Source organism: Metopolophium dirhodum, chromosome 5 (genome assembly GCF_019925205.1).
Source record: "Metopolophium dirhodum isolate CAU chromosome 5, ASM1992520v1, whole genome shotgun sequence".
Lineage (NCBI taxonomy): Eukaryota > Metazoa > Arthropoda > Insecta > Hemiptera > Aphididae > Metopolophium > Metopolophium dirhodum.
Genome location: NC_083564.1, coordinates 11,397,595 through 11,469,683, shown reverse-complemented (window position 1 = coordinate 11,469,683; position 72,089 = coordinate 11,397,595). Strand labels below are relative to the sequence as shown.

The window sequence follows — 72,089 nt, the reverse complement described above, 5'->3', positions numbered from 1 at the left end:
CATCCTCTTAACACTTTATATTTATATACAACATTCAGATGTTTTTATACTATATTATTTATTTCAGGACTGCATTCTTGGACTTGAATTCTCTGGTCGTAACTCTAAAGGTATAAGGGTGATGGGTATGCTTGCTGCTAGAGGATTGGCTACAAGTGTTCTCGCTGATCCTGGGTTCTTGTGGGAAGTACCTAGCAAATGGACATTGGAAGAAGCATCGACTATACCCGTTGTTTATGGAACTGTAAGCCACTGAATTTCTATTTGCAATAAATAAGTATAATGTATAAACATTTTCATTTTTTTTTCTAGGCGTACTATGCACTCTGTGTTAGAGGACGAATGAAGCCAGGTAACTCATTGTTAGTTCACGCTGGTACTGGAGGTGTAGGTCAAGCTGCTATTGCTATTGCTCTGCATATGGGTGTTACCGTTTACACTACTGTTGGTAGCAAACAAAAGAGAGAATTCTTGAAAAAGACTTTCCCTAAGGTATAATTATCATCCTACTCCAAAATATTTGTCTTTATTATTTATAATTTTTTTTAGTTAACTGACAAAAATATTGCCAACTCCCGTGACACGAGTTTTGAACAACATGTATTAAGAGAGACAAAAGGCCGTGGTGTAGATCTTGTCCTGAACTCATTGTCAGATGATAAACTCCAAGCATCTGTCCGTTGTTTAGCCAAAGATGGCCGATTCCTTGAAATTGGTAAACTTGATTTGTCCAACAACAGTCCACTAGGAATGTCTGTTTTCTTAAAAAATACTACATTCCACGGAATTCTATTGGACTCTTTGTTTGATGCCAAATCCGAAAGCGAAGACAAGAAAGAAGTTGTTAGGTTGCTAAACGAAGGTATAAAGAATGGCGCAGTAAATCCCCTACCAGCCACGGTATTCACTGAATCTCAAGTTGAACAAGCATTCAGATATATTGGCTCTGGTAAACATATTGGAAAAGTAGTACTGAAAATCAGAGACGAAGAATCCACAGCAGTTGTTAAGCCTGCAACTAAACTAGTAACTTCGATTCCACGGTCTTACATGAACCCAGACAAAACATATGTGCTTGTCGGAGGTCTTGGAGGATTTGGGTTGGAATTAGCTAATTGGTTGATTGTCAGAGGAGCCAAAAACCTTGTTCTGACTGCTAGAAGTGGAATTACCACTGGTTATCAAGCTGCATGTGTTAGCAATTGGAAAGAATCTGGTGTTAATGTATTGATCTCTAAGGCAGATTGTTCAACATTAAAAGGAGCTCAACAGTTGATTGATGACAGTAACAAATTGGGACCAGTTGGAGGTGTATTCAACTTGGCTGCTGTAAGTAATTTTAAAAAGTAATATAATATTAAAAACAATTTGTATGTGTAAATTTGCAAATAATTTGGATTTTTATTTATTATGATAATTTATGATTGTTAATTAATTATTTTAAGGTATTGAGAGATGCATTCTTAGAAAATCAAACACCACAAGATTTTGAAATCGTAAGTAAACCTAAAGTAATTGGTACTAAAAACTTAGACACAGTTACCAGGAAGTCTTGCCCCGAACTCGATCACTTTGTTGTGTTCTCATCTGTATCTTGTGGACGTGGTAATGCTGGACAAACCAACTACGGATTTGCCAATTCTGTCATGGAAAGAATTTGTGAAGCTAGACAAGAAGCTGGTCTCCCAGGGGTATGTTGATATCAATATTATTAAATTAATAATATAATATGTTATGGGGGACTAAGGCACATTGTCGTCTGTTTGAATCTGGTCACGGGCGGCACTTCTCTCCGGGTAGATATCTGTCTGGAGAGAGGCCGTCATCTCCCGACCGGGCATGGCAGAAACCTACGGGTGCCCAATGGAAATTCTGCCAAACCCAAAAAACCAACAGTACCCTCCCCCACCGTTTAAACAACTACCCAATGGCCTAAATTGCCGCAGGTTGATCACAAAAAAAAATTTTAAAATATGTTACCTATTAAAACTAATTACATTTTATATTAATAATTCACTTATTGTTACTAGTTGGCTATTCAATGGGGAGCTATTGGAGATGTTGGTCTTATCATGGAAACAATGGGAGGAAATGAAACAGTTGTTGGTGGTACGTTGCCACAGCGTATGGCTTCATGTTTGAGTGCTTTTGATGTATTTTTGCAACATCCACAACCTGTATTGGCTTCTATGGTATTGGCTGAAAAAAGGAAGGGTGGTTCTGGTGGTGCCGGACAAGTGAGCCTAATTGAGGCTGTTGCCAATATTCTTGGTATCAAAGACACCAAAAATATCAACGCCTCAGCAACTCTAGCTGATCTGGGTATGGACTCCTTGATGGGTGCTGAAATTAAACAAACACTTGAAAGAAACTACGATTTGGTGTTGAGTGTTGGAGAAATCAGAACTTTAACTGTTAAGAGATTAAAAGAATTGCAAAGTGATGGTAGTGAAGTTCCTGTGGATACACCTAATGGCGTGACTGCTGGAAACGATCAGGTTTGTGCCATTATCGATTGTTTTATAATAATTTATATTAAATTCAAAATGTTCTGTTTTTAGGTTGAATTCAGTCAAAGTTTAGTTCCTCAAGAAACTGTTGTCAGTATGAAGAAGGAAGAAATTAGCAAGCCTAATGTGTTTATGTTTAGTGCAATTGAAGGGTTTGTGTCAGCACTAGAAGAAGTAGCATCAAAATTACCTTATAATATTTATGGACTTCAATGTACCGAAGATGCTCCAACTGATTCAATGGCGTCTATGGCAAAATTCTTTGTAGCTGTAAGTTGTTGTAACTTCAGTGCTTGAAGGTAGAAACTGACGTGTTTCCTCATTTTTATAGAAAATTAAAGGAATTCAAAAGTCTGGACCATACAACCTTGTAGGATACTCGTTTGGTGCATCAGTTGCGTTTGAAACTGGTGTAGCACTAGAAGCTGCTGGTGACAAAGTTAGCCTTGTACTGTTGGATGGTTCTCCATCTTATGTTTTGACGCATCAAAATGCTTTTAAAAACCGTCATTCTGATAACAAAGTAGATGACAGGGATGCTTTTGCATACTTTGTACTACTCTTCAAGGAATTAGACTACCAAGTGGTAAATTGATATTTATTAAAATAATTGTATATCCTTATAGTATTTCTTATAAATTAATTGAGTTAATTGACTTAGTTTTGGTTTTTTCTAGTTTTTTAGTACATCTTTCATAGTCAATTGTTTTAAATTATTTCTAAACTGAGAATTTTATTTTAAATTAGGTCTTTGACCAAATTGCCACTAAAACGACAAAAGAAGAACAACTAGAAGAAGCAGTGAATATCTTATCTGATTTACCCTTAAATAAAGATGAACTGAAAACTGCAGCTAAACTGTTCCATGGAAAACTGTTTGTTTCATTCTACTACAAACCTGAACAGAAATTCAATGGAAGCGTCACCTTGGTTACTGCCAAAGACAATTTTGTATCCCTTGGACCTGACTATGGACTCAAACCTGTATGTATTATTATTACAATTTACCAATACAAATATTTACTTATAACAAAACTATATTTTTTTTAATTTTACAGCTTTGCAAGGGTTCTTTAAACATTCATTCTGTTTCGGGAGATCACAGACAAATAGTGAAAGGTGAATCGGCCAACTCTGTGGCACAGATAATCTCTTCATCATTTTTGTCTAAGTAATGTGGATATCTGACTAAAGCATTTAAGATAAACCGTTAGGCTAATCATTTCATAGGTATGGAAGTAATTTAAATATTTTTTTATACATAAATTTAACAGAATTACATTTTTAAAACCCGCACAAATGATTTTTGTTGCGATCATCATTAAACAAATGAGTGTAGAGTTTATTGTGTTGTTGTAAATGTTTGAAATATTGTTGTTTTTTTTTTCGACTTTTGTTAGTGCTTGTATCAAAAAAAAAAGTTTTGTTTTCAGACTTAAGGTTAAGGCTAAAAAAACATGCCTATGACACCCATATAAATATATTTATACATATATATATTTATAAATATTTTTTTTGTTTTGTTCCAACACATTCCAAAAAGTGTGTTTATTAGTTAGGAAAAACCATATTGTCATAATATAAGTAATATAATTATTTTGAAATAATTGGACTGTTTATTTTATTGTTTTACCATACTTTACCTGGATATTTAAAATTTTATAAGAAATCGTAATGTATTTCAAACGGTAAAGTTTAATTATGTTATGTGTCAACAATTAAATATTATATATCGTAACTTGTGTATAAATTGTAATTGAAAAGTAAAATAACTAACAAACTTCTGAATTCCACTTTTTGTTAATTATTTGTAAATTGACTATTTTTATTTTCATATTGTGTATTATCATCACATTAATATTATGTTATTAGGTACATTTATGATTTATGGTTATAGTCTGTCACATGAAAATTGGTGGTTGTACACTCGCACCACACCCTGAGTCATGTTCGAAATAGATTTTATGTGACAGCGGGTATTAAATAATTTGCCGTGCTTTTTCAAATATATTGATGTTTTAACTTTTCTATATGAAAAAATATGAACAATCAAGTGTGTGGAATGCTACCGTAAAAGTAGTTAAGTAGGTAACTGCTTTGCTGTATACAGTAGGAGTTGAGTGTACATTATAATTGAGTAGGTCTCTATAATGGATATAGGATGTGTTAAATTTGAATTCAATGATAAATCATTGCATACGACAAATATGATTCTGAGCAGAGATGGTCTGTCAGCTCAATTTATTTTACTAAATACTATATTATATTACGGTTTAAATAGGCAATAGCTTAAAATGAATCAAAATATTATTGTATATAGTAATGTACGCAAACATTTCAAGTCTCCACGAATATATTTGAATTCCAACAAATTCTAAAAAGTTATCTTTTATTTAAATATTAAATTTCTTCAAATATCATCAAATTTTAAATGTATAAATAAGCAAATTTTTAAGTTGGGTTTATTTTATAGATTTTCAGATTTTAGTAATACTTGTGAAGAACCTTGCTTTAAATGTTTTTGCTTTAACTTTAAAAATTGAACTTTCTATACATTTTTAACTTTAAAATAATTTGAAACTCGGCATTATAAAAAGTACATTTTACTTGCATCATTATAATTTTAATGTTTTTACTCTAATTCAATAATTATACTTGGGAATGTACTTAGATAATAGTTCTTATAGTAAAATAAGACATTTAATATAGGTACCTAATTGTTTTTAAACAAGTAACAACATATTAACATAATGTATGTTAAGTTTAGTTTTAATTTGTATTAAGACATTAAGAACACATTTAGAATTCAAGAATACATATAAGTAGATAAGTTCAAATTTTTAAAATAAAATGTCCAGTAATAAATTAAAATATAATATTATAATACAAATATCTGTTAGGTTACAAGAACACAAGAGAATGGCAAGCACAGTTACTAGTCGCGTTTACACCTATGTGAAACTGACATTACAAAGTTGGCACAGTAAGTCTTGACTAAGACCATTCCAACAAACTCTTCTCGGACTTGTTGGAATTTATTGGAAGCTACGTTAAAAGTTTTCAATTTCAAAGTGTGCCAATAATATATTAATATATTACACATAATATTATGGTTATTTTTTATGTACTAGGTAACATGACAAAATAAACGCTAGTCGTGCAAGCTAACACAGTATAATATCAAAAAACGTATATGGTATAACTGTATATACGACCTAGAGTTTATACGTCATAAGAATATAATTATAATGACACATAATAATATATAACGTCATTGAAGTAGGCAGGTATATAGTACAATAGTAGGATTATAGTGTGGCAAGGGCAGGAAGTTAACTATTCCGTCGAGGGCCGCATTTCACCCAATACTGAAATTGCCTTCCCGCACGAGCCACACTAACTATTTTTTGTCACGACTCCGCGTTCATCGATCACGGAAAGGGTAATGCACTGATGCACAATGCACATCTCCGTCGGCGCGAAATTCAAAACTCCTGTACGTCTTCATACCGAACATTTATTTATTTATTTATTAATTAATTTACGGATTAAAAATTCCTTATTGCTCCACATTATTCGCGTCGTAGTATATTGTATAGCTATAATATATAGTGGTCACTGGTCAGTGTCCAGTGGATACGAATTTATTTAGATTGTATTATAAAATAATCTCTGATTTTTCGATTTCGAATATTCAATTTACAGAACGTTTTATTTGTTTAATTCATCGATAGGATTCGATTCGTGTGTTTTTCTCTGTTACAAGCAACGATACTTTTACCATCATTATAATATTATAGTGTATTTAGATATAATAATGTAGGTACCTATAATAATAAATATTTTGCGCAATTACAGACGAATAATACGAAATTCTAAAATTAAGTAACTATTAAACAATAAAATTTCAAGTTATTCAAATTTAATGTATGAACGGGTTCAAACCCGCCCCCGGCACATTTCCGAAAAAAGTTTTTTTTTACTTTATTTGAAATAATCAATCTATACTTTAAGGGCACAAATTAGTTTATCTGATTAGTCGATTAGTGTGAATACAATATACACTACTGGCCCACCCGACTACCCGGAAATTACCAGTGACGAAAAACACTATATATTATATATAATATCATAGATTATAGAACAATATAATTGTTTAATTTAATTAACTGCTATAATATTATTGTTCTATGCTGTTGCATAGCTGCAAGTCCGGGCGCGGCGAGCGATTGGCCACGCGGCCATCATTGTAAATAATTTACGATTTTTTTTTTCATGTTGGCGTCACTGCTGATCTCTGGTATAAGCATCCTTATCATTTTTCACTCTTTGGAAAAATTGGCCCCAACTACAACTACTACTAGTAAGTTGTACACGTCTTGTGCTCCATTACTATAATATTAGATTCAAGATTGACTTGTGAGTCGTGACTCGTGAGTGGTCTTTCTTTTCTATAAGTTTCGCCTTCCGCGCCTGACGTGAAAATATCCGCTACGAAATACTAATTTATTATTTTAAATATGGTAAGTTAATTTTGTTATTATTACTTATTGTGTTTGAAATTCCTGATTCTTGTCTATTCCTTCCCGATGTACGGTTTAAGCCCCGTCCAGACCAAAGAAAAATTTGTCGTCGACAATTTTTCCGATTTCCCGTCATAACGCCCGTACATCTGTAATCAACAATGCCGACATCGCTCCCTAAGACCATGTGGCTATTACGTTGTTGCCATGTATTCTGTTCGTAACGATGTTGGTTTTCACGTTAATTATTTCGTCACCGGTTACCCGTGTTTTCGTTCAACCTCACGCGTACATTAATTGCCAAATTTATCGACGTGATGCGAATACTGCTTGCACGTTAGGAAACCGATGTCTACGACGTAGATGCTAGATGTTTAGCTCACCATGTTTTTCTTTATATTTTAGCCGCCCAAGAAGGACACAAAGGGCTCGTCCAAGCAGCCCCAGAAAACTCAAAAGAAAAAAGAAGGAGGATCCGGTGGCAAAGCCAAAAAGAAGGTCAGTTTTCTAATCTATACTGTATCAATATTGTAATCACTATTAAAGGTTATTATACATTTTTATTTATGTTTTTTGAGAGCAGAAGTGGTCCAAAGGAAAAGTTCGTGACAAGTTGAACAACCAAGTTTTGTTCGACAAGGTATCATACGACAAGCTGTTCAAAGAAGTTCCATCGTACAAACTCATTACGCCATCTGTTGTCAGTGAACGTTTGAAGGTTCGTGGATCATTGGCAAGAAAAGCTTTAGATGAGCTCTGCCAAAAAGGTGAGTGAAGATGGCTATACAATTAAATCTTTTATGGACATAATTATCTGATTTATAAATATATTTATGCAGGTCTTATCAAGCAAGTAATACAACACCGTGCCCAACTGATATACACGAGGGTAACTAAAGGAGACGAATAAAGATGTTTTTGTAAAATAATTATTTTATTAAATATATAAAAAATATTACAATACATTTGAGTTTTGGTTTATTTAAGTCAAATAAGGTAATTAGTTATAGTTAAAATTTAAATTGGTATAAATTATGTCAATGTATAATAATATGTGAACATCGGTTCCACATAAAGCTCGTTTTTGAACCCAATTAATTTATGGTTTAAAGAAATTGAGAACTATTCTTAGGCCTTGGCTCATTCAAAATATTTTGTTAAGCTTATTTTTAAATAAATATTATACAAAACATTTTTTATTTAAATTAATGAAACTTTATTTGAAGTTAGTCAACTTAAGTATCATGTCAAAATTTAAATTTAAAAGCTAGTACATGACAGTATAATTTTAGAAAAAATAGGGTAACATTTATCTACATTTTCCAAATTATACAATGTGTAAAAATTCAAACGTATTTATAGTTATGTACAGGGCTTGGAACTTGATGCATTTGCATCCTTCTCAGGAAGCTGCATATTTCAAATCTGATTCGATACAAATTTGTTTCACGAATCATACTATTGAAATACTAAAATTTATGTTGCATATTTTTGCATATATTACTAAATTTATATGATTTTGCACATTTAAAGATTTTGAGTATATAAATGCATTTTATGTTAAAGCGTTTTAGAAATCAACAATAAACAAGTTTTCAATAATTGAATATTGTAAATTAAATGATTTACATATAAATAGTACCGTATATGATTAAGTGTAGGAAATCTATTTGAACGCACTCTACTCTAAAATGGTACATGGTCTCTGTAGAGTTTCGGAGGAAGTACAAAATCAGTTTGGTACTGTTCATAAAATCGTAGCCAACGTAAAAAAATATTTAGAAAAGCACCATCACGTATACAAATTTTCAAAATTTAAGCACCGGAGATTCCTTTATCTCCAGAACCAATCATAACCCGTTGGGGGTACCTGGATCAATGCAGTACTTTATTATTGTAAATACTATGAAAAAATTTGTGATGTTGTAAATATGTTGGATAAATACCAATTAATACCCAACATTATTTAATAATCGCTGTATTTGATAAATTCTATTATTTTAGATTCTGAGTGAAACGATGAATGTATTGATTTTACAATGATGTGTGTTTTTTTTTTTATTTTTTTTTTTTATTTTTTTTTTTATTTTTTTATTTTTGTGTCTGTGTACACGATAAGTAGTCGAAATAATGCTTCGATTTTCGACTTCAGTATCTTGTTCGATGGGAAAGTGAATATCGTTGGTGCATTGGGGAGGTCAAAATTTTAATTTCCCAGTAGTTTTCAAAAGCGATGTGAAAAACAAAAGAAAAATTAAGGAAAAACGGGAATTTTTACGCAAAATCGATTTTTAACAAAATCGATTTTGGTTATTGGTGTAACTCTAAAACAAATGACCGTAGATGCATGAAATTTTCACTGGTTGTTTATATTTGCATTTTCTATACACAATACAATTTTGAAAATAATTTGACTTTTTTTGAACTGTTTACGGACATTGTCAGTTTTCAGTTTTTTTAAATTTTTTTTCTATAAATATCAATAAAATTTTATTTGTTGGGTAAAAAAGCTTGAAAATTTAATAGAAGGCTCCTAGGTTATTGTTTCAAAGGCAGATGAAAAAAATTAAAAATCCTTAGTCACAGTTTTTTTTTTATACACGTTTAAAGTTCAAATCTTGAAAAAATACGGAAAAATCACGAAAATTTGCAAATTATTTTGAGTTAGAAATTCATAAAAAATTTTCTTTTTAAATCTAAGATTTTAAAATCTAATACAAGATTCCTCATAAGTTTGTCTAACTTTATCAAAAAAAAAATTTCTACAAGAAAGTCAAATTAAATTTTTATGAGCGTTTTAAATTCATATTTTTACAACATTAGATATTCACTCGATTTCTCATGTACCGATTTCCTTATTTTCTTGTAATTCAAAAACGAATAACTGTAGATACATGAAAATTTCACTGAATGTTTATATTAGCATTTCCTATACACCATACAATTTTGAAAATATTTTGACTCTTTTTGAGCTGTTTACGGACATTGTCAGTTTTCAATTTTTTTAGTTTTTTTTTCTATAAATATCAATAAATTTTTATTTGTTGGGTAAAAAAGCGTGAAAATTTAATATAAGGCTCCTGATATATCGTTCTAATAGCAGTTGAAAAATATTAAAAATACATAGGCACAATTTTTTTTTATAAGCATTTAAAGTTCAAATTTTGACAACATTTATCAAATTTATAATTTATTAATTATTTTGTAGTTAAAAATTTATAAATTTTTAACTTTTATGGCTAAGGATTGAAAATTTAAAACAAGGCTCCACGTAAATAGGTTATATATAAATTACTTTATTCACAATAATATCATCAAATATACTTGGTAATTTCATAGGCTGACTGACCGTTTTCGCTCAGAATCGTTTTTCTTATACAATGATATTATATCATTGAATTCAAATTTAACACCATCCATTACAGTGACCCACTTGTAACCTACCGTACAGCAGAGCGACATCCACTTATCCACCTTTTTAAATTTAGGATTCTGGGAATAGATTTGTTATAACAGCACCAAATCATCAAAAAAAAATATATAAATAAAATATTTATGATTCAAAAATATATTTTTTTTAATAATTATACCTTAAATATATATTTTTTTATAAAATAGTATATGCATATTATACTGCATATTTGTGTTTTTTTTAGTGCATACATATGCACATATTCCATTGTTTTTTAGCGCATAAAATTCCGAGCCCTGGTTATGTACATAAAAAAGTAGGTTATTTTGTGTATAAAAACTAATTACCTAATGTTTCAAAAAGATCTTGATCCTAATATTGAAATCAAGGCTGGGCATTAGCGAGTTAAAAAGTTAATTTTATTTAAACTTTTTAACTTAACTAGTTACTTTTGGTTTTTCATTAAATTAACTGTTAACTTACTAAATTTCTTTCTTAATTAACTAGTTCATTTTTCATTTTAAGAAGTAAGTTAAGTTAATTTATTTTGTTTTTAATTTTATAATATTTCACTATTTCAGTCTATTTTGTTTTCATATCAAAAAATATGTATCGTAAATTGTTTAAAGTTAAAAATTTATATCATTCAAATCTAACTTATATGGAAATACTGTATGAAGTATTAACACTATCCTATAATTTAGTTTTGAGTTGGAAAAAAATTAAGTACGCTAGGGTTGTATAATTAAATTAACTTTTTTAACTCAATAAAAAGTTAACAAAAAAAAACGTATTAACTTTTAACTTAACTGAGTTAACCTATTGTTAAATTAACTTATAACTTTTAACTTTTTGTTATTGGTATATATTAACTTAACTTAACTGAGTTAAAAAAAATCATCAACTTGCCCAGCCTTGATTGAAATATTGGAATTTATGTTTTAATTTTTTAAATATTTATAATATATTCTATATACTAGGAACTATGTTGTATAATTTCAATGAACTTATAAAACATGTTAACATTAATATTTAAACAAGGGAAAAGAGAATAGATTTAATGGTGTTGTGATTATCAATAGTATCAGTATGTTGGCTTATAGATTTGTACACAAAAATTGCATCCATAAGTTTAATTTCAATGTATCACACCATACTACACTATACTCTATTCCAAATAAGATCACGAGTCGGTGCACTGTGGTAGAAAAGACGCATTTTACTGTTATTTAATATTTTAATTGATATCAATAATATCATCAATCGTTAATAATGTTATTTATGTACGGAGAGAGCAGCTTTTTCTAAATTAACGAGAGTAAAAAATAAGCATATAACCAGTCAAACCCAAGAAAACTTAGACATACAAATGATTTAATATTCTGAGAATGATTTGTTAAAATCATTAGACTTAAATGAAGTACTAAGAGAGTTGGCTTCAAGTAAAGCAAGAAAAAAAAATTTATTTGATAAAATGGTTTTGTTTTATATATTAACTTTTGTTTGATATTTGTTGTAAATGAGTAGGTTACTGTTAATAAATTTAAAAAATATTATGAACATTTGAATTTAAATTAATGAAATATGAAGTATTAACTTTTGTTATACTGCAATAAATTTATGAGTAGCTTTATAGACATAAATTACATTTAACTATTAATTTTATAATTGTATAATGCAATAGTTGTCAATTTGTGAAATAGTTAGAAAAATGTATGTTCCTGCGAGCGGCTTTGTAAAGCATGTCTTGTCAAAAGGGAGGGCCCATATGAAATTTTAGCCCCGGGGCCCAATAGGTTCTTAAACCGGCCTTGCAGTTAGGCCCCATATTTGGTAGAGACGACATCGGGCGGGATGGCTATAATATATTATATAATCGAACGTGGCCGTGAACCGAGGTAGGTACACTAAAACTGATATACACTCAAACCAAGATACGCACCCATGCAGCATCGTATATAGTATAATCTATAATATATAGCTGCTGCAGGGGTCGGAAATTTATAAATTCTATGGGGGTCCAGATAATTTGAAAAAAACTTAAGTATTAATTAATATAATGTGCAGTTTATTTTCGTGCTAAAAATACAGTAAGCTATTTTCATCAAATTATTTAATATAATATGATACCTATTACTTGGCCAGTCTTTTAAAATTTGGTACCTATACTCTTGGAGAACAACTAATGCGCAGAGTGTTTGAATGTGGTGATCAGTTAATCCTTAACGATATTTATTCTTCAAAAATTTCATTTTGGATAAGGAGCCAAAATACATCCAAATACCTAAAACATTAAAACAGATCAAATATCTATATAATGTGTGGAAAACCAGCATCGAAAAGATATTCTTGGCAGTCCAGTTATTTCTCCTTCCACGGGCCGGATTTGGTCCGAGGGCCGCCTATTGTCTACCACCATATTGTCCATATATAGGATATTATATAGGATATGCCACAAAAAAAACTGCCCAATATCACGGGCGAAGCCGGGTTATTCAGCTAGTAAAACAATATATTTAAATTCAATATACGCACAAGTTGGATGTATTGTATATATGATTATTATAAATAATATGACGTTTAAAAACAGTGCAATTAAAATATGGTCTGACATTTGAAAAAAAAATTTAAAAATTTAAAATGTTTATAAATAGCTCAAAATCCACAAAATATTTTGAACATTTTATCGTGTACAGGAAATGCTACTATTAAAATTTGGTAGAAATTAATATAAACTAATATAATACATACTACTGGTTGACATTGTACGTGATAATGTGATATTTGTGACTATTTGTTTTATTAAATTGTGTTCAATATATTCACCACGAACTGCTATAAATGCACAAGTCAGTTTTGATAACTGATAAGCTAGATGATTTTTGAAACGAAATTAGGGCTATAATTAAAAAAATTACGAGATATACTCAGCGATAGGTTAATTTCGTTAGGTATAAAATTGACTTATGCATAGAAGTTCATGGTAAATGTATTGAAGAATATATTATACAACAAATACAAAATATCACATACAATTTTAACGAGTAGTGAGTGTCTATTCTGCATTACCTTATTATCCACTGAATAATCATTAAAGTTATCAAAGTGTGAAAACCATACATTTTTACAATATTATGCTGTATTTTTGAAAATATAAGTTGCTTTCATTCATTAGCCGATTCCAAAATTGTTTTTTTCTCTGTAATACAAACAAATAATATCTCTTCAAAAAAAAAATATTTATTTAATTTTTTTGTTTAGACCATGGTGAAAAGAAGGCATCATTCATATTATATTAGGTGCATTAGAAAAAAAAATCGTACTAGAATGTTTGCATTATATTTCGAATTAAAGCTACTAAATTTCCTATTAATATACAATAATAAACTGTACCTACCTAATACTGCTGGTCTTTCGCAGTTTTTTAATTTTTCATTATGATAATTGATAATATTATGTAAAGTTTACAGAGTCTATACGATAGTAGGATGATCGCTACTAGAGAGCCTATATAAGCTAATATAAGCTCTCTAATAGCGACGTATTGATTGACATATTGATTGATTGATAAAGTCACCATCGTAATAACCTCGATTGGGCACGTAAACGATTTAAACAATAATAAATAATAGAGTAATAAAAAATAAAACGCGAATCAGCCTACCCATAAACATAATTATATATATATATATATATACCTATATTTGTGTATATATGTAATTATATAATATAATATACGGCAACAAAATTTCAGACATCTAACAATATAATATTATAATGGTGGTATAAATAATTATAATATATAGGTACCATATACCTAATAGGTATGTATTTAATATATTATAATACATATATTACACTAGATGCGATTGCGACCGGTGGTAAACACCAGCGATATGATTAAATCGGTAGGTCAGGTATATTGAAATCGAAATTGCATGGTAGGTCACGACGAGCTGCTGTTTAAGTACATAATTATTACAATAATGATAGGCAATAATAGTAATAATACCTACACGGCATTACCTGCTGATGCAAGTAAATGTTTATTCACGGTTAACTGTACGGTGATAATAGTGCAGAATCTTCGAACCCTTTGATCGGAAATAAAATAAAAAACAAACCAATGTACCTATATACGCGTATAATGAATTTCTTATTTGCACAACTTCTAAATTTAGAAATAGTCATCGCGATGATTATTTCAGCGTGCAGCCATAAAAATAATTTATTATTAATACTGTTCAGAAATCGCTGTTTTTCAACAATACAAAAGCGCGTAATAACTAATAATACAACCTTTGGTTTTATCTCTCGTCTCGTACATATTTATGATACCGTATAGCCTAGTACCTAACCGGATAACTCGAATTGAAATATGTAAAACAGTTAATCTACTGCAGAATATACTAATAATTAAGTACTAATGCTACCAAATTAAAATGTAATTTCTATTAAATTATAATATATGGGTACTCTATTTTCTGTAGATTAGGTACCAAACTGTTTATGATAATACTGCGTTTTTTATAATATTATATAAGTATAATTATTCCTTAATTGATTTTACGTGATTTCTATAGGAAATTATTTAATCAAATAATATATTATAATGTAATCATTTAAAACGTTGCAAGTATGTGGTACCTACTTTTTTTCAACTTTGTGTTCACACTTCACGCACTAACAATATAGGATTCTGATATAATATTTTTCAAAGATGGGCATTAACTCGTTATAAAGTTAAAGTTAAGTTAAAACTTAAAAAGTTGTTTTCTTTAACTTTTTAACTTGACTAGTTTTGATTATTTTTCTTATTAACTTATTCAGTTAAAGTTTTTTATTGTTGTAACTTAACTTTTTATAGTTACTTATCACTGTCGTTAAGTTAAATTATTTTTTTTTTCGTGTCATACGGAACCAACTAGACAATTCTGATTCGATGGCGCTTTTTAGATTTTGGTAATTTTTTTTCTAATTATATATTACTCGCTAACTGCACTTCGTTGCCCTTAAAAAATGACAACCCTTTAAAAAATTGTTATTGTTCAAATTCTTTTGGATGTAACTCGCAGCAGGAAGTGCAATTCAGCCACCCTGGTAGGCAATACGACTGCAGACATTGTGCGATATATAAAAATTTCGTGCCACAGTGTTTGTTATTGAACTCCTCCGAAACGGGTTATAAATCTCTAATGAAGTGGATAAAGTATGATAGCGAAAATTGGGATAAACATTTACCAGACTTAATGGAATACTTTCGGTTACCAATTGTTTCCCATGAATTTTTTGAGTGTACTGTTGATAAAGAACCACTTTTGAAGTTAAATAACAATTGTAACTATATGATATTTTTATATTTGATTTTCTTATTTTTTCAAAATATATTATGTTGGTAGGTAGAAAATATTTAGATGAAGCTTGTGCTGTTCATATACAGTCCATGGTATTGAGTTAGAAGCACCAAATTTTTCTTGTTGCATTATGTTTTAATTATGAACAAATAAAGAGCCAAACACCATCTTCCTCTTTTGTTTAATATAATGACAAATCAATGGAAAACTATATACCAATAATATTATACCACTGAATAGTTATGGTGAAACTTATTTACTCGATGATGGTTTGAGTCAAAAATATAATCGGATTTAAGAAAATATTGAGAATTACCACCAAGATTTATTGGTTTACATCAGCGGTTCTCAAACTTTTTTGTTCGCTCCGCCCTTATACTCCTAAAAAAAATTACGGAGCCCCAAATGACTGAAGAATCAAGAAATTATTAGAACTTCGTAGAATGTAGATTGTGCTATTGTAGATAAGTAAACTAAATAATTATCGTACCATTTGTCAAATGAACGAAAAACCCGACTTTTATCTAATCTCATTTTGACAATGACACAAAATATGACATATGTGGATTTATAAATACCTATTTTAAAGTTTTAAATGTTTAAATGTTTAAAATAATACATATTGGTACGGTCCAAATAGTATTGATTATAAAAATAAAAATTTAACTAAGAAATATAATAATAATTTAATAATTTAAATTTAATTAATACAGATATTCTCAGGGAGCCACGGAGCCCCTAGACTAATCTCGCGGAGCCCTAGGGCTCCGCGGAGCACAGTTTGAGAACCGCTGGTTTAAAATAATACATATTGGTACGGTCCAAATAGTATTGATTATAAAAATAAAAATTTAACTAAGAAATATAATAATAATTTAATAATTTAAATTTAATTAATACAGATATTCTCAGGGAGCCACGGAGCCCCTAGACTAATCTCGCGGAGCCCTAGGGCTCCGCGGAGCACAGTTTGAGAACCGCTGGTATAGAGCAGCGGTTCTCAACCTGGGGTACGAGGCATGATCTCAAGGGGTACGCGAAAAAAAATTGAGTAATTGCGGAAAAAGTGAAATTTAATGTAACTGAAATAGTTTGCTATTAACGAAATATTTAATAATTGTGTACTGATTTCAAAGTAGAGTCTGCGATTTAATGTTATTAATGCGATAAAATTATATCGTTATAATATTTATATTCAAAATTGATATTTGGGGTACGTGAAATAGTGGTGAGTGGTAAAGGGGTACGTGAATGAAAAAAACGTTGAGAACCACTGGTATAGAGTAACTAAAAAATTTAATTTCAAGGCATAATGTAATCGGTTTTGCGTGACGTCTCACTTCACTCGTCGTGGGTTTAGGTACTATCGACAATTTTAAATATTTTACGATCGGTTTTAATCTTATTGTCGTTCGCCCGTTATTGATTCAGAGCGAATCGAAGAAAATAAATGTGTAGGTTTGCCTGTACGCCATAAGGAGAAGTTTTTTTGATTGTTTATCTGTTCATGTTTTCTACTCAATACCCGAGCGCCGTAATAATATAGATATTTTATATATTTTATGTTGGACTGCCACTGCCTTAACTACAAAAATGTTTGTTTCTAAAACACTCAAATTTGGTAACGTATAGATATGCGCGTGTGTAAACATTTGATAAGCAGAATTATTCTTGTTCCAGTAAGTGTTTCATGCGAACTTTGTTCGATTTGTCTGTGATAACTGTTGATCCCATTTATGAATAGGTACCTATAAATAGTATTATAATCCTATACGACCAGATCGAATTAAAGTGATCTGCCGTTTTCCAATTATCTTTTATAATAGGTACATTTTAAACTCGAAAACATTGTAAGCAATGACAATTATAAATAGGTTTACCAAATGTTACTTCAGTGGCGGATTTGATTCGTCCTCTAGGGGGGGGGGGGGATCTTTTTGGTTCAACAATTCTACTTTTAACTATTTACCCACTTAGGCCTATATAGTCTATGCAGAGGGAACAATTAATGTATACTCAATAGTAAAATTTGTATGTAAAAATCACTAAATGTAATGTTTCATCATATACCTTTGTTATTCTGCAATAGTGCAATATTATATATTAGTATTGTAAATGGATTTACTCCGTAAATAAATAAATAAAAATAAAATCAGGGCTTGAATTTAAAATAAATATATCGTTTATACGTTTTCAGATATTTAAACGTTATACAATTTTAATGTCTATCGTTATTGTACTTTCAAACATTATTTGATATTTTCCGTTAATTGTTTTTATATTTTCAAACGTTTTTTTAATTTTTTGTTTTTTTTTCTGTTTAACTTTTAATTTTTTTTTTTATACAATATATTTTTATTTTTGGTATAAGAGGTAATTAACTACACTTTGACGTAAGAACTTTATACAATTAGTAGCATTTGTTATCCAGAATAGGTTATTTTCAATCAACCTAGGATTTTTAGTAACTAGTTATAAGAGGCAAGTTAGTGTTAGTCTAGGTGTCGAATATTGCTTAAATATTATGGCATGAATAAAAGATGAAATTAGAGATTTTATTAAAAAAAATATTTATAACAATAATACAACTTGAAATGGTATAATAATGTTTATGTTATATAAGTATTTAGTACGTTACCTACCTACACCAACCACGCGCTTGCAATTTTATATCTTATTGAAATTTGAATTACTGAAATAAACTAATATTCTATTAAAATATTAAATTCAATATTTATAAATCAAACATGGATAAAGTATTTCAAAAATATAAATTACTGGTATAAATAGGTTTGCCAACTTTGAATTGTTCATATTTATAAATTATAAGATGCATACTTAAGTCAGATAGACTACAAGATTTAAAATCAATAGTAAGTCATTTTAAGTTCAACGTAAAAGAAAGGACAAATGTTATTTCAAATGTTATTTGCAATTTTTTATTGTAGGTACGTTTTTTGTTTATTTTTAATAATTAATTATGATTAATGATATATATTATGTTTTATGATATTAGAATCATTTTTCGTTTATTTTTTGTTCATTATTTTCCGTTATAATGTTATATGTTTAAGCCCTGAATACAATATTATATTATTACATTAATTCGAGATCTCATCAATTCGACAGTGTTCATCGATATAACATTGCAACGTATGATGATGATGTCGCGATGTTATCATTAGACTCTATACCCGACCTGTGGTGTAGTAGTGAGAACATATTTTTCCCCATTCTGAATCGACACAGGAATCGGAGATTTGCGTCAACATTTTACTACCCTTTTGCTGCAAATGCTGGCCAAGAGCTTATGGATTTTTTGTCTCAAACTACCATGATAAAAATATCGTGACTAAAAAGTTATAATAATAATGTGGTGCCAAGTTATGTGACGTCTGGTTATGTAAATATCGTGTAAGTCTAACATAACATATTTCTAGAGGTCGAGAAAATTCAGTTCCGAGTTTAAAATTCGATTCGCCAGCCACACACTAGCGCATTTGTCGATGCCTGTTTACTGCAGTGGTGACAATTCAACTCAAAATAATCGATAAATGACTCTATACTGGTAAAAGTGGATATAAAGACTCATACTCAAATCGCTTTTCTATCACTCGATGAACGTCCGGTGACCATGTACTCCAGGAGGCTGTTGCCAAAAATATTGTCCTCTACGTCATGCACGTTTGTCCACTTTGGGTTCTCCGATGCAGTCGCCAGACACGCATCTTCCAATATTATATATTATACTTATTATAGGATTTCGTAAATGTTGTAATATTCGTGGTTTGTATAAAATTATTTACATTGTTTAAATTTTTTTTTTGAAAATCGACTGTTGTGAAGCTAAATCTCCTGTCGCTTTAGCCCCGTGATGAGTCAAACTATATGCATAGGTACATATAACATATGTGTAAAACGATCTGCTGTAAGCCTGTAAAGCATATTATATACAAAGTCCGTGAACTCGTAAAATCATATTGTTATCGATCCGAACTAGAGAGACGGGCCCCGGTATTGTATAGGTACATAATATTATATTATAATATATATCGCGATGGCGATGTACTGATGTGTAATCATTTAACATTGATTTGTCCTTGCCATACAATACCTTAAGGTATATGTTATGGGCGTACGTATTATTTTATTATTGTACAGATGGGTTGTTAAAACAACAGAATAAACGTATTGTATTATACTATTTTAATACATTGTTTTCGTCTTATTTTCATCCAAGCACACGAGCGCACGGTGTAGATTATCATAATTTATCTAGTTGACCTATAATCGCTAAGTTGATCGTTTTCGAAAAACAAATAATTACGACCCACCGAGGTAGGTACGTGCGCACGCACGCACGACTTACTACGATGTTTGTCCGGCCGTCTCCCGTCATCGTCGTCCTTTCTTCGGTGTATAATAATAATAATAATAATAATAATTGGTCTTTTCTCCCCGGGCTGGCGGTCGCCCCCCGTCCGACCACTGATAACGGCCCGATAACTGCCTTTATGGATGCGATGTGGACTCCGAAATCGCGCACCGCCGCCACCGTCCGCGCACTTCCGTCAGTGATCTACAGCGGTCCACAGCGATCAATATTAATAAGTGCACGTCCGCGTCTCCGCAATCTTTGGATTATATACCGGCTCCGTCGGCACCATCGTCATCGTCGTTGTCGTCGCCGAAATCCGCAACGGACCCAAGAGAGATAAACCAGCAAAAAAACTATATCGCAGGTTACCAAGTAAGTCGTCCGGATGTAATACGGTCGAACGTGGTTGACTCAACATTGAAGGGACCGACCAAAAAGTTCGAGTTATCCTGGGAATAATACGATCGTAGGAAATTCTAGGGAACGGAGGAAAAGTTCGACGTATCGTACGGTTTCGAGTCAACCACGTTCGACTATATTATTATTTGATATTATAGTGTTTAACGTGACTATAATATATAAATACGCCTTATACGTGATTATAAATCACCGTACACGAGCGCGGTCGTCATGACGTTTTCGGGTTCGATTTGTTCTCTTGACGTTAAGACGTCAAAATCATCGATCGAGGGGCTAGTATAGTGTTATGATAATAATATACTAAGTAGGCATTCGAGCAAAGACGAACGGCGACAGGTTTCTAATTCGTTGGCGTAACACATTTTTTTTATTTGCGAACATTTTTTCTACTTTTCCGAGATTGCCGACCGATGTGCCATCGAACAAATTACTCTCATCAATTGTTCATCAAAAATTATAATATATAAGTGGCTAGCGCAAATAATGTTATTGCAGCGTTCGAGCGTCAATGGCAGTTTTTGGATTCGCCCAGACGAATCGTCCGCGGGCTCTGGATAGGTACCTGTGATTTGTTTTCACGTGATCGCGAGATCAACTCACACAGGTCGCTTAGTACTCATGTATATCTTATTTTTCTTATCTAATAATTAGGCGCGCAAATATTATAATATTCAAAGCGTAGACACAGTAAGTGCAAAAATAATTATTATATATATATATGTATATGTACTAAATATATAAATTCAATATAAAACACGTGACTGGACGAAAATTTGATTCGTATCTCTTCGGAAGGGACTGATTGCTAAGTGTCAGATATTTATACATATCGACGTTTTTCCTGTAAGTATCTACGTCTTAAGCGAACGGGTTACCAAAATCTTGGAAATTATCGAGCTGCAGGTTACCGAGAAGTCCCTAGTATATTTTTTTGTTCGATCAATTTCATATGCCTATGACGGGTGATCGGGAAAATGTTGTGTTTCGAGGCTGGTGATATTCAATATGTATGCCATAATATATTTAGCTACATACTATATCTTCCCTTTTTATATGGATAAACGAACAACGAATTTTATTATTATGTAATCCATACCACCAGGGGTGCAATTTCAACTGGATGTGATAAGATCTAAGTTTGTGTTACGAACATGGATTACAAAATGAGCAACTTTGCCCCACTACTCCCTCGTGGACATTTAATATCTATAATCACATAGGTACTAAAAAAGGACTGTGTACTATATATATATTATTAATTTATTGAATATAAATAGATAAAATCAATATATAAAATAAGAACTAATTAAACATAATAATTAATGACAAAATGACGAGGTTACTGATTTAAAAAAAAAAACCGTGGTTGCTACGTACACTCAAGCCTCCCCCCCACCGCCTAATTACACATATTACGCGAACTGCTATGTGCCGGTAGATCAAAAACACGGTAAGTTTCAACTTAAAAATAAATAATTTTTATGTAAAAATTATAAAGCAATTTACCTGCTGCTGTATATTTGAATATGTAAAGTGATGTTCGCACATTAAATCCGTGTGTGTTAAAAGATCAATGTTACAAGATAACGTTTTGTAAATACTGAAAATGATTGATTATTTAACCTATCCGAACGCGATATAACCTTAATTTATCATTATAATGTTATCGACTCGAATAAATAATAATAATAATATTAAAAAAATATTATTTTCATTGCTAATAATGTATGTTTTTGTTTTATCGGCGATCGTATTCCCGTTCAATTAAATACCGTACAATGTACATTATAATTTATAATTACACACTTCTACATTTGGGTAAGGTCGAATTATTGCTCTCGTTCCAAACATTCCGTACAATTTTGAAATTTTTAGAAAGTGGTCAAAAGTTTTAAATGATTACACAGAAATTACATGATAATCACTACTTACTAGTGACGTTTATGGTATATTATGTACCTGTACCTACTATAATATAATTACATATTACATTTCAAATTTTATCAAAAATATTAATTTTTGTGTGTGTTAATTTTATACCACAATTCAAGAGTTTGAAGAATAATAATTTTTATTTTTACACTCAGAAACTAATGTTCATTTCTACTTAGGAGGACGTCTCACCTGCATATGTTGTCTCCGTTTTACACACGTACGGCATAGCAAAAACGTTTTGGCGCGGGAAAGAACCGAAAAGGTTACAGTCGTAACTAAGAAACAAAATTTTCACCACATATAAAGGAGAACTTTGGCTGTTTTTATTTTTTTGACATCACTTATACGAAAAAAGTTCTTATTGGTTCAAAATCCATAATTATTTGTGTTTTTCAAACTTTAATAACTTTTTTTGAAGTTCCGATAACGAAATTGCACAGCCAAAGTTCTTCTTTTTTATATGGCGAAAATTTCGTTTCTTAGTCAATGGCGTCTCGGTTCTTTCCCGCAATAAAACAGTTTTTGCTATGTTAGACATTTGTAAGACGGAGAGACACAATATACGGGTGCAACGTCCTCTTAAAGGTTTGGACCTACTGTCAATGTCACTAGGTATTGATCAATGTCCGAATGTGGTATAGGCTGAATCATACTCATTGGTATAGTTTATAATATAATAATAATAATCTATAACAATATGTGTATTGTGTAATATTAGGCACTTTTGAAGTATTATGTTTTGCGTATCTATGTCAAACTGGAATAAGAAATTAAAAATGTACCTATATTGTTATTTAAAAAAGTAAAACTTAAAAAATAATAGCCATAAAAGTTAGTAAAAAATAAAATATATGGTAATATATTATATTAATGTCTGTTTTTCTAAAGAACGCTTTTTAACACCTTTTGGATTTTGGGCAGTGGGTTAGGTTATAACCTAACTTATATTTTGCAGAATGTCGATTGTTACAGAGGTCCGTTTGAAATCGTTTTCCAGCCATTTTCAATTTAATGGCATGATAAGTACGATATATTATTGAATTCTTGATTCAATTTTTTTTTTAGATATTAATTAGGGTAATAAATCTGTTAAAAATTATGTTATACCTATGATAAAGATCAGTGTATGTTATGAGTTAGAACGACTACTATTTATTGATATTGACTAATTAATATTTAATACAACGACGTATAATATTATAATGATTGTATATTTAATCAATAATAATATAAACACATATAATACATTCAGATATTAAATATAATATTAATTTAGAACAAGTTTATACACTAATATTATAAAAGTGTCTTATTAATCAGTCACACGAAATATTAAAATATTTCGCTGACACAGAATATAATATGATACAGTACCTACCTATATGTCAGTTTTATTGAAGTTTTATTGAGTTTTTTTGCGTTTTTGCTAAACCAAAACGACGGCAACGATTGTGATTAATCTGATGTGTGCCGAATAAGTGACTCCAGTTCAATATTTTCTGTATGCATACAGGTATAATTCTGATCTTGGAAACAAAGTGTTTTTGAATAATGAAAAGTGTTAATAAAGTTAATGTTTTTTAATGGCTGAAGGTCTTTTTCTTCTCGTCATCATGCACGCACGAAATATTAACTGATTTATTAGACTAGGTACGATTTTTTCATTACCTATAATTCTTTAAATTTAAGAATCAGGTATTTCATATAATTCAAATACTTAATGTTTTGTTAAATATATATATATGCAAATTTATTAAAAATTTAACCAAATTACTCATAGATGTCGAATAAAGGTCAATTTGAAGTCGAATGTATTATAATTTATAATAACATGATATACTATTGTATACGATTTAGACTTTATAAGGAAAATAGACTGGATTCGGAGATAAGGGGGTTTCAATGTTCGAAGTCCAATCCAATTTTTTTTTTCAGTTTACCCGCTCCTACTAGAAAAAACATTTAATATTGTTTAATGAAGTTATTTTAAAAATTTCCATTTATAAAATTGTGAATTGAATTATCAAAAAAATGTTAGGTTCCTAAACAAACAGCGTTTTGGTTATTTAATTTTAATTTTTAAGACAAAATATATTTTACACAAGCTTGAATTTTCTTCAAGACATTTATCTATAATATGCTATTATTTTAGCTTCTATATGTATTTCTATAGAATCGTGAATTTAAAAAGAAAAATGTCTGGTTTTCAATTTTTATTCTATAAGAATTTCAATATATTTCAATAGATTAGAATATTATTAAAACTACCTATGTACATTCAAAATTCAGTTACTTACTACTAATACATATTGGTATTTGTAACAATTTATTATAACTAATTTAACAAATCGATAAGATATAATTATTATTTATTGAATAGTATTATTCATTTAACTATAATATATTTGTATTACTTCAGACACTTAAACATCGTTTACAAACTTGTCATAAAATTACATTTTAATTGATATAAAAAATAACAGTGTGATGATATATCTACCTTTTGCACATATCCAGTGTTGGGTAAATTAATTTTAAAAAGTAATGAAATTACGTTACTCGTTAGTTCAAATATTTTTATTTAAATTACATTTGCGTTACCTAAAATTATTTTTATCACGTTACATTACTTTTGTATTAATAAAGTAGTGCTTTACAAATAACGTTACTTTTTTTTATTATTTTTTTTTTAAACATATTCAATTTATATGTTTCAATTATATAAATTATATATATTTTACCATCATAGACCTAGTGATAATAAACCTATTATGTACAAATGTACAACCATCTCACCTATATGGCTATATAGTCATAAGTCATAATAACTCATAATTAATTTTAATTAAATTTTATTTTTAAACCGAACTATTTTCTATTTGCTAATAAAAATCCTAGAATGTTTAGTAATATTGTTAACTATTATCGGAAAAAAAAAAAATATAATTGATTTTTAATTTTTCTGGGATATCCTATTGGCTTGTTTTTCAGTTTTTGTAATACATTCAAAACTATTATTTTAATAACGTGGAAAATAACGCATTAGTGCGTTACTTCATAGAAATTACTTTTCAAAAGTAATTTTGTTACAATTGTGTTACTTTAAGTAAAATGTAATGAAATTACTGCTGTGCTACTGATAAAGTAACTGCGTTACAGTAATTAGTTATAACAAATTTGTAATTTTCGTTACGTTACTACCCAACCCTGCATATATTATGAAAACCTCAACGAGGTTACTCTATTTTGATTTAACGTTTCCACCACGTCTTTGTCGTCAACTCAAAGAAGGATCGAGCTTACTAATTTGTTTTTCACCTTTATTTCCCTTTATCACCCACAATAAAATATATTAGTCTAACACTTCATCGGCGCTTAACTTGGGCTCAACATTTAAGTGAAAAAAACTATCCCTAAACAATCGGCTACGTATGCTTAAAAATGTTATTGGTAACAAAGTCACCCCTATTGGTCCTATTAATATCAAACTCCTCATGTACAAAACCTTATTAAAACCCATCTGGACGTACGGACTCCAGCTATGGGGAAATGCTAAAAAGTCCAATCTAAATAAGATACATGCTTTTCAAAATAGGACCTTAAGAAAATTAGTAAACTCCCCTCCATACATATCAAACCATACTCTACACATAGACTGTAACTTAAAAACAATTCACGACGAAGCAAATTTTCCTATAGAAAATGTCATTACCGTCTATCTACTCATTCAAATCCTCTCTTAAATTTTTTCTTGCCTACCCTTTAAAGTTAAGACTTTGTTATTTTTAAAGCATAATGTTTAATTATATTTTCAAAATTATCACATAATAGTTTAAATTTAAATTTAAATTTTTAGTTTCTTTGTGTCAACAGCTTGTAAATTTTGTTTTGTTTGTAAAAGGGCTTATACTCGTACGTCATAAATAAATAAATAAATATTATATTATATATTAACATCAACCACTATAAAGTGGCATAGACGGAATCAATGATTTAGTATAACGTGTGCAATTAGTCTTGATTTACATTCCACAGGAATAAAATTTTTCCGGAAAAATTGATTGTCTAGATTTCCTGTGTCGCTTTTCCTTCTAGGTTCTACACGTAGCACTCTAACTGTAAGTACATTTTACTAGAATATGGAAGTAACGAACTATTATGCTAACAACTTTACCAGCAACAGAATAATGTACCTATAATTTTCTAATGAATTAAATATTGATTTTTTTGTTTCACAAAACTTTCACTTACCTAATTAAAACTTATTGTAATTTATTTTTAACATTTCATAACTATATTATTGTGTTATTTATCTTTGTATTTTACATTTATCTATGAACAATTGTTTTTGTTATATACTGTTTATGTACCTACTAGAGCCTGTCACGTTTAAAATTATTTATAAAAAAAAGTAATATATTACGCATAATCTACTATACCTAACATTTTATTGTGTCTATCCACAATACCCCCTCCCTCATTACGAATTTGACTGTACGTCAAAGAATAATTTGCCTAAAATTTTATTTTGTAATAATATTTTATGTTGGTTTCATAACAAGCGATTAATATTTATCTGTTTATCATAATGTTTTAATAGCCAAAGGCAGCTACTATGCCAGCAAGGTACCCACAAGCTAGTCAACTACAAACCGGAAATGGGGTCGTAAACGGTAATATTCCACACTTTGGAAACGATGAAGTGGTCATCAGTGGAATATCCGGACGTCTTCCGGAGTCCAATTCAATCGCCGAATTCAGAGAAAACCTGTTCGCTGGTGTAGATATGGTCACCGACGACGATCGACGTTGGCCGGCCGGTAAGTAATATAATATAATATAATATACGTCATATACTAATTATATCTTGTTATTATTATTAGTATCAATATTGGGTTTAACACAAAGTGATCGTGTGAACGTATAATTTTATAATGCAAAATAACAAAATGTAATTCCATATAACATATTTAGGTTAGGGTAGGTACCTACTTACTATAGTCTATATTGTAATATAGGTAGTATAGGTAGGGGTACCGTATTTTATAATTGTCATAAATCACAAAATATATCGGATGAATGTTACGAACAATTAATATTACTAATAAAATAATGATGAATTTTTAAAAACAAATAGTTTTACCTACAACCTACCTATAATATTATATTATATTATATTATAGGTAGATACTATAGTCTTTAATACTATAATATATAATCTGCCTTTGCCCGGGTAAAACGTGGTAAAAGTATAAAACGTCAACAAATCTTGATTTGTAGCGAAATGTGTTTCTTTTCATGTCCCTTGGTAGTATAAGCAAAACATAATTTACAAAAATTCGACTGGGGGAGAAAATATAAATAATATGTGCACTATATACCTACTTATCGGTGTATCTCGGTCTTATTGTATACCTACCTCAATTCACGTGGAAATTGGCGTCTGTGAAATACCTTGGCTTTGTGAACTTATTCGACCGAGATAGACAAATGGTATATTTTTGAACGTGGTTAAAACTAAAATCTAATTTTTTTGAATTTTTTCTGATATTTTTGTCAACATCGGTAAAGTATTTTTTTAAGCCTATAAGCTACAGGCATATTATGAACATTGCCTATTAGGGTTATTCACCAAGCATGATTATCTCATTTTTTTTTCAATAATGCAGTCGTCATTCAAAATCCGATTTTTGGGATTTTTAAATATAAGTACTTAAAGATCATATTTTAAAATACTTGAGATTTGTTGTAGATATTTTGTACTACCTAAGGAGTATGCTGTTTGGATACAAACTTCTGTTTTTTCAAATGAGAACCCCCCATTTCCACTGTAAATTATTCAGTGGATAATTTTTTTGAAAAATTTGACGTATCAGAATCGAAATCCATACGACTAGCTTTTAAGTTATTTAACTCTTTGTGTTCTAAGGATTTTAGGTCCATATGGTAATGAATTTATAAGACATATCTAGGGGCTATAGTGATTTGAAAACTGTAGTCATTAATATTAATCTGTTAACTTGAATAATTTGTAAAAATGGCCCAAGTATAATAAATACTAGTTACGTCTAATATTACATCCATTTTATATTTTTATAAAACCATTTTTAAGGACTATTATCCTTAGTACAAATATTATATAATAGCTAAGAAATTACTCATTTGGATTTTGAATTAGGTAAGTTCATCAAAATTAAAAAAAAAATTATCCACTAAGTAATTTACTGTAAAAAAATCGGGTTCTCATTTGAAAAACAGAAATTTGTTTCACCACAGGAATCTCCTGTGGTATAGTATAGTATATATATATAGTACGAAAAAAAAACTAGAATTTGAAAAAAATTGTCTGAGTGTATTTAAAAATTTCAAAAATCAGAACTTGAGTAAATTTGTTATTAAGAAAAAAAATGTGGGTAAGCCTGCTTGGGGAATCATCCTGTACGGCTGTACACAAGGATCATGGCAACGTTTCCTTTCTATTTTTGTTTGTTCATGTTTTGTAGTTGCCATTGGTTACCATAATAACTATTTTATTTTCTGTAACTAATGTCAATCCTAAATAAACAAAAAAATATTAGATTTTTGTTATCTTATCACATAATTTGACGTAGGTCCCAACACAAAAATCAATGGTAGTACCAACTGAATCTGATATGAAATTACCGAGTGTTAATAATCACAGTCATTTTTAATTGTTTCATTTTCTATATGTCAACAAAATGTTATACCCCTCGTGTATAGCGGCCAATACTGAATTTCATTTTTGGCATTTTGTAACATAAATCATAATAATAATTAATAATAAACATAATCATAATCATAAGCACCTATTTTAAATTTTAAATTATTATTAAAGTAATTTTTCTTAATACTAACGAATACATGATTTACAATAATTCATAACAAGAAAAATATAGCTGCCTTAAGGTTTTTATATAAAATCACAACACGTTAATGATATATTGATACGTAAATCGGAGATTGGAGTAAAAGTATTTCATTTTTATGTCTTTCCACTCTAGATAATAGTGAATAATGTACGATATCATGTCTAGACTGTCTATAAATGAATAACCTAGACTCTGTAAACGTTGATAAAATAATATTAATATTTTATATTTATGGCACTGCTATATGTAATGCTGTGAACTTCTACAACCGGTAGACGACGATGATTAAATACGAGTTAGCGAAAATCACCTATTTACACTGACATATATTTTCAAACTTTATCATATAATATTACTCATATTTGGTATTGAATTTATTTATTCAAGGTCTTTACGGCCTACCGTCAAGGACGGGAAAACTCAAGGGATTGGAATATTTTGATGCCAATTTTTTCGGAGTGCACGCCAAACAGGCTGAAGTCATGGACCCGCAGTTAAGATTGCTTTTAGAATCGACTTACGAATGTATCGTGGACGCCGGTAAGCTATAAATCATTCAATTTATTTAAGTTCTTTATCTGTCATTAGTTGTATACACAAGTTCCAAAAATAGTATTAAATAAAAAACATTTTGGAAACAGTTTGACGACGATAATATAAAGGTACTTACAAACTGCAGCAACTGATACAATATTCGTTCGTGACGATGTATTTCATGTATACAACCTAATATATATAAATAAAAGAGTTTCTGTTTTTGATGATTTTCTTCTTATTGGTAAATTGTATATTAAAGACCAAGACTCGGGATTCTACGCATATATATATTTGTCTGGAAAGTAAAAAACAGAAATTTGATTCAATTATTCTGCGATTTTTGGCTTTCAAATTTACGGATAAACATTTTTTGAGCATAGTTTTGAATGTTTTTTCCTGTAACTGTATAATATTAAATGATATTTTGTTGATTTTTAGAATAACAAAATTGTTGAACAAAATTGTTGAACAATATAATGAAAAATGTATTCCCAAATCGTAATGCGATAAAAAATTATCATCTGTTCTCTTCGGTGTTATCAATCTATCATAAAAACATATAAAATCAAAATTAAACTGCATTTTTTCAACTTGTTATTATTGCATATTTCAATTTTCTGAAGTTCACAATGCGTACCTATACCAATGTAAACCGCACGTAACTACGTAAGACACGATGAATCGCGCGCGAGACGACCATAATATGCGTTTATTCTTGTACAATCCGTGGACAAGGTGAACACCATTATTATATCACTCTGAAAACTTCCGCAGGCGTAAACCCGGACGAAATGCGTGGATCGAAAACCGGAGTGTTCGTGGGCACGTTTCAAAGTGAGACGGACGACTACTGGGGCCGAGTGCAGGAGCGCGTCAACGGTTACGGGCTCACCGGATGTTGCCGGGCCATGTTCCCCAACCGGATCTCGTACACGTTCGATTTCAACGGGCCCAGTTACGCGGTGGACACGGCCTGTTCCGGCAGCCTGTTCGCCCTGTCGCAAGCATTACACGCCATCCGGAGCGGACAGTGCGAGGCGGCCGTTGTGGGCGGCGTCAACCTGTTGCTCAAGCCCACCAACTCGTTGCAGTTCCACAAGTTGAGCATGCTGTCGTCGAAAGGGATGTGCCGGGCCTTCGACGCGTCCGGTACGTATTTTTGTTTGTTTTTTTTTCGTCATAAGCAGGCCCCTGATTTACATGCATTGGTATGTTATTTGTTTTCATTGTCCTTTTAAAAAAATTGGTAAGTAATATAATAGGTATGACTAACAAAGTGACATACCTACATATTTTACTATTTTATATTGCATACAAATTCTAGCCCTAGGTCATGAGCCATATGATATACATACATGACGCTCTAAGTTCAGTTTTAAAATCAAATCTATTAGGTAGGTTAGGTTAGGTTAGGTTAGAATATAAATTATATTTTATAAATAAAATACTTTTGATTTTATACATAAAACTGCTTCATGTCTCTGATTGATTGAGAAATGCGATGGATGATGGTTGTAGTTGTAGAATATAACGTTATCACTTCTAAATTCTTAAAAAAATAGTCACCTTGGACAATGGTATCCCATTGGCTATAAATACGTACCTGAAGCATAAAGACGGAAGATTTGGTTGAATTTGAGGGGGAAGGGCTAAATTATTTTTAAACAAATAGCTTACATTTAAATAAGAGGTGCATTTCCCTGGCTCCCCCACTTCCGAATATTGGATTCAAACAAAGAGCTTTCGTTTGTGCTCGAATTTCTTCGTTTGTGATGCAATCCCAAATGAACTACAAGGGATAATTAGTATGGAGCCATAACACAACCCTAACTCAAAATTTTCGAATTTCAAATTAACCATTATTTAGTAGTTATAACTGATATTCGGTATTATTTTATTGACGTTAGTACTCTACTACTTCCAGAACTATCCTTAAACTTAATTGAGGGGTTGTAAATACATGCCGATGCAAAGTTGATTAAAATCGTTAAAATTTTTTTTTACCTTAGATATGTAAGCGGATTATATGTAAATAATATAGGTAAATACAATAAATATTGTTTTCGATTATAACTAACTTTAAATGTTTGGCGATCGTATCTTATTCCGGGATGTGACGGGTTGGGATAAAGATAAAAACTTCCGATTCTGAAAAAAACATCAAATTGGAGTTTGGACTAAGTGAAAATTGTTATTCTGCTTGTTAAACGTAGAAATGGTAAACAATTTTAGTGATTCAAGAATAATTTGAGGTCGATGCGTGTCGACAGGCGTAGTACAATTTATTTATCGAAATAATGTTAGCAACGAGCATGTCACTTATACTTGATCGTTTTTTTTTTTTTTTACAGGAAATGGATACGTGCGGAGTGAAGCTGTAGTAACTGTGTTTTTGCAAAAGGCCGGTGCAGCTAGACGAAGTTACGCCACGGTAGTAGAAGCTTTGACCAACAACGACGGGTTCAAAGACCAAGGGATCACTTTCCCGAGTGGAGCTATGCAAAATAAGCTCATCCAAGAAGTGTACGCCAAATGTGGTGTAAATCCAGCGGAGGTGTCTTACGTAGAAGCTCACGGGACGGGGACCAAAGTATGATGGTTTAATTTTGAGATGAATTATTGACGTTTACTTTATTTCCTGACATGCGGAATTAGGTCGGCGATCCGCAAGAGGTCAATTCTATCGCTGAATTTTTTACCAAGGACCGTACCTCACCACTGTTGATCGGTTCCGTCAAATCGAACATGGGTCACTCTGAACCAGCTTCTGGCCTCTGCTCGTTGGCAAAAATCGTAATTTCTATGGAAAGCGGTAAAATTCCTGCAAATCTTCATTTTGCTAATCCAAACCCTGACATTCCAGCTCTGTTGGATGGAAAATTACAGGTAAATTACAATTCACTCGATGATTTATGACTGTTGTCAAAAACGATTTCTCACTTTAATCATATACATTCGCAGGTTGTGAACAAACACTGGGACTTCAACGGTGGCTATGTGGCTCTCAACTCTTTTGGTTTTGGTGGTGCCAACGCTCACGTGTTGTTAAAGTCTAATTCCAAAACTAAAACCACTCAAATCATAAACCATGTGCCACGTTTGATTGCCGTGTCTGGAAGAACGGAAGAAGCAGTGAACAATATGTTGAAAAATGTGCATTACTTTTTAGATTTCATAATTTATTATTATTTTAGTTATTAATTGAATACGTTGTTTTTCTTGTTAGATCACTGAAACGCCGTTAGACGATGATTTTGTTTCTTTGTTACACGATCTCCATGCTAACAACATTAATGGACACGGTTATAGAGGATATTCAATCCTAGGAAAATCGATTTCTGAAGTGACTGTAAGTTATTTTATTTCATTTTAGTTATTTTGTTTTTACCTAATGAATTTTATACTTACTACCGATGAAATAAAATTTATTTATATATTTTAATACACCGTATTCAATTATATGATATCAAATTAATAATTATATTTTAATGGTTGTAGGAAGTAAGATCATATAAAAGACCAGTGTGGTTTATTTTTTCTGGAATGGGGAGTCAATGGGCCGGTATGGTCGAAGGACTCCTTCAATTGGAACCATTTGCCAAAGCCATAAATAGAGCAGCTACTGTTCTTCAAGATGAAGGTATTGATTTGTTGAGCATTCTGAACTCCAAAGATGAAAAAACATTTGACAATATCCTTAACTCAGCTGTATCGATAACATCCATGCAAGTAATATTTTGGTATTTATTCTAATACTAATTACTTTTGGTTAATTCTAAATTTATATTTGACTCGTTTAGGTAGCATTGATTGATTTATTGAAATCAATTGGAATTGAACCTAATGGTTTTATCGGCCACTCAGTTGGTGAACTTACTTGTGCTTATGCCGATGGCACGTTTAGCATCGAACAGACAATTTTAATCTCAGCATTGAGAGCTCGTTGTATTTTGGAATCTAAACTAATCCAAGGGTCAATGGCTGCTATTGGTAAATTACTAAATTAGATTTCATTTTTTTGTTATTTTTATTTTTCCAAATTATTTTACTTTTCATATTAAATAATGAGCTTGTGAATTTAGGCTTGTCCTGGGAAGATACTAAAAATAAATTGCCAGCTGATTTGGTAGCCGCCTGTCACAATAGTGAAGACAGTGTAACAATATCTGGCCCTCCTAAAAGCGTCAGTGAATTTGTCAAAACTTGTAAAGCCGAAGGAATATTTGCCAAAGAAGTCAATAGTTCTGGATTTGCTTTCCATTCTAAATATATTGCTGATGCAGAACCAATGCTTCGTAAGCGTTTAGAAAAAGTATGTTATTTTTACATAACCTTTATAAACTAAGATTAGCACATTCATACCATATTCATTTTTTATTCAAAATAAATAACATAATATTATTAATAATATTTTCTTTTAAAAATGTGGATCTTTATATTTAATATTTAAATTCAACCTTAAACTTAAAGTTTTAAATATTAAATGTATTAAGTTATTGTTTTTACAAAAGAGTAAAAATCACAATTTATTATCAAGATGCACAAATTATAACTCATAAATGAGCTTGAGAGTGAAAATGTTGTACATTCGTACTTATTATTTTAAAAAATACATTTTATTCTCATAGATCCAGTTAAAAAAATGATTGTGGCATTTTCATAAATGTATTACCTAAAACATGTTTATTATTATTTATTATTATATCCTGTCTTATCAGGTGTTCCTCAGCCCTCAGGGCAGCCATTTAGGTCCTTTACTATTTTTAATTTTTATTAATGATCTCCCACTAGTCCTTGATTGTTCTATAAACATTTTATTATTTGCGGATGATGCGAACATTTTCTGTAAAATTAATTCTTTAAGTGATGCTGAATCTCTTCAGTATAATCTTAATAAATTTCAATTACGGAGTAAATTAAATTTATTACCGTTAAATATTGATAAATGTCATACGATAACATTTACACGTAAAAAAATTCCTATCTTTTTTAACTATAATATTGAAATGTGTTCTCTCACTAGAGTAAATGTAATCAAAGATCTTGGTATTTATTTTGAAAGTGATCTTTCTTTTAAAACGAACCATAATATGATAATTAATAAATCGTTTAAGATGTTAGGCTTTATTAATAGAAATACTAAAGATTTTAAAAATCCGTTATGCTTAAAAACCTTGTATACATCTTTAGTTAGATCCAATCTTGATTTAGGCTCCGTAATCTGGTCATGCAAATACTTGACATAAATAAATGATTTAGACAATATACAATATAAATGTTTAAAAAGGATTTCATACTTATCGAATATTCCATTATCTAGGGACTCTCTAACTCAAGATTATATTGGCCTTGTTTCTCTTTCACTTAGACGGAAATTAACTGATATTATGTTTGTCTATGATCTTATTAATTACAATATTGTGTGTCCCGAATTGTTGTCTGAAATCTGTTTTCGAATTCCATATCTAATTACACGTAATTCAGATTTATTTTTAGTTCCTCAATATAAAACGAATAGTGGTACCTACTACCTATTCTTTTTTCCCTCGAGCTTTAATTTTAGCTAATAAAATTTGTATACATTTAGATATATTTTTTCTCTCACGCAATTGTTTTAAATCTAAATCTATGTTATTATTAAAAAATATTGATTGATTAATATAAAAAAAAAAAAAATGTTTTTAATGTAATTATAATTTTATATTTTTATTACTTTCAATTCAGAGTTCATTTTATATTATTTTTATCTGTTTTTGTTAGGTTTTACTACACTTTAGTTTTTAGTTTTTATCTAATATGTTTCCTTTATATAATTTGTAAAAGGGTATATACCCGTTGATATACAACATAAATAAATAAATAAATAAAAATAAATAAATAATTATTTATTATTGAACAATTTAAAGATATCCAACAATATTTATACTGTATACACGTAGAACAAAATGTAATGCATCAATATGTCATATATGTATTTATATTTCATTAATTCTTTTAAAACATTAACAGATTTTACAAAACCCAAAACCCCGTTCTTCAAAATGGATTAGTTCATCTATACCCGAAGAATTATGGAACACACCGCTAGCTAAAACGAGTTCAACTGCATACCACGTAAACAATTTACTGTCCCCGGTTTTGTTCCATGTAAGAATATAGCATTGTTATTACCTATTGTATGGTATCGCCTATTTATTTTAATGCCATTGTTATTTAGGAAGCTATCCTTCATGTGCCAAAAGACGCTGTTGTTGTTGAAGTCGCTCCACACGCATTGCTTCAAGCCATTTTAAAAAGATCTCTAGGACCAGACTGTTTGTGTATCGGTCTAACCAAGCGTTCAACAAATCCCCAAGGGAATATTTCAGTATTGTTATCAGCCATTGGAAAGTGGGTTTGGATTTTTTTACTTTGACTGATTGAATAGTTGGAAAAGTAATATACTTTAATGTTTTTTATTTTATTTTAGATTATACAATGCTGGACTTCAACCACAAATAAAAAACTTATACCCAGTTGTATCGTATCCAGTCGCACGTGGGACACCGATGATTCAATCATTGGTTGAGTGGGATCACTCTACTAAATGGACCGTTGCCGAGTTTTTACAAAAGGTAAATACTAAATTAGTAATTACTTAGTATATCTTCTTCTTTTTCTTCTTTGTCCTTTGAACTCAACTCTATGTACTAGCATTACCCATTTTCTTTTCTTTTGCTCTATCCCTTACCTCTTCTTTAGTCACTCCAGCTATTTGCATATCTTTCTATATTCTATCCAACCATCTCTTCTTCCATCTTCCTCTCTATCTTTTTCCCTCTAAATTAATTTTCATAGACTACCTCACTTCTCTAGGGTCACCTCATTTATCCCCATAATATGACTGAACCATCTCATATATTCTCACTAAGTTTGTCTAGAACTGGTACCACTCTTAAACCATTCGCTTCTTATTTTATCCTCATACAATTAATTCCTACATTAATTTACATAAATATAACAACAACTATAATGTATCTTGTATTTAAGAAAACATCTAAGATACACTATAATATCGGTTTATCAAAAGTATGTACCTACTATAAACCCTATAACCTGACGAGTATACTAACAATAATTGTTCTATGTATTAAAAATCTGAACAAAATGATATTATGCAGTTGTCGATGTTTATATATATGAGCTTGTCATATATGTAGATCGCAATATTTGTCAGTATAATATACTATATGTAAGTATACATAGTGTGTTTGAAGAATTATTATATATACCTATATACAAAAGCCAAATACTCATCGCTATTTCTCAAAAATTAGAAAACGTATGCACTTGGTATCAGTATATTATAGTTATGGCCTGTAACTATTGTTGGGATTAGAGTGTACCTGAAAACTAGAAGATTTTATTAAATTAAAATTAAAATTTTTTTATGTTTAAAAATAATCAACATAATACAGAGTTGTAACAATTAAATATACATAGGCAGACTGACTACTTTTTAGACAAAGATTATTAAGGTAGAAAATATTTAATATTTATATGTTAAAATTTAAAATTTCCCTTACGTATTCAGATATTTCAATTTAAAGTTTGTGTAGTGTACGTAATTATTATGTATTATTATAAAATTGATTAAGTTACGGTTACGGATAATACTTCTATCTTTGACAATTGACAGGTGGATAATATCTACTACTTATAAGTTATAGTTTCTTATACTTTATATTACTTATAGTATAAATATTAAATAGTTATCCATAGTTTGAACACGGACAACGCGATTTGAACGTAATTTTATCACAAATATTGAAACATGTTCAGTTAGTCAATTATCTTCTTCATGAATAAATAAAAATAAAAAATTTAAATTTTATTTTATTTTTGATTTTATATTTTTATTACAATTTATATTTAGCAGAAAGATCTTTGTTTACTAAAACACCTTAAGATTGACTTTAAGGATACTTTGTTATTATCTAGATCTTAAAATCAAATCAAAATAACTGCATTTGTATTTAAAAATGTCTTAAAAGGATATTATTATAGATCTCTATGAAATATATTTAAGTATATAAATATTGATCACTGATAATCGTTGATCATCAAGAGTTTTATACTAATACATGATTAATTGCAGGAAGCTGGATCTGGTGAGTGCGTAATTAAAGTTGATTTAAGTACAGAAGAAGACCAGTTTTTATCTGGACATGCCATTGACGGAAGAGTATTATTCCCTGCAACAGGATATTTGGTAAGAAAAGCCTAAATAACATTTAAAATGGTTTTAACTACAAAGTGTATTGTAAAAATATGTAGACTCTTGTATGGAAAACTTTCGCTAAACTTCAAGACAAGAACATCGAAGAGTTCCCAGTTGTTATTGAAAATGTACAGTTTTTGCGTGCTACTATAATGCCTAAAGACGGTAACTATACAAATTATATATAAACAAAACTAAAAAATCATATTATACGCTATAATATTTATACATTTATATTTAACTAGTTAGTCTGGCCGACGTTATCCGTGCTAAAGATTTGTTTTTTTTTTTAAATGTATATGTCATATTTCTATATACTAATATTATAGTTGTAGATAATATAATATCTAACCAATGGCAACCGTCTAAGTAAATAAAAGAATATTGGTTTTTTGTGAGCTGAAAAAAGTGCATGTGTGAGCTATACTTAACTCTTTAGCTAGCTATAATAATGTTTAAACCTTTTCCGCCATATACTCTAAATGTAAAAGCAAATTTCGACCGGGAAAAAATTAAAAACATGCGGTAATATATATAATTATTATATATGATATATCTTGGTTTTAGTGTACCTCAGTTCCATATGCGTAGCGTGATGAATTTATATAAGGGGGATATAACCTATTATGTTTCTGGTACACAACGTAAATTCGTAAAAGAATTTACGTGTGAGAGGGAGCTATATTCACCTTAGATTCTCTCCCATTCTACGCCTATGCTCAGTTTACGTTAAACTCGTATATTATTTTCATAGATGTTCACAATTAGTATTTTAAAATTAACTGAAAATACTATAAAGCTTAAATATCATAGTTAGTACCTAAGTTAATACAATATCTAGCCGTGCTACTTCACATCAACAGGCAAAACGTTTTACAACATTTTCTATTTTGTCTAATTTTATTATAGACGTAAACCCGACTTCACCCTGCTAAAAATTTAAATTTTAAATATGCGATGCTATATCTATATATATATTTTTATAATTTTATTTTACTGGACAGATAGGGCGCCACTTGTAAATTTCAATTTTTCTCTCAATATTTTGTGAACAGGAGTTGGGTCTGTAAAACTATGCTTACAACCTGCTCCGTGATATACATTATACCCTATCGACTATCATTTAAATAAATCACATGACTATCGGATGAGTGGTTCCCAAGATCATTAGCATCAAATATATCATTTTCACATTAATTATATATAGAAGAATACAATTTATGTATTATTAATTATTTGGGTAAAAATAAATGTGTAAACTAGCAGTAATTGTAGCAATAACATGTTTCATTTTGCAGGAAACGTTAACTTCTCAATCAGCATTTTCGAAGGAACTGGCAATTTTGAGATTTGTGAAGGAGATTCTGTTGCAGTGACTGGTCACATCTCTGTTCTAGATGACACAGATTTGGATCAATTAGAGGCTGAACTACCTGTTATTGATATTAATGAAAATGCTCTACCACTTAAATCAGGGGACATATACAAAGACTTGGGTTTGCGAGGCTATGATTACAAAGGACTGTTTAGAGGAGTCCAAGAATCCGACAACAAAGGTGATGTATTAATTAATGATTAATAAATAGTATTATTATATAGGTATTACACATATTTTTTTAATAATTTACTTTTATTAAAATATAATATGTTTTATATATACTTAGGTTTTTATACTTAAGTACATTATGTAATTTTTTATAATTTATCGTATATTTATTTAAATGTTTGAATGTAAAACCACAAATAGTGTACAAATTTATATTTTTTTCTTACTAACTACCTATCTTTAAATATTCATAGTAATTGCATAAATAATTAATTATTAATAATTAAAACCACATAAGTAGTAAATATAAATACGCAACATAACGGGATTTTATAGGTTTTTTGCTTTATGTCAAGATTCTAGAGTTAGTAGTTATTACAGAGTTTATTAAAGCAAATAAACTCTAACCATTACCATGTACCTAGATACTAATATATGTATGATAAATTCACAATAGGCGTTCAAGGAAAGTTGGAATGGAATGGAAACTGGATTAGCTATATTGATACAATGCTCCAGTTTTCAATTTTGGGTTTGAAAACCAAAGAGTTATATTTGCCGACGAGAATGCAAAAAATTATTGTCGATCCTGTTAAGCATTTGAAAATAGTTGAATCCACTGCTGAAAGAAGACGTAAGTGTTTATGATCTAAATTATCGTTTGTTAACGTCTGGTGCGTGTATTTTGGGTATTATAACATTGGATTTTTAGCAGTCCCCGTTTACATGTACAGAGATATTGGTGTCATTAAATCTGGTGGTATTGAACTGTGCGGCCTGAAATTGAGCTTAGCTCCAAGAAGACAACAATCACAGGCAGCTCCTAAATTAGAAAAGTATTCATTTGTACCTTACACTGCTGATAAGGTAATTTATTCAGAAATAAATTTAATAACAATTGTAGTTTTTCATGTTTGAAAAATGTAATTTATCATTACAATTGTAATATTTTTTATTTTATCATAATAATTTATAGACTATAATACTAAACAATATTTCTTGTGACACTTTATTTACAGATTTCTTCACCTCCAGCCAATATATTAAACATTTTCACTGTTTATCTACAAATTGTTTTAGAAAACAGTGCTGGTGCAATGAAAGTAAAAGTTGTTGAATATGGAGCAGATAAACCATTTGAAGGAATTTATATGTCTAACGTTGTCAACATTCTGGAATCTGAACCCTTGATATCTGTAAGTATTGAAACATAAAATGTAAAACTGTAAAAGTACTCTCATCAATCCATTTATGTCTTCAGTTGGATGCAACCTTAGCTACAGTCCACACACAAGCTATGGCTCCATTTATGGGACCATTAGAAGTGAAGATGATAAACAAATCATTGGAAAATGGTCCTATAGAATCTAATGCTCATGTGGTGGTCGCGTTTGATGTGTTACAGTCACAAAACAAACTAAATAATTTGGCCGAGACAGTGAAAGACGGTGGCTTTGTCATTACATCTGAAGACAATAATATTTCTCAAAGCCTTATTGAGAATAGTGATCTTATTTTTATAAGCAAGTTATCAGCTGATGATAGAACATTCTATTTATTGAGAAAGGTATGTTCAAATTGTAGTGAATTAAAATATTATTTTATCATGTATCATCTAATTATTCTATTAAACTATAAATCATACTTTACATTGTATTATTTATGTTATTTTTTACTATTATTTTCTGATCTAGGTTATTAAAAATAAAACAGTTTCTGAAGTAATTCAAGTTTCTGAAAAATCGTATGAGTGGGTTGAAACATTAAAATCTGCTCTTAAATTAGCTGAAGCTGATCAGAGGAAGAAAATAGTTTTGGTCGCTCAAGGAGAAGAAACTAATGGAATTATCGGTTTGGTGAATTGTGTCAAACAAGAACCTGGTGGTAATAGTGTCAGATCCGTTTTCATTCAAGACCCAGCTGCACCGAAGTTCTCTTTGAGCGCTCCCCTGTATGCCGCACAACTGAAAAAAGATTTACTGAGCAATGTTTTGAAGCCTAACGGAGTATGGGGTTCAATGAGGCATTTGAGATTAGAAAACCAACAGAACAAGCCATCGTTACAAGTCGAGCATGCTTATATTAATGCGTTAACTAGAGGGGATTTAAGCAGCTTAAATTGGATCGAAGGACCTTTGTCACAGTACAAGTGAGTACTTATTATTAAAGACAACAAAGTCATGGACTTAAAATGTTCAAAACATTTTAGACCTGAATACAACCCAAATACTGAATTATGTACTGTTTACTACGCACCATTGAACTTCCGTGACATCATGTTGGCATCTGGAAAACTTCCTCCTGATGCATTGCCTGGGGATTTAGCTGGACAAGTATGTCTTACAAATTATAATTATTATATTTTGACAACATTATACTCAAAATTATACAATTTTATTTAACATAAGGACTGTATACTCGGACTAGAATTCTCTGGTCGGAACTCTAAAGGTAAAAGAATAATGGGTATGCTCGCTGCTACAGGATTAGCTACAAGCGTTCTTGCAGATCCAAATTTCTTGTGGGAAGTACCAAGTAAATGGACTTTGGAAGAAGCATCGACTATACCCGTTGTTTACGGAACTGTAAGAAATTATTTTCACATTTTATTTTGGTCAAATTACTATGTCTTTTTTCATTTAGGCATACTATGCACTCTGTGTAAGAGGACAAATGAAACCAGGTAGTTCATTGTTAGTGCATGCTGGTACAGGAGGTGTTGGCCAAGCAGCTATTGCTATTGCTTTGCATATGGGCGTTACCGTTTATACCACTGTTGGGAGCAAAGAGAAAAGAGAATTTTTAAAAAATACTTTTCCCAAGGTATTGATTTTTATATTATAATTCGTATACATAAAATATTATAATTTTTTCTTGTTTTTTTACCAACCTAGTTAACTGATAAAAATATTTCCAATTCTCGAAACACCAGCTTTGAACGACATATTTTGAGAGAAACTAAAGGACGTGGTGTAGATCTTGTCTTGAACTCGTTATCTGAAGACAAACTCCAAGCATCTGTTCGTTGTTTAGCTAAAGATGGCCGTTTCCTGGAAATCGGAAAACTTGATTTGTCAAACAACAGCCCATTGGGAATGTCCGTTTTCTTAAAAAACACTTCATTCCACGGAATTTTATTGGACTCATTGTTTGATTTAAACTCAACAAATGAGGAAAAGAAAGAAGTAGTAAGGTTGCTCAACGAAGGCATACAGAATGGGGCAGTAAATCCCCTACCTGCAACAGTATTCACTGAATCTCAGGTGGAACAAGCATTCAGGTATATGGGTTCTGGTAAACATATTGGAAAAGTAGTACTGAAAATCAGAGACGAAGAATCCACAGCAGTTGTTAAACCTGAAACTAAACTAGTAACTTCAATTCCACGGTCCTACATGAACCCAGACAAAACATATGTCCTTGTCGGAGGGCTTGGAGGATTTGGGTTGGAATTAGCTAACTGGTTGATTGTCAGAGGAGCCAAAAACCTTGTTCTGACTGCTAGAAGTGGAATTACTACTGGTTATCAAGCTGTTTGTGTTAGAAATTGGAAAGAATCTGGCGTTAATGTATTGATCTCCAAGGCAGATTGTTCAACATTAAAAGGAGCTCAACAGTTGATTGATGACAGTAACAAATTGGGACCAGTTGGAGGTGTATTCAACTTAGCTGCTGTAAGTAATTTTAATAAGTAATATAATATTAAAAACAATTTGTATGTGTAAATTTGCAAATAATTTGGGGTTTTATTTACTATGATAATTTATGATTGTTAATTAATTATTTTAAGGTATTGAGAGATGCATTCTTAGAAAATCAAACACCACAAGATTTTGAAATCGTAAGCAAACCTAAAGTAATTGGTACTAAAAACTTAGACACAGTTACCAGAAAGTCTTGCCCCGAACTCGATCACTTTGTTGTGTTCTCATCTGTTTCTTGTGGACGTGGTAATGCTGGGCAAACCAACTATGGTTTTGCCAATTCTGTCATGGAAAGAATTTGTGAAGCTAGAAAAGAAGCTGGTCTCCCAGGGGTATGTTGATATCGATATTAATAAATAAATAAATAAATAATATAATATAATTATATGTTATTTATTAAATCTAAATTAATTTTATATTAATAATTCCCTTACTGTTACTAGTTGGCTATTCAATGGGGAGCAATAGGAGATGTTGGCCTTATCATGGAAACAATGGGAGGAAATGAAACAGTGGTTGGTGGTACGTTGCCACAGCGTATGGCATCATGTTTGAGTGCTTTTGATCTATTTTTGCACCATCATGAACCCGTTTTGGCTTCGATGGTATTAGCTGATAAGCGTAAGGGTGGATCTGGTGGAGCCACACAAGTGAGCTTGATTGATGCTGTTGCGAACATCCTAGGCGTGAAGGACACAAAGAACATTGATGCATCAGCAACTCTAGCTGACCTTGGCATGGACTCTTTGATGGGTGCTGAAATCAAACAGACTTTGGAGAGAAACTACGATTTGATGTTGAGTATTGGGGAAATCAGAAGTCTAACAGCCAAGAGATTACGGGAATTGCAAAGTGGTGAAAGTGAATCAGCCGTCGATGCGCCTAACGTAGCCACCAATAATTAAAATGAGGCCTGAAAGACTTATCAATGTTGATTTGTAAACATTTCTGTCGTGTCATTGTAAATATTTCCAATTCAAATGTTTTCTTTGGAAAATTATTTATACATTGAAAGTGCAAGATATAATTTGTTTGATTTGGATTTTCAAATTATTTTTAAATCTTTTTTAGATCATAATATGTTGTTGTTGAAATATTATATAAATTTTAATCAATCTATGTTATTTAATAAATACACTTTAAATATAATGTATTAATATATTGTTTACCGATCGTTTTATATTAATTTCATTTCAATCAAATTTTAGTCTGTGGTCTACATAAACATTTTATTGGGATAAATACCACAAAATAAAGTTCAGTAGTTTATCCATAATATTGTCTAGATATATATATAGGTAATCTAGCATTATATGTATAACATTAACATCAATGATTAATGTATTCAACCAACAGAATATTCACAACTTCTAGTATTTAAAATTTAAAATCTTCAAATGGTTAATATCACCTCTAAAATAGTATTTGTAATTGGGAATGTTGAGTTTGGTTTACAAAACAATTATCATTATCTACATTTAAAGTACCCAATATTGTGATAGGTAGTATAATATAGATATAGAACATTGTTCAGTAGTTTTATAAGCTTATAAAGAGTTTTGTACTTTTGTTTAAACAAAAATAGAATAATATGCAATATGTACAGTTAGAATTGATAAGGTAAGCTATTTATACTACAATAATAACCTGTTAGCAAAGTTTTAAAACTTATTCAAATTATGAACTTATTACATTTGTCATTTACATTCAGTTGAATGAACTAATCATGTCTAAAAATTAAGGGGTTTTAATGTTATTGTAAAATAATTATGTTTACAATGTTTTGTTATATTCTATACAGAAAAAATAAATGTAAAAACCATAAAATTGTTTTAAAAATTTGATCTGAATTGTGGATGTCTAATAATATATTTATCTATCTATCATCTTCTTCTTATATATAATAATAAGTGTACATTTTGAATATATTTTATATAACTCAAAATCCAACAAACCAATTTCGTTAAAAATTCCAGAGAATTTTAAGACTGATATATAGATGGTTTCTGTGAAGTTTTTTTTCTGTGCAATAAGTGGTTTTGGAGTTATGGCCTCTTAAGTGCACACCTGGCGACATTGACAAAAAAAAAAAGTCTATTCGTTGGTCATCTCATCACGCGTGAACGGCTGGACCAATTTTGCTAATTCTTTTTTTGTTGTGTTCGTAATTGTCAGGAGAAGGTTCTTATGTAATAAGATTTTAGGAAAATTAACTGGAAAAGTAGGAAATATGGATGAAAAAACAACAACAGTGGCACCAGAAAAAAATAAACTAAATAATAAAAAAATGTATTTTATTGTTGCAGATTAAAATAATAATAGAGTATTATATTATATTGGTTTCTATTGGTTAATTGGGCATGTTTGTTGATTTGTATTATTATTTTTTGTCAATATATATATAATTAAATGTTTGTGTGTAGATTAGATCTTTGGGAAGAATTTAAAAATGGTTAAATTTGGTTTTTTTATTAATCTGATTATAGTATGGTTAGGTTAGGATTTTGTATTAATTGATTATATTAATCCACCATAGTAGAATATGACAAACTTTAGAGTTAAATCATACACTTACGTGCAAACAACATGGTGTCCGCGGTCTACCGCAGGTAGATTGCCTACCTGATAAAATACTGGTGCGAATCAGAATTTTTATTCTGGGCAACGGAAAAGTTAAGAATAATTTTGAACACCATACACCGAATATTAAATAAATATTAAATAACAAAGTTTGAGTCATATATATAGAGTTAGTACATTTAACGGGCAACGAAGTGCACGGGTACAGCTAGTATATTATATATTATGCATGAACATAAAAATGCATCATTAAATTATTATTTTTAAATGTCTATAACACTTCATATAACATAATACTGTGTTTGAACTTAGAAATTTTGAATAAAAATGTGTTACATTATGTTAAGCCATTTAATTTGGCGTACTACTTTTCATTTTTCAAATTGTTTCAGTTTAGTATTAATTGTTGAAAATTCTTAGTATCTACACCCATAAGTGCGGAGGGGGGGGGGAGGGGCCAAGGAGAGGCTCAGCCCCTCTAAAAAATTGTATTTTAATTGAAGTATTAAATCCTTCATTATGTAGTGATCCCTCACTATCGATTATTACATTTGAGTTTCAAGACTAAAATACCAAAATCAATATATTATATTATTATGGAATGGTCTTGTACAGCGTTTCTGAAACTGTGTTCTACGAAACCCTAAGGTTCCACGGAGATCACTCTAGGGTTCTTCAAAAATATCATTAAAATTAAAATTTAGAAGTCCTGTTTGTCTATTATCTTTTCTTTAAATTTCGCTAAAAATGATTATAGAAACAAAGTAGGGGCTCTAATTATTGTCGAGCTGTAATAACGTTTAGTTAAAGCTAACTAAAAAATCTGAAAAGCTAAAAAAAAAGTAGGGGTTTCACGATAAAAGTGGACATAAGAAACACTGGTCTAGTATATTCCACGTAATCAGGCTATCAGCGCGTTCTTATTGTTTGGAAAAACAACATTCGTATTTTTTTTTTATTATTATAAGTGCTAACTATGAAAGTATAAGTACGCAAGTTTGAAATTAGTATTTTTAATTTATCAAATGAATAATAATAATTTGTATTGTTAGATGTTCTAATTGATAATTATTATAGTAAAAATAAATATTTATAATACTTTTATTTTTGTACTAAATGTATTATTGTATAAGTGGACATAGGTGATAGTAGGATGATAATTATTAAAGAGTCTATACTCAAAGAATAATAAATGTGTTATTGTTATTCACTAAAAATAATGACTAATTGGTATTCAATGTAGAATTTATGGTGTTTAAAGTATAAGCATTTAGTGAGAAAATTTTGGAAACCTAAAGGTGGTATAGGGGGCAAAAATCCCCCTGCTTTTACGTATGCTATTCAATGGCTCATCCCCTCCCTATAACAATTCTTAAATACGCCGCTGATTCGTATACTCATATTATAATCGTATCAATGCATAGCAGTTATGGTAATTCCTACTTTGGAATTTTTCCTTTTTATAATTATGTTACATATTGCACCTTTGTAATCTCGTAATCTTACGAACTTGGTATTTCTTAATTGCCTAACGTATCATGTATAAGTTATATTTTATCTTTATTGAACTATTTATGTTATATTTTGTGTTAAAGTTTTTCAGTCTTACGTAAACGGTTATCCCAAAATATTCGATAAGAATAAAAGAATTTTACTATATTATCATCTAAATATTTTTGATAACCATTACAATAAGGCATTTATAGAATCATGAATATTTTGTATCGGTAAAACCAACTCCGTATATCAAATCACATTTTTGCTATTCTTACTAATTTTTCAACAATTATGAGCACAAACATCGATTACATTTTTTATCATTCCGATAATAAAACATAATTATGATATATTTAAAAACATGATTAAAACCAAAATAACCTTTAATTATAATATATCTAATGATAAAACAAGAATATCATTAATATGCTATGTTTAGAGTACTTCCTATTAACGTTGATTAATATTAAAAGATAAAGGTTGAAAATATGTATAAAAACACAAAATGAAAAGTAAATAACAGTAGTTCGTTTTGTAATCTCCTTAATAGTATAAAGTTTATGTTGAAATCATTTGTATTAAAATGAAATTGTCTATTTTTTTTCTTTTTAGTGTTTTTGTGGTAAATTTATCGTTTTGTGAAAGCAAACCAAACAAAAAACCAACGTCAACGACAACGAAACCGGCGACGTCAACATATTCACCGCCAGTAAGTGGATGTGTTTATATGGTCAACCGAGAATCGGCAGGTGACACTACTATGAATTTTGATGATGTGGGTTTACTCGATACAACTACTATAGATTTTAAAGAAACGGGATTAAATCAGACGACCGATTTTGCTAGACATCATGTAATACCATGGCATAGAATTTCAAGTTTTTTCAATTTGGTTCTTTTAGGTAATAAAAAAACTCAATATGGACTTTGTACAATTATGTATAATCTTATGAATAAATTAATGAATCGATCATCGAATCAGAAGAGATTTGATGTAATAGCCTTACCTATATCGAGAAAAAATATCATTTTTAAATTATTAGAGAGTACAAAATCAGAAAGAATTGATCTTATGGTAGGCCATTCTGTTTACTTTGATCTAGAAGAAATTGTAAAAGACATTCATAGATTTTTTACATGGTTTCCGGGTAATATATTTATAGGACCAGAACCTACATTAAAAAGAGGAGATGATCCAAAAGAAAATTTTGAAGAATCAGCCATATACATCATTGGTCAAACTCATCATAAAATATTAAAAGATATGGACACTCAAATGAAGAAATTTATTAATGAGTATACAAATTTATCGGTAAATATGCGTCATACAATCATTAATGATGTTGCAAAATCATTAAATGATCTACTACCATATTCAGCTACACCATTTAATCCTAAAAATTGGTATTCAAAAAATAATAAATGGTATATAAAACACGAGTATTTAAAATCTTATCCCATATATACGGGAATAATACCTGTACCTGACCCATTACCAACATCAACATTTGAACTCAGAAAAACGCAATTACAATTATATAAGACAGGATGTAGGTATGATAATATGTATACATATGATGATATGTATAATTCCATAATTTCAGAAATACGTAAAAATTGTATTTCATCAGATTCTTCGTGTGGCTGTCAAAAACGAAAAAAGGTTAAGTTGTAATGAATTATAATGTTTTTATATTAGTAGTAAATTGTAACCTATTAAACAATGTAGTAGTAAATTGTAGCATATTAAACTTTGTATTTGTAAATTGTAGTTGTAGTAGTAAATTGTAGCATATTGAACATTATAATATTAACATTAATCAAATTGAAATAAATGTCTAAAAAATAATTTGTACATTAATTAATTTGGTTGATTTGTTATAATTGCTCGGAAAATAAGAAAATACAATTGTACAATCTCATTTTCTGTCTTTGGAATAATTGAGTTGTTATCCATTAAAGCTGAATTTTAACTCTTTACTACTACGAAAATCATATAGAGCGAATAATCATAATGCCAGAATGGCCGATAGCTAAAAAGATGAGATGGAAAACAAGAGAGAAAAACAAGCAAATGTTGACCAAAATCGACAATCGAGGTATTTTGTGAAACAAATACAGGATGATTCTTTTATCAAACAACACTCATTATTTCAAAAAGAATTCACTTTTTTTTTTCAAAATTGTATATTTACGCTTTATTAGAATTGTATAATTTACTAGGTAATATACTATATTTATAATTATTTTATATTGGTTGCTCAATATTGGTACATTTTTTTGAATTTTTTGTATATGATATTAATAACTATTAACAGACTTATATTGTTTTATAAAATTTACCTAATTATTATTATATTATTATGAGAAATATTATTTTATATAACTGTATTCAATTATTTTGTTATGCGATATTAATAATTATTAACAGACGTATATTATTTTATAAATGTTGCCGAATTATTATTATATTATTATAATAAATATTATTTTACATAACTATATGTAGATATTCAATTTTTTTACATTTACTCGATATAATATCAAATATGAATGTATACATTTATTTTCAATGTATATTGTATATACCTATAAAGATGTATATAATTATTATTATTTTTCAAGTATTTTTTTTTCGGATATTATTACCATGGGTATTTTTTCTTTTGGGTATTACATCCACGGGTATTTTTTATTTTGAGTATTATTTCCTCGGGTATTTTTTACCGGGCTTTTTTTCCATGGGTATTTCTTCCTCGGGCTAGACTATATATTATCAAGTAAATCACATGTAGATGTAGTAATTTATTATCAATATATATAGGTAATTAAAATAAAATTTTGTACCTAGTTATATAAGTACCTACCAGCTACCTACCTAATTATTATTAATTAATATCAATGATAATAATATAAAAACTTAAAACTAAATGTACTTAAATTCTAAATAAAATTATAGGGGGAGAATAGAGGTGCACAATACCTATGATTAAAGAATTTAAACACAAAATCAACGAACTCAAACACCACCGTAGTAAACTTTATAAGAAAAATGGAAAATTCAAACAAATAAACCTTAACTGCAAATCAAAACCTTATTATACGATTTCTAAAAAAAAAACAAATGCACAAAACAAGAAAGAATAAAAAGTATGAACAATATTTTGTAATGCAATCTAAAGGCACGTATATTATCTACTATAAATTATAATTCGTTTATTCCATTTTTTTACACCAAATATTTCGTCAATGTCAACTTCAACTTAGTGCTCTGTGATGGATAATAATCTATAATATATATTATTGTTAGTTAAATGTTAAATTGTTTATTATTTGGGTTTGAAATAATAATTTCGTTTAATGGTTTCACAAATGGCACTTTTGTTACGACCATATAGGTATCTTCTGTCCTCTGACCACTACTTGTATTTTCGTTCCATTTTTGACATGTTTACTGCCCACGTAGCCCATGGCTATGTTCTGGGATGACCTCGAGGATGGGCATCTGCTAGTCACCGAGTCCACTACGTTCAGTAAGACTGCACAACCCTTGACCGGAGCATTATGCGCTTTTTGAACGAGACCGACTCTTACGTTGCGCACCGTCACGCGTCTCTGAGTTTTTTCAAAATCGCAATAGCGCCGGGAAACCATCGCTCGTCTCTTCTCTTACGGCCTGAGAGAAAATAAATAACGAAAATTCTTCGTTGTGAAAACGAAACATAAAATATAATACACCTTATGTAGTAGGTACCATGTCCTTAGAAAAGACGATATTAGGAGAGAAGACACTAAACGAAGGGTAGAAATAATTTACAGATTATTTATATATTTATAGGTACTGATTACTTATGGATAATAAATATTGGCAGTGGTTTGAAGTCGATCGAATAATGTGTGTGTGTGTGTGTGTGTGGGGGGGGGGGGGTATGTAAAGTTGCCCCCTCCCCGATTTTGAAATAATTCCCACAACAAATATATATCTATATATATATATATATATAAATGGATCCCTATTTCCCTTGGTCATTGCATCACGCGTGAACGGCTGGACCGATTTCGCTAATTATTTTTTTGTTGTGTTCGTAATTTTTAGGAGAAGTTTCTTATGTAATACAATTTTTATTTATACAAAATATACCGGAAAAGTATAAAATTTGGATGTCAAAAAATACAACAGCGGCGCCCCATCTGTCGAAAAAAAATAAACTAAATAATAATATATTTTTGTTTATTGTAAGGTCACTAATGGGTATTTATACATTTAAAATCAAAATACCACTTAGTCACTGATCGCTGTAACTCAATAACAAACTTGAAATTTGGAATAGAGGTTCTTCTCATATTTTCACCGTGCAATAAGAAAGGATTTGCCATAATTCGCATTTTAAAGAGGTGCTCAAACCGGGACATTGAAGTTTACATTGGAAATTTTATTTTTATTCATTAATATAGTTCCCATTGGTTACAGTCGACAGTAGAAATTATTTGTGTTTATTTATTATCGGTTGCCATTGGTTTTTTGGGCAGATCAAGTACAACCTTGCATCACATCGAGTTATTGAAAATTGCCTACCAAGGTGAATGGTGAAAGAGTGGCCCTTTGTCCGCGATCCGACGTAGTCGAATTGCCTACCAGGCTGGCTAAGTTGCACTTAATTTTTTAATAAAGTATGTACTATAATGTACCTTTTAAAAAACTTGGTAAATATTAATACCTATATATACTGACTTATCTAACTTTAAATGTGTTAATTAAATGTGAAACAAGTCTTGAACACTTTCATTCATTTTCATCACAAAAATAGATTTATAATGTAAATTATTTCTAAAACAATAGTGAAGTAAAACAAAACATATTTGGTAAATTTTTTAAAATAAGATAATTTTTGTTTTAATAATTAACAAATTATACTAAGAAAATATAACTAAAAAAATAAAATGGCTGCTTAAATAAAATTATTATTATTATCTCGAAAATCAGAGCATTATTAGTTATTACTATCCAAAATGTTGCTAACAAACAGATTTTTTTTTATATAATATGAGTTTTTTTATTCTTCATATTTTGGCGGAATCAGAAACTACTTATCGTACTTACCTACTTTTTATTTTATTGTTCGTAAATTTATTTATTAAAAACATAAATTCCCAAACGGAATACTCAAACTCATGAATTTCAAAAGGACATAACTTTTAAATTAAATCTGGCCGATAAATTCTGATTGAAAAATATTCAAAATCGATTGGGAGTGAAACTGCATTTATGCCACAAAATAGTAGTTATACCTTACATTTTAAGAAATACTTGGGAGGGGGGGCAAAATATGGTGGCCTTGGGTCAAACATTGTCGTGGCGACGGGAAAAAGACAAAGCTACAAAATTTCTTTCCGGCTCTTCGTTTTCAAGGGGTTAAATATAGGCAGTATACAATACATTCCGGAGAAATACGTGGCTTTTATTTTTTGGATTCCGGTGATAGGAATACGGTCCGGATAAATACGTAACGGTATCAATTTTAATACTGTCATGTTAAATTGCTTATGTGATTTTCCTTAAAACACGGTTGAATCCCTTAACAAATTATAATAAATTATTATACTATATATAATAAATGTGTATATTACAATAATTTACAGATTTACGGTATTTAGTACAGTCATTTTTTCCACTCAGTTTTTGCATGATTTCCTAATGGCGTGAATCTACTTATTGTAGTCCATTTAAATCAATTTATTTATAAATTAATTTATTTTTATTTTTTAATGATCGATTTTACTATAAAAATTAAAATTTAATAGTTATTACATTTAATTTAGTTAATAAATGATTACGCACGATGAACTCTAGCCATGGTGAAAATTGTACACGCGGTAACATGTTGGCGCATAATAGTCGCACGGTGAATTGTTCGTGATCCAATTTAAAGCTTAATTTAATACAAGTATCGCGTTTACTATAAAGTTAATTGTTATAGTATTAAACTATTTGTAGTTTTTACTGAAACCCAAAAATCTAAAAAATATAAAATCACAGTTTTTTTTTATAGACATTTGAAGTTTGTGTTTAGATGGAATTGGATATTTAAACAAAGAATAACGATTTTAGTAGGTACTTTTTTTGGAGTTAAAATAAATTCATGGTGACTCCACACTTTTATGTAGGTACATTACTATATTTTATTAGACGCAATGACATTTTACATTTATCGATTTTAAGCATATAGGCTTATACTGTTTATCGCTTTCCATATTAGGTACTAATAATAAAGCAAATAAGTAATATTGTAATAACTATAATAGCAATACAATAATATTATACAATTCAATAATTTACGTCTCAGCCCAAAATCATTTTACGTGTGCAATGATTTATCAATGAATTAATACTGATTTTTTATATAAGGAATTTATAATGTGCTTAATTTTGATAAGCTGCTTACCAAATGTACCTTGCTATCAGCTTATAAACATAAAAAATATTTCTCAATATGTAATCATAATTATAACACTAGATAGTTGTAAATACAGACTATATGGACTCAAAAAAATATCAATGTCATTTCGCCAACTTATACTAAGCATTGTAGTGGCAAAATTGAAGCTTAAAAATAAAGACAAATCACTGCACAAACTTAAATCTGTTTAAACGTTGTCACGTTTAATAATTTAATATATCTTGTATATTATTAAGGATAATATTTTAATCACTGATCTGTTAATGTATCTATTATTTAATTTTATATGCACCAGTGTAAAGGTATTAGATGTCACACTATAGCACTATGGGTACTACCATTGATTATAAATAAAGTATTTATAATCAATGGTACTACTCTATACATCTCGGGCGTTATATAAGTAGGTATACTTAATTGTTTGATTCAATACCTATAGGTACTTGTGCATAATATACTTTTAGCTCTAATTACCGTAGTAATCTGTAGTACACTTGAGTATCTTATTATACCTCCCATAGTTTATAATTTTTATCCACATTTATCTTAAGAAGTCAACACCTTCAATACAAGCAGTTTCTTATAGTAATGTTATAGAAGGAGTGCACATTTTGTATATAATTTTGTAGTTGTTATTACTTATTATGTAATTTTGAAAATTAATAAATCCAATTCAAATTTAACACAATTATTACAGTAACTTACAGAATGTACACGCTCGACACCTACAAGCGTACAGTACAGCGTTTTTTTGTTTTTCTCAATTTATTATTAAGTACTTGGAATCTTATATTATTAGTGATTTATTACCTCTCAAAAGTTCCAACTACATTCAATTTTTACTTAGAAAAGATATTGAAGTTGAAAACAAATGCATGTATAGGTATACTGTACGATAAATTGTGTACACATACACACAAAAATAAAAAACTCCCCCCCCCTCCCAAGTATTAAATAGTTCCATTTTGCTACCAGAAAATAATATAAGTTGAAGATTTAAGCATTTGTATTGCTCCTAAAGGTAATGACAAAAAATAATACACTCATCATTGTAATACCAATACAGTTTTTCACTCAGAATTTAAAACAAAAAAATTACCAGTGATCACTAACCTATCTATCTGACGAGATACACGTATGTGAATTATTCTTATTTGTTGTAATTTAAAAAAAAAAATGTAAAAAATAACATTTGCCGGTCGTTAAATAAAAATAATGTTCGTTATAATATAGTGTTACGTAATGTTGGTTCGATTGTGCCGTATGCTTGCTTACATAATTGTTTTATATATTTCTGATATAGCGATTACTGATAACTTACTAATTTTTTTCTATAAAGGTTGTAGGAAAAAAAACTATAGAATTTAATAATATTTTTTGACGTAGAACTATGTTTTAAAATAACATAATTAATTTATACATATAATATATACTATTATGATAGAAAATGATATCCGAACAAGAATAATATAAATTAAATATTTCAATATAATCTATATATTTTAGGTACCTATATATTAAAATATGTATTAGTTATGTAATTATGTGTCATATCAGACACGTCTTATAAAATTACTATATTTATTAATCGTTGATATACATTTTAGAATGAAAAAGTATACGAAAACAATACAAAGCAAAGCAATACAAATCGGTAACCATTTTATTATCTGAATACCCTAAAAAAAATAATAATAATTATAACATAAATATTGTCAATGTGAAACCAATTAAAAAGCACACCTCTATTATGACAATTTTTCAATAGTTGTATACCTACTGATTATTTGTGAAAATAAACGACGAAACACGTTCGAAAAGAAATTTTTACTATGAAATTGGGAGAACGATTATGAAAACAAGTAACATGTTTAGGTACAAATATTTTCAGCCACCAAAATAAATACAACATTTGGGTACATCATATTTTTTAAATAATACCACGTTTACGGTTAGGTACACATTTTTTTATATTTTATTTTTTAGAGTCTATTAGCGTTACACAGGAGGTTGGCTCTTAATTGTTTCCCATTTTTTTTTTTTTTTTTTTTTGAAACTACTTTAAAAATATTTTTATATTACATAACATTATATTAAATCATTGAATCATTACAAAAATACTAAATCTACTTAATTCAAAAATCGTATTTTATTTTATTTACTGCTATCGTATTTATTATAAAAATATTTTTTCCTGACATGACGTGGACCGATGTCTAAACTGAACTCTAAAACAAAAGGGACATGAAATTTTGACTGAATGTTTATAACTGCATTTCCTATACACCATAACATTTACCAAATATTTTGAGCTGTTTACGGACATTTTAAGTTTCCATTTTTTAGTTATTTTTTCTATATCAATAAAATTTTATTTGTTGGTTAAAAATGTTTGAAAATTTAATAGAAGGCTCCTAGATTATTGTATCAAAAGCAGATGAAAAAAAATTAAAAATTTTTAGTCACAGTTTTCATTTATAAGCGTTTAAAGTTCAAATCTTGACAAAACACGGAAAAATCACGAAAATAAGAAAATTATTTCGAGTTGAGAATTCATGAAAATTTTTCTTTTTAAATCTAAGATCTGAAAATGTAATACAAGATTATCCATAAGTTTGTCTACCTTTATCAAAAAAAAAATGTCCACAAGAAAGTCAAAATACATTTTTATGAGCGTTTGAAATTCATATTTTTACAACATTTGATATTCACTCGATATTTCATGTAACGATTTTTTTATTTTGTTGTAATTAAAAACCTTATGACTGTAGATACTTGAAAATTTCACTGAATGTTTGTATAAGCAATTTTCTATACACGATAACATTTTGAAAATAATTTGACTCTTTTTGAGCTGTTTACGGACATTAATAGTTTTCAATTTTTTTAGTTTTTTTTCTATAAATATCAATAAAATTTTATTTGTTGGGTAGAAAAGCGTGAAAATTTAATGCAAGGCTCCTGATATTATATTGTTACAATAGCAGCTGAAAAATATTGAAAATATATAGGCACAAATTTTTTTTATAAGCATTTAAAGTTCAAATTTTGACAAAATTTATCAAATTTAAAATGTAATAATTATTTTGTAGTTAAAAATTTATAAAATGTTCAACTTTTGTAGCCAAGGATTAACAATTTAAAACAAAGTTCCACGTAAATAGGTTTTATATAAACTACTTTATTCACAATAATATCATCAAAATATATACTTGGTAATATCATAGGCTGACGGACCGTTTTCGCTTAGAATCGTTTTTCTTATACAATGATATTATATCATTGAATTCAAATTTAACACCATCTATTACAGTGACCCACTTGTAACATACTGTACAGCAGAGCGACATCCACTTATCCACCTTTTTTTTATAGTTATTTTAGTAAAAATTTGGACAAAAATACATATTAAATAACCAAAAATAACGAATAAAGTTATATCTTGGCAATTTCATAATATTAATTAAACTTACCCCAGCTCCCGTATTAATAATATTAACTATTATTTCAACTACATATCGTCTACATATAGACTCATACAAAAAAACATACTTTATTGTAAAATCAATACATCCATCGCTCCAATTAGTCCAGTGAGAATCAAAAAATAACTCCTATAATTTTTCAAATTTTTTACATCACCTTTTATTACGTCAGCACCACATATTTTTTCCTTTCCTTTCTTACAGTTAAAATTGTTATTGTTGTAATTAAACATTTTATAGTTAATTATCATTACCATGCAGTTAAGTTAATTTTCTTTTCGTGTCATGCGGAAGCAACTAGATAATACTGATTCGAGGATTTTTTTTAATTTTGGTCATTTTTTTCTCATTATATATTAAAATAATCAAATATTTTACAGTGTAAATGTTTTGAAAATGTTTGTGTAAATGAAAATACTATGTCAGTTTATAACTTAAAATTATTGTAAATTAAAAAAAATTTTTTAACTGAGTTCATTTATCCCAACTTTAAATTTATCCAGTTAAATTTTTTTTGTTAACTTTTAACTTAACTGAAGGAAATTAAATGTAATAACTTAATTTGCCACAGTTAATTATTTTCATTAAATTGCCCACCTTTGGGAAAGGGAGGGGCGGGGTACACCGATGGCATTTTTTTAAAGAAATAGTTCTGCAGTTGAAGATCTTCTTTTAACAAGAATTATTATTAAAATACATATAGGTATTTTAAATAAGCCAATTTGAATAATTTAGCTAGTACCTACCTTCTATTATTTTCAATGCATCTACACAGAGTTAGTTGTTTAACATTAAAATTAAATTATTTATATAAGAAAAACCATTTAATAAAATTCGCTTATATATAGCTATATATCTTATACGTATTAACTGGAATTGAAAAATATTTCGTTAAAAAACGTCAACATACTACGTGGTATATACCGTGAGACGTATACCTGACCATTACCTAATTCTGTACAATATTTTAACATTTTAAGAATAAAATATTATTATTTGTTATAGGGCATATTATTATAATATAGGTTATAGGTACCTCGTACCTATATATAATCGTTTTTAATCTGCGGTGGTCATATAACGCGGAACACTAAACACCGCATTATAGCTTTTTAGATGATGACACTATATACATTGCTGTTATCACAGTTTATCAGTGGTTGTCATTTAGGTAACTAAAAAAAAATTATAAATTATAAATAAAACGATAAAAAAAAATGGAACGTATTGAATAACAAAATAATATGTTTTTCAACCGTCTCTCATCCAGTATTTAAACGCATTACCTTAGGTTATTTCGATTTCTAGTGGCGTGTCACTGTGTAATAGCAGTAATAGTATATAATATCGACACATCGACTTACCAACCAACACAACATCTAACCGTAAGACGTACGTGGTTCATTCCCGAGACATTGTCAACATTCGATTATTTTCGTTGTCTTCCCTGCACGAACGCGAATGATGGCGCCGAACGCAGAAAGCCAGAAGTACTACAAAGACGATGATATCGTGATTTCCGGTATCTCTGGCCGCTTCCCGAATTGCGAGACATTCGAAGAGTTCAAAGAAAAACTGTTCGACGGCACGGACATACTTGACAAAGAACAGAGCAGGTGGCCAGATGGTAAGTTATTATATTATAAAATCTATCGCAAATTCGATAGCACATAATTAATAATTATTCTGCTTTTGTTACTTGAATTATTATTAATAATAGTAATTATTTAGATAAATAAGTAGGTAATAACACCCCGAGGGGGTTAAAGTACAATCAGTGTGTACAACAAAGTATTACATTATATGAAAAATACATTATACACATTTAATTATTTAAACTATATAATATTATACACAATATTAGGTATAGGTATAGTTTTTAATTTAGACCAAGAATCGAAAAAAAAATCGAAACATTCACCTTTTTTTACACACTGTAGGTAGGTGGCACACTAGGCTATTAGATAAATAATGTTTAGTTCAGGGCTTGAAACCGAAAATATTTTTTTCCGATTTCGATTACGGTTTCGGTAATCGGTATTTTTTTGTCCATTTCATTTTTGGTTTTGAATATAGGTTTTTATTTTTTCCTATTTAATTTTCAGTTTTGATAACCGGTATTGATTTTTTTCGATTTTGCTTTCAGATTCGGTATCGATTTCGGTTTTTAATGGTTTTAACAGGTATTCAAAATCGGTATCCAATATCGGTTTTGACTACTACATTATTATCGTATTATTATAATGACCAGGGCATGAAACCGAAAATATTTTTTTCTATTTCGATTTCGATTTCGAATTTTTATCTTCACATTCTACCTAAATACTGAAATATAAATAAAACTTTTTAGATTCTCAGCGGAGTGATGAATGTAATGATTTTTACAATAATGTAGTGTGTGTGTGTGTTTTTGTATCTGTAATCTGGGTACACGATAAGAAGGTAGTCGAAATAATGATTTGATTTTCAACTTCAGTATCTGGTTGGTGCAATGGGGAGGTTTAAATTAGCAGAAGTTACAAAAGCATAGGAAAAAAAATAAGGAAAACGGGAATTATTACGTAAAATCGGTTTTCGACAAAATCGATTTTGGTTTTTGGTTTTTGTGGCCTCACTACCACGTCTTTTTTTGTCCAAAACTACTGTTTCTAATTCCAACAATAAGTGTCGAAAATTATCACGATTTTCATTCTGAAAAAATATTCGGATTTTCCGTAATACCTATATATAAGGGAACGATCGAGCCACATTTTTAATTTTTGTAATTTAAATTACAATAAAAATTGTAAAAAATTCAAAAAAATTCAGAATTTCCAACTAAAATATTTAATTAACTAATTACAATTTAAAAAAAATTTGCCTCTTTTGATCCCTCGTACATGTTGTGGAAAAAAAGAATATTTTGTTAGAATACAAATCGAGGTAATCGTGGCGACTTATTGTCAGAATTATAATCGTATGTTAGAGTGAAAATTAAACATTTTTTCATGATCACAATATTAGATACTGACATGTGCGTTCGAGTGCTTGCGAGAGTCCTCCGTACCGCTACAATTGACCCGCATGGACGCCACCCACACTAATAATCATTTACGACTAACACGTAGATCTTGAGTGGTGACGATGAGATTAGAAATTGCCTAAATCATTCTCCTCAAATCAATGCCATAGCGATTCCCCTTAACTCTGAAAAAAATACCGTAGAATGTAGATACATGACATTTTTACTGAACGTGTATATTAGTATTTTCTATACACTATAAAATTTTAAAATTATTTGACTCATGTTGAGTAATTAATAGCCATATGACATTTTCAATTATTATTATTATTATTTTTTTTTTATTATTAATGCCGATAAAAAAATGTTTGCATGGTCGAAAACCTTGAACATTTTTAGTTAGTTTTTGTTAGTGGAAATTAAAAAAAAAAGTTGAGCGAAATCTACAATAGTTTTTTATGAGTGTCTGAAGTTAGAATTTTGATAAAACATTGACACGAATATATTTCCAAATTATTTTGAGTTGCAAATTCATAAAAATATTATGTTTTAAATATTATTTAAGATTCCTCATAACTTAAAAGTTTTACTGCAATTCAAAAACGAATAACCGTAGATACTTTACGGTATATTTTATAATTTTCTATACTTGGTAAAATTTTCAAAATATTTTGACTTGTTTTGAGCTGCTTACAAACATTTTAAATTTTAAAATAATCTGGTTGTTGCATAGATCGCTTAATGCATTACCTTTACCGTGATCAATAGCGATTACTATTGATTACATTTTTTTTTATTCTTGTTTTATTTTAATGTAATAATTATTATTTATACTGAAATCTACATGTGGTCCTTACAAAACATGAACTTTTAGTTACATCTTATATGAATATTATAACCTCCACGCATAACGCTTAAAATAAATAAAATCAAATAGTTTCTTACATGAAATATTGTTTTCGTAGAACAGTCTGGTTGTTACATAGATCCGTGTATTACCTTATCTGTGATCGATGAAGGTAGAAGCGTGACAAAAAAATAGTATGTGTGGCTCGTGTGGGAAGGCAATTTCAGTCTTGGGTGTATTGTGGCCCTCACCTGCGGCTAGTGCCACACACGTCACCCGTGACTGAATTGGCTCACTTCCTGCCCTTGTCACACAATATACTATAATATATCATATACAATTACTTTTTCTGCAATTCATAATTCAAAAAAATGTTTGATTTCCAAGTGCGAGGACGCGAGGTCCCTACAATGCGCGAGGCCCTGGGTATGAGCCCTGCTTGCCCCCCTCCCTAAGAGCGTCCCTAAACTTAAACACTCATTCGATGATAATCGCAGACAAATGACAAATAGAGGCCCATAAAAACCAGCAGACACAATAAAAGTTTAAAATTAAAACTAAATTACCTAATACATAATTATACGTCAGCGCACCATGTAGTCGGTCTATTTTACTTATGGAGGACGCTATACCCATGCATTCGTTGTATCCGTCTTAAATCACTTAACATACGTATGACATAGCAAATTTCTAAAGTGCAGTTAGTTTTGATATTAGACTCAATTGACCTATTATCAAATTGTTTGGATAATAATAATATTATATGTGCTTGAGCGTCGCGTCGGTTTTATTCGATATTTTAATTTTCAAGCGAGTTAAGAGTAATTATAATTTTTGAAGATAATGAACAGATAATGTTCTTGCCTAAAAGTTTCATAATAGATCAATTCACTCTAATATTAAAACTAACAGCACACTATTGAAACTAGTGAACGAAAATCTGGTGTCGTACGTTTATAAGACGAGAACATCAAATGCATGTGTAGTGGTAGAAGAGAATACTCTTAATCTATATTTATTTTTAAAATTAAACAATAATCAGAAACACATTTATTAAAATATTCTTTCTTAACACAATAATATTATAAATTTGGTCAAAATGCAAAAATATCTCAAGAAGTCCAGAAAGAGCACTAAAATCTAAACAATGTTAAAATATGCAGGGTAACATTTTTATTTAAATTCTCTGAATTATGAAACAAGTTTTAAGCTTACCCTGATATCTCTTAAGCATTTTATAAGAAATATGTAAATGCTAAAAAGTCACAACCCTGGTAATAATACATATTTTAAATGAATTGTGCTAGAATACCGAAGACACAAATAAGGGGATTTATGGGACAATGAGGAGAGCATAACCCCTAACTCTCCTTTGGGCACGCTATTGAACTTCATAGCCCTTCCAGATGGAAATAATAAATCTCAACATTTCTTGTTTGGTATTTTAACCTCCTCCCCTAAAAAAAAAAATTGCATATGGTCTACTTGCGACTATGCCATTATTAACCACAACCTAATAAAACCAAAAAGGAAATTTCATTTTGAATATTTGCATATGAGGTACACTCTAATTAAATAAATAATAGAGTAAAATGGATTATTGTGAACATTTGTTATGATGTACGTACGTTTGTAACACATGCGGGTGTAGTGTCCTTATTTTAATCATTATTTTTTTAATATTTACTATTTATTAACTATAATATATTATTATTCAATGAAAAACATACATTCGAATTTCCGTAATATTAGTTTCCGATAGTAGAATAGTAGTTCTTTGAGTTCAATACAATATGAATGTCTATAAAACTTATTTATAACTTGTATTTTTAAAATTATATTTTTTATTATACCACTTAATAATTTACTTATAAATACTGAAGTAGTATAGAATGGCTAAAGGGCGATATTACTTCATTCTTAATTTTAATTTGTTTTTAGCAGGTTTATTAAAATGTATAAATCAAATGTATAAATACTTATTGTTTTTAAATTGTATAGTTTAATTTATCTGAGAGATTTTATTTATATTATTATTATTATAAAACAATGAAATCATTAATAATATTGTAAAAGAAATAATATTACTAAAATATTTTTGTATAGGTATTTGCGGTGCAGTAACCAAGATCGGAGTCCTCAGTAATTTGGAGAAATTCGATTCTACATTTTTCAATGTACATCCAAAACTGGCTGAAAGGCTGGACCCACAAATCCGTGCCATGCTGGAGAGTACATACGAAGCATTTGTCGATGCCGGTAGGCAAATATATATAATATATAAATTATATTACTATTAACTATATTAACCCGTTTCTAAAAAATATAAAACTTAGACTATATTAATATTCACTCGACAGGTGTGAATCCGACTTCTTTGAGAGGATCGAACACCGCAGTCGTTGTGGCGACAACGAATAACGATTACGCCGATTGGTGGTCTGCCGATCCAAAAAGAGTAAACGGTTACGAGTTTTTGGGATGTACCAGAACTATGTTCCCGAATCGTATTTCGTACTCGTTCGATTTGAAAGGTAATACAATGTAATCGAACTAATAATATGATGTTTATTCAACTTTGTAACTTCGTATATGACTATGTTGATACTATAATATGAAAATAAAGCCATGTACCTATACAAACTCACTTCTCCCATAAAATAGTATTTAAATGTATAACAGATAAACAAATTGTTTTAAATTTTAATACGAATTTATTTTTTAACAGTTGTATGTAATTACAATTAAAAAATATTAATATCAATTAAAGTGTCATATTTTTAATACACACACTTTAAATTCGATTATCGGACGATCACTTTATTGATTGCGTGTTTCTATCTTCCTTTGAAAAACATTAAAGTAATAGAATACACATAACAGAGAGTATAGTTCATTTGTATTACGTATAGACGTATAGTATATGATTACTAATCATATGGATCTTTTACTTAGTAACCACTGATTACTATATAGGTACACGTTTATTTCTGCGCGTGGTTAAGGAAATATCGTTTGACAAGAAAGTCTCAATGGCCCGTCGTCTAAGTATATTAAATACATTTGTCATACGCCTTTTCAGGGCCCAGCTATGCCGTCGATTCCGGGTCTTCAGGTAGTCTGATGGCTCTCGAACACGCGTATAGAATGCTCAAGACCGGAATGGTGGAAGGCGTAGTGGTCGCCGGTTGTTCGTTGCTGCTCAATCCCGTGCTGTCGGTCATGTTGCAGAAGATGGACAGCGTATCACCTGACGGAAAGAGCAGGCCTTTTGACGCCTCAGGTAAGAACCGAATTTTGTCGTTATTGTGTTATCGTGTTTGCGTAAATACCGTACGACAAATACTTGACGTATCTGAAAAATAAATGCCGGGGCGCGTGGCTCTGGACTTGGGTAAACGGATAGGGTTAATTACCGATACGATTTTCAACATATTTTTATAGTTATTGATGCAACATAAAAAAATATTAATAATGTTTCGACAACATACAAAAAAAAAACTATTGATGTATAAATATAATTATTAGAAGAAAATTGCTTTTGGAACTTGTACTATTATTTATTGCACATTTCACTGCCCATTATAATATCAATGACAAATAGCAAATATGCATGACAAATAGTATTAATTGTAAAAGTGAATTTCAAACTGGCAATAGAATATTTCAGATTTCATTAGCTCTAATAACAATAATATATTAATACGACGATCGGAATGTTTTAGGCCAAGGGACCGCCCGCAGCGACGCCGTCGTCATCGTGTACATGCAGCGCGCCAAAAACGCCAAACGGGTGTACGCCACCGCAGTGAACGCGCGCACCAACACCGAAGGTTTCCGTTTAGAAGGAGCCATTTACCCGACCAACGTGCAGCAGATCGAACTGTTTCGAGAGGTCTTGGACATCGCCAAAATCAGTCCAGCCGATGTTGACTACGTCGAGAGCAGCGCCTGCGGCGACCAGGTACATACTAATGTAACGAAAGTAACACGTTAATGTAACGATGTTACTTTGTTAGTACCTACCGCATTACGTAATTTCGTTATAATTGTTTCCATGTTGGCAAAACGAAAACGTAATAGAAATTACGTTCGCTAGTTAACTTTAATTATATAACGCGTTACCCGTGAATGCGTCTCGTATTTGAGAAATACGTGTTAACCGATTTTTTTATTTGCAAAGTAGTTTTTGTACAATTTTACTTGAGTAACAAGTAAAGTTACTTTCATTACTTCTTAACTCTACTTGTTTTAATTCGCGTACCTAATATACACCGCATATTCGTTACATTTGGTGTTTAAGGATAGGGGTTTTACTTCACCTTGCTCCCCAAAAAACTGTACTGATTCGAGTTATACATTCAATTTTTGTAAATTTGGCTTAAACGTGGTGCCAGTGTGACGCGTATATCGATGATTTTAACAGTATCAAAATGTGTGTATCGATGGAGGCAAATCTGATTAGAACAGAGGCTACGCGTGTCTTAAAACAGGACTGCCAAATGTTGCCATCACCGCGGGATAGTGACATTATTTAGACGCAAATTTCATTTTTGTCAACATTTTAGTTGGGTGACGCCCAGGAACTGAACGCCGTCGCCGAAGTATACTGCAAGGACCGCACCAAACCACTGTTGATCGGATCCGTGAAATCAAACATGGGTGACGGCGAACCAGCTTCCGGACTTTGCGGCGTCGTCAAAACCGTGTTGGCCATGGAACGTCAAGAAATCCCGCCGACGCTCCACTACAATGCCCCGAACCCCCGGGTTCCGGCCCTGAAAGACGGTCGGCTGCTTGTCGTCAACAAATCTTTGTCGTGGAACGGGCGGTATGCAGCTGTGAACGCGGTGGGTATCGGTGGACATAATGCCCACGCCCTGCTGAAGGCCAACGAAAAGCCAAAACGGCAACAGCCCGAGGACGCCATTCCCCGGCTGGTAATCGGGTCTGCGAGAACCGAAAGCGCGATCAATTACATGTTGGACAGGGTGAGCATTCCGTGCAGATATATTATACGAGGCTGGGGTCTTGTAGCTATTGCGGTGCATTTCCGTGTTCAGATCATAAGAAATAATTAATATATATATAATATAAAAAATCATTTTGCACATTCGTTAGGGGCATAGTTAACATTTTGAACATATAATTGTTTCAGCCATATGATTTGGCCACGTCGAAATGCGCGCGTATTTTACGATATTGTAATATTAACCCATTATGCTAGCAATGGTTAATTTGTAAAAAATTTAAATTAAATTAAATGTTCATCGACTGATTAAATAGGATTACCTCAATCAAGCCTCAAATATAGACTTGTAATATTTTTCAAAATATTTTTGAATATAACTTTGAGTAAATTGTTTCCCATTATTTTTCTTTTACTAAGAAGAGGATGTCGATTAAAATATAATATAATTTTTGTGAGAATATTATGTAATTTTATATTTGGACGTTATTTAGTGCTACAAGTCCCGAACATGAATCGATATTTTTTCTCCATTACATTTATCCATTTATGATTTAATTAATCTTCGTCATCGTAGATCGAAGGCATGCCTAGAGATCCTGAATACTACGGTCTATTGTACGGAGTTCAGAGTCAAAACATTCCGGGTCACAATTTCAGGGGGTATAGCATTCTCGGCGAGACAAACGCCCGCGAAGCAACGGTGAGAACATTATTATTATTGTTATTTTGAGTTCGTCCACAACGAATGTTGTTGGGTGCTATACGCATTATGTATTAATAACAATTTAAAAAAAAAACCATAAATTCTGTCATCAGACCATTGGTGTAGGCAAACGTCAAGTGTGGTACGTCTTCTCCGGAATGGGAAGTCAATGGACTGGCATGGGCCGCGACCTGTTGGCTCTGCCACCGTTCCGTGCATCGATCGATAAGACCGCCAATACGCTGAAAAATCTCGGGTTGGACCTCTACGCCATTTTTGAATCAAACGACAAGACGGTCTTCGACAACGTGTTGAATTCGTTCGTCGGGATCGCTGCCATACAGGTACGGAGATTTTAGATGATAGGTCCAATGTCATAGGTTCAACTACAATTTCATCCAAAAACTTTTTTCCGAACCTTTATGCATTTATGTACAAACTGCATTTAGATCAAGGATCTATTTTAAATTCACATTAGACCTTCATCGCCATATACATATATTACTAGTCTGACAAGGGTCGAATAGATACATAGATTACTTGAACATTATATTATTAACCTAAAGAAAATAACGAATCATAATTTATTTGAGAGCATTCTTACCAATTAAAATGCAGAGCAACCCACATGGAGATAAAAACAATTTTGATTAAACATATTATTGTTTTTATAAGTATTTCAATCAAAACACTTTGAAAACTCATCAAAAAATTATTAATATAGAAAAGTTAGCTATCTGTCCCACTCCGAACATCGTGCTTCCACGATACTAATCGTTGGTTAGGTGGATAAGGTAAATATATAACAAATAGACTTAAATATTTAATCGATTTTGATTGAATCGATGTGTTTCAAATGGCTCTCCTCTATTGTGTGTTGGTTCTTGTCGAAAAAGGTTTCACGAATACGTAAATCCCTAAACGACTCCGGTATTACATTTAAAAAAACACCAACCAATTTTCAATTTGTGATTCATAATAGGTGCCTATGACTTTTATTCAACAAAAATTTTTATATTAAAAAAAAATACTCACATTTTTAACCTCATCTCTTTTGAGACAGTCCTAAGTATGTATGAAGTGGGAACGAATTTGTTTTGTCAAAAGCGGAAGCCCTTTGAGAAAAACGGGAGCTAAATGGCTGATTGGATAAAATCAACTATGGTACTAAACAAATGTCGGACGAAATATTCCGTTAAATGAAAATAACTATTAGCTAAATGACGATTAGACTTATAGTTCTTTGGACCTAACCATTTTTTCCCGGAACGGAAGATTTTTTTATAGTAACGCGTGACCACGTAGATTGATTATTTTTTCCGTTTAACAGATCGCTTTGGTAGATGTGCTCACTGCTGTCGGTATCACTCCCGATGGAATCGTAGGGCACTCGGTCGGAGAATTGGCTTGCGCATATGCAGACGGAACATTGACGGCCGAACAGACCATTATTGTCGCCTACTGGAGAGGCCGCAGTCTTCTAGACCTGAACTTACCCCCGGGCGCAATGGCAGCAGTTGGTATGTCATAACTCAATCGAGAAGTTTTCTATTTTTGTTTGAAAACAATGTTCTTCAAACTGTAACTTTTTTAGTTACAATAATAATGTAGGTATAAAGTGTTAACAGACAATAGTTTCAATAATTATAGTTACAAGCTTCAAATAATACGCCCATGTCAGTATGTCACTATAGCAGGACTGTGATTTTAACGTGTTTGTATGTTTCTCTTTTGTTAGGTAGGTACATTAATAAAGAAATTGAGTTTGGTTGACATTTGTTTTAAATTACTGTTAAATTATGGCCGCAAACAAAAACTTATTTTATTTTTAATAATTTATTGGATCATGATTATAATTATTATTAGTATCTGCGTATTTGTTTTATTTTTTTTAATTTTGATTCCAGTAAGAATTTAACTTTATTTCCGGAGATAAATTTTTCTTAAATTACAGCACTTGTTGACAATCATTTCCGATAAAAAATATTACGTAATACGTATAGGTACTGCCTTTGACCAGAAAAATAATATAAACAATATTGAATAGCAATAAATGTAATATTGTTCACATTTTATTATGAGTATTTTTTAACTATTTATTAATGTTTTCTAATTTTATTTTAAAAAATTTACTGCCTATTTGTGAATTTTTCAATATTTCAATTTGAAGTTTTAGAATATTGTGCTAATTTTTAATGCATTTAGGTTCATGTATATTTCAGTGCACACAAATCAATATGTCGTATTTATAGTTTTGTTTTTTTAAATTTTATAATATTGTTGTTAAATTTAAGGTTTATCTTGGGAGGAGGCCAATGCTCGAGTTCCTTCCGACATCGCTGTGGCTTGCCATAACAGCGAAGACGGTGTCACGATTTCCGGGCCGCCAGATTCAATCGCACAATTTGTGAATCAATTGAAATCTGAAGGCGTGTTTGCAAGGGAAGTCAACAGTTCTGGAATCGCATTCCATTCATGGTACATCGCTGCTGCGGGACCAGTATTTAAGAAAAAAGTCGCAGGCGTACGTTAAATTATACTTTTAATTAAATAAAAAAAAACATTTAAAGTGACTAAGCCATTTATAAACGCATGATTTTCTGTAATAATATAGATAATTTCAAACCCGAAAATGAGGTCATCCAAGTGGATCAGCACGTCTATCCCGGAATCCAGGTGGAACGAACCACTGGCTCAGTTTTCGTCTGTGGCATATCACGTAAACAACTTGGTATCTCCGGTTTTGTTCAACGTGAGTGTAAAAATCACAGACATTGAGAAAGATTATAATGATCGTTAATTTGATACATTTTTAAAACACGTTTCAGAGTGCGTTGAAACACGTACCCGACAACTCTGTGGTCATCGAAATCGCACCGCACGCGCTCCTCCAAGCCATACTGAAGCCTAGCGTCGGTTCCAAGTGTACGCACGTAGGTCTGGTACGAAGAAATCACTCGTCGGTAGCTAATCTGTTGTCCAGTATCGGAAACCTGTTCAACGCCGGACTGCAACTGAAAATAGAAAACCTGTACCCACCAATCAGCTATCCCGTATCCAAGGGCACGCCATCGCTGCAGCCATTGGTCGAATGGGACCATTCTGACGATTGGGACGTGATCACTTTTATTGAAAACGAAGTCGCGTCGTCCGGCGAAGTCAAACTAGAAGTGGACACCGAAAACGAAACGTACAACCACCTCAGGGGCACATACGTCGATGGTGTCGAAGCCCTTCCATACGCATCATACCTCGTAAGTTTTATGCAATATACAAAATATGTACAATACATTTATTTCGGTGACACTTTAAAACTTTTATACAGTAATTATTGGTATTATTGGTCTTTGATGATTGTAGTTTACTTTTAAAACCAATACATTAATATTTATATATTATTATAGGCACGTCGATTTTATAATAATAGTACTCGTATACGGTAAATGTATACAATAAAATATGTACACGTCGTTTTCTAATGTGAAAGTAAAAACTATTTTTTTTTCTTTTATCGAATTCAAATAAAAAATATATAATATCTGTTATAATAATAATAATCATCTTTATTTTACGGAATAAAATTCCAATTCCAATTTTAAACAGACAGTGAAATACAGTGTTCACGCACATTTTTTTTTATATTGATCTTGAGCATCGGCAAATATCGCCATTATCATTTTTTAGGGGGTTTACGGTTGATTGAGGAACACGTATGTGTGGGGCGAGGATTTTTCATTAAAAAACCGGGTGGTCACCCATCCGGGAACTAGCGACGACGCCGATTCTTGAACTTCAGAACGCGGTAGGCCAACCACCGAGCCACACCAGACCCTAATAACTCATTTATTATATTTAATACACATATATTTATAATAAATAATTTACAATTAAAACATGAATGAATTGTGTACTTATATATGTCGTTCACATCAAGCATTGAACAATTTCCATTTTTTAGACATTCGTGTGGACAGCTCTAGCTAAATTGCAATTGTCGACTGCTGATAAACTCCCCGTGGTTTTCGATAACGTTCAATTCTTCAAAACATTACCTATCCCAGAAAATGGTAAGTTGATTATAAATAAACATTTTAAATCGTCATCAATTAATACAGTATGGTTTTTTTTTTAGGAAAATTCAGTTTTACTGTTAACATTTTGGCGGGCAGCGGAGAATTTGAAATTCGAGAGAGCGATATCGTTGTAGCGTCAGGTTTCATTCATATCCAAACATCTGACGAACAGATGCAATTACCAGAGCTTAAATCATACGAAGTCGATCAGTTATCGACCGCCGATGTTTACCAAGAGCTTGCGTGCAAAGGGTACAAGTACAGCAAAAGCTTCCAAGGCATTAACTTGGCCAGTAACAACGGTATAAAAACATATTTATTGATTCGGTCATTTATACGATCATAATATTATGATGATGTTAATTAGTAATATTATAATAACTGTTGTTTTTGTAGGTAATTGTGGACGTATCGCTTTCGATGGAAAGTGGGCACCATTTATTGAATCGTTGTTGCAACTGCACCTGTTGAAACTCGACACTAGAGATCACTACGCCATTAAATACTTATTCAAATTGAGCGTTTATCCGGAAAAACAATACAAATCCTTGGTTTCTAATTGTAATATTACCGATTTGTCGAAACGTCATTGTTAATACACTGTTTCAAAATGTAATAATAATGTGAGTTTGTTTATCAATAGGTGCGTCGTTCAGTGTTTATGAAAACATTGGCGTGATTAAATCCGCCGGAGTCGAGATTAGAGACGTCAGGTCGATATTGGTCCCCGTCCGAAAAGAATTACAACAAGATTTCGATTTGGAGTCTTATATATTTTTGCCGTTCGAGTTAGAAGAAGTACGTAAACAATTAATAACTATTTTCCATAAAGGCAAATTGTGTTTCAAATCATTTATAATTAATTTTTTTTTTACGTTTTACTGACAGCCTGTTAGTGAACCGCTCAAGAATATCGTTCAAATTGTATTGGAAAACGCTTACGAATCTTTTGACGTGTCGGAAGTAGTTACCTCAGTACAACAAGAAATTTTAGTTCCGCAAAT

At 30.4% G+C, this 72,089-nt stretch overlaps 5 protein-coding genes across 6 annotated transcripts in view; all 5 read left to right on the top strand.

Annotated features, from left to right (window-relative positions):
• The window catches only part of LOC132944307 (fatty acid synthase-like), a 14,430-nt gene extending 10,313 nt beyond the window's left edge, over positions 1 to 4,117 (top strand). Inside the window, exons 24-32 of the mRNA XM_061013587.1 lie at positions 68 to 244; positions 313 to 492; positions 550 to 1,329; positions 1,446 to 1,691; positions 2,031 to 2,498; positions 2,562 to 2,780; positions 2,842 to 3,096; positions 3,258 to 3,494; positions 3,569 to 4,117. Of these exons, the coding sequence (XP_060869570.1) occupies positions 68 to 244; positions 313 to 492; positions 550 to 1,329; positions 1,446 to 1,691; positions 2,031 to 2,498; positions 2,562 to 2,780; positions 2,842 to 3,096; positions 3,258 to 3,494; positions 3,569 to 3,685 (2,679 nt within the window). The 3' untranslated portion in view covers positions 3,686 to 4,117. The remainder of the gene's footprint in view (positions 1 to 67; positions 245 to 312; positions 493 to 549; positions 1,330 to 1,445; positions 1,692 to 2,030; positions 2,499 to 2,561; positions 2,781 to 2,841; positions 3,097 to 3,257; positions 3,495 to 3,568) is intronic.
• A 2,748-nt stretch (positions 4,118 to 6,865) lies between these two features.
• On the top strand, positions 6,866 to 7,996 carry LOC132944921 (small ribosomal subunit protein eS25-like). The gene is made up of 4 exons (XM_061014476.1): positions 6,866 to 7,033; positions 7,439 to 7,531; positions 7,617 to 7,800; positions 7,873 to 7,996. The coding sequence occupies exons 1-4, from the start codon at positions 7,031 to 7,033 to the stop codon at positions 7,941 to 7,943; spliced, it is 351 nt and encodes a 116-aa protein (XP_060870459.1). The 5' UTR covers positions 6,866 to 7,030; the 3' UTR covers positions 7,944 to 7,996.
• A 12,357-nt stretch (positions 7,997 to 20,353) lies between these two features.
• On the top strand, positions 20,354 to 44,637 carry LOC132944308 (fatty acid synthase-like). Of its 2 annotated transcripts, none has more exons than XM_061013589.1 (28): positions 20,354 to 20,549; positions 27,133 to 27,352; positions 29,810 to 29,962; positions 30,734 to 31,108; positions 32,311 to 32,549; positions 32,615 to 32,845; positions 32,921 to 33,112; positions 33,186 to 33,308; positions 33,458 to 33,688; positions 33,760 to 33,949; positions 34,042 to 34,271; positions 35,969 to 36,106; positions 36,177 to 36,349; positions 36,429 to 36,573; positions 38,097 to 38,210; positions 38,276 to 38,384; positions 39,518 to 39,775; positions 40,223 to 40,399; positions 40,481 to 40,632; positions 40,785 to 40,961; positions 41,027 to 41,332; positions 41,460 to 41,914; positions 41,975 to 42,098; positions 42,174 to 42,350; positions 42,409 to 42,588; positions 42,660 to 43,439; positions 43,556 to 43,801; positions 43,913 to 44,637. In XM_061013589.1, exons 2-28 carry the CDS (start codon positions 27,148 to 27,150, stop codon positions 44,372 to 44,374), a joined length of 6,342 nt encoding a protein of 2,113 aa, XP_060869572.1. In that variant the 5' UTR covers positions 20,354 to 20,549; positions 27,133 to 27,147; the 3' UTR covers positions 44,375 to 44,637. The 2 variants fall into 2 exon arrangements, with proteins under 2 accessions (XP_060869572.1, XP_060869571.1); XM_061013588.1 differs by having other exon boundaries at positions 40,478 to 40,632.
• A 3,422-nt stretch (positions 44,638 to 48,059) lies between these two features.
• On the top strand, positions 48,060 to 49,407 carry LOC132944756 (uncharacterized). Its single transcript, XM_061014241.1, has one exon. The coding sequence runs from the start codon at positions 48,130 to 48,132 to the stop codon at positions 49,219 to 49,221; it is 1,092 nt and encodes a 363-aa protein (XP_060870224.1). The 5' UTR covers positions 48,060 to 48,129; the 3' UTR covers positions 49,222 to 49,407.
• A 9,369-nt stretch (positions 49,408 to 58,776) lies between these two features.
• LOC132944700 (fatty acid synthase-like) overlaps positions 58,777 to 72,089 on the top strand; it is an 18,031-nt gene continuing 4,718 nt past the window's right edge. The window contains exons 1-17 of the mRNA XM_061014178.1: positions 58,777 to 59,116; positions 63,444 to 63,596; positions 63,698 to 63,871; positions 64,420 to 64,620; positions 65,063 to 65,301; positions 65,906 to 66,328; positions 66,884 to 67,009; positions 67,126 to 67,356; positions 68,343 to 68,532; positions 69,307 to 69,536; positions 69,627 to 69,764; positions 69,841 to 70,266; positions 70,971 to 71,079; positions 71,145 to 71,387; positions 71,482 to 71,646; positions 71,729 to 71,883; positions 71,974 to 72,089. The exon at positions 71,974 to 72,089 is cut by the window's right edge and continues 34 nt beyond it. Coding sequence (XP_060870161.1) covers positions 58,951 to 59,116; positions 63,444 to 63,596; positions 63,698 to 63,871; positions 64,420 to 64,620; positions 65,063 to 65,301; positions 65,906 to 66,328; positions 66,884 to 67,009; positions 67,126 to 67,356; positions 68,343 to 68,532; positions 69,307 to 69,536; positions 69,627 to 69,764; positions 69,841 to 70,266; positions 70,971 to 71,079; positions 71,145 to 71,387; positions 71,482 to 71,646; positions 71,729 to 71,883; positions 71,974 to 72,089 — 3,485 coding nt within the window. The 5' untranslated portion in view covers positions 58,777 to 58,950. The remainder of the gene's footprint in view (positions 59,117 to 63,443; positions 63,597 to 63,697; positions 63,872 to 64,419; positions 64,621 to 65,062; positions 65,302 to 65,905; positions 66,329 to 66,883; positions 67,010 to 67,125; positions 67,357 to 68,342; positions 68,533 to 69,306; positions 69,537 to 69,626; positions 69,765 to 69,840; positions 70,267 to 70,970; positions 71,080 to 71,144; positions 71,388 to 71,481; positions 71,647 to 71,728; positions 71,884 to 71,973) is intronic.

Bases quoted from the DNA above. Each gene is read 5' to 3' on its own strand.
- LOC132944921 (XM_061014476.1), top strand. The intron at 7,532-7,616 runs GTCAGTTTTCTA...TTTTGAGAGCAG, and splicing joins GTGGCAAAGCCAAAAAGAAG to AAGTGGTCCAAAGGAAAAGT. The intron at 7,801-7,872 runs GTGAGTGAAGAT...ATATTTATGCAG, and splicing joins AGATGAGCTCTGCCAAAAAG to GTCTTATCAAGCAAGTAATA.
- LOC132944308 (XM_061013588.1), top strand. From the start codon at position 27,148: ATGCCAGCAAGGTACCCACAAGCTAGTCAACTACAAACCGGAAATGGG. The intron at 33,309-33,457 runs GTAAGTTATTTT...TAATGGTTGTAG, and splicing joins AATCGATTTCTGAAGTGACT to GAAGTAAGATCATATAAAAG. The intron at 36,107-36,176 runs GTAAGAATATAG...ATTGTTATTTAG, and splicing joins TGTCCCCGGTTTTGTTCCAT to GAAGCTATCCTTCATGTGCC.
- LOC132944756 (XM_061014241.1), top strand. From the start codon at position 48,130: ATGAAATTGTCTATTTTTTTTCTTTTTAGTGTTTTTGTGGTAAATTTA.